At 36.7% G+C, this 72089-nt stretch overlaps 4 protein-coding genes across 5 annotated transcripts; all 4 read left to right on the top strand.

Annotated features, from left to right (window-relative positions):
• The first annotated feature begins 21552 nt into the window (after positions 1-21552).
• Positions 21553-25862, top strand: LOC139847684 (U4/U6 small nuclear ribonucleoprotein Prp31 homolog). 2 transcript variants are annotated; one of them, XR_011759618.1, is made up of 3 exons: positions 21553-22376; positions 24481-25032; positions 25760-25862. XR_011759618.1 is itself a non-coding variant. In XM_071837406.1 (2 exons), exons 1-2 carry the CDS (start codon positions 21687-21689, stop codon positions 24589-24591), a joined length of 801 nt encoding a protein of 266 aa, XP_071693507.1. In that variant the 5' UTR covers positions 21553-21686; the 3' UTR covers positions 24592-25284. The 2 variants fall into 2 exon arrangements, 1 of the variants encoding a protein (XP_071693507.1); XM_071837406.1 differs by lacking the exon at positions 25760-25862 and having other exon boundaries at positions 24481-25284.
• A 19283-nt stretch (positions 25863-45145) lies between these two features.
• LOC139849602 (uncharacterized) lies at positions 45146-46300 on the top strand. The gene has a single exon (XM_071839239.1). The coding sequence runs from the start codon at positions 45146-45148 to the stop codon at positions 46298-46300; it is 1155 nt and encodes a 384-aa protein (XP_071695340.1).
• A 32-nt stretch (positions 46301-46332) lies between these two features.
• On the top strand, positions 46333-47361 carry LOC139849601 (uncharacterized). Its single transcript, XM_071839238.1, has one exon. The coding sequence runs from the start codon at positions 46333-46335 to the stop codon at positions 47359-47361; it is 1029 nt and encodes a 342-aa protein (XP_071695339.1).
• Positions 47362-48507: 1146 nt separating this feature from the next.
• LOC139849600 (uncharacterized) lies at positions 48508-50214 on the top strand. Its single transcript, XM_071839237.1, has 4 exons — positions 48508-48780; positions 48826-49285; positions 49391-49906; positions 50054-50214. Exons 1-4 carry the CDS (start codon positions 48508-48510, stop codon positions 50212-50214), a joined length of 1410 nt encoding a protein of 469 aa, XP_071695338.1.
• Positions 50215-72089: the final 21875 nt, after the last annotated feature.

The raw sequence follows: 72089 nt of genomic DNA, 5'->3' as shown, positions 1-72089 counted from the left end.
GTTAAATGTTACCGTGCTAAGGGGAAAGTTTATGCCGTTATATAACCCATATACATACAAAGTTTAAGTACTCATGCCTATTATGTAAAACGCATAAAAAGCGCATGCATTCTCAGTCCCAAAAATAGTAAAAGTAGTAAAAAGGGATTCTATAACTCACAGTGAATAAGCAAGACAAGTTGTAACGAAAGTAGGCAAGTAGTAAGTCGGTCCGAATGGTCGTCAACCTAAGTAAAAGGTCACTAAGTCAGTAGGTTGTCTATACGAGTTCAAATAATTCATAATTAAGTTTAAGTGTCGTCGTCATCATCAATCATCATCTCATAATCTAAGTAAACTAGTCAAATGTAGAGGTCGAAACAATAGGCTGAAATGGATCAGCTGCTACGGCCTCTACGTAAATCAAAAACACGCAAAATCAGTGGCCATAGCTCCGTATGGGAGTCCTATAGTTGCTGACCAATTCCTAGACTCAAACTCGACTTAGTTTGACCGTGGTGACGGTCGGAGTGCGAGTAGGTCCGAATTTTCAGCACGACGTTACAAAGGTGTTACCACACGGAAAAGGCCATAACTCACAAACCGTAACTCGGTTTGAGACGAGTCTGAAATGAAAATTCATCTACTCGAACTAGGCTATCTGAAAATCAAATTTTCCAGTAGCCCAGGAGCCTGATCAGACACGAAAAACAGAGGTTAAGGTGCTCCGGTGGGATTCTTAGTGCTTGATGCTCATCACGGTTCTCATCCTTGATGCTTGTAGCTTCAAGTGTACAACTCGTTGATGACTTAGCATCACTTTGACTAAGGATTCACCATCAATACACAATATGTTAAGACCAAGTAAGAATACAACTCATTCATGAGTTTTAGATGAATGATGAACCAAGGTTACATCATATCCTTAGTCTTAACATCAAAACAAATCACAAAACAACTAAAGCTACAAACTTTACAACAAATAAGCAAGCATAAACATTTTCTAAATCAAATGAGGTGATAGAACCCTAAGCTAGAGAGCTTGGATCCATTTCACACAAGTAACAAGGTCACAAAGCTAGAAAGCTTGAACCTTTAAGTGTTCTTGAAGATCTTGAAGCATAAAGCTTGGATCTTGAAGATACATGAAGATTACAAACACAAGTTTGAATCTTTTCGACAAAACAACATGATCAAAGTAAAAAGAACTTAAATACAACAAAAGATATGAAGATTCAAGCTAGAAAGCTTGCATCTTAAGTGTTCTTGAAGATCTTGAAGCATAAAGCTTAGATCTTGAAGATACATGAAGATTACAAACATAAGTTTGAATCTTTTTAACAAAATAACAAGATTTAAGTAAAAGAAAGAAAGATCTAACATGTTGGTGAAGATTCAAAGCTAGGAAGCTTGAATCCTCATTGTTCTTGAAGGATTCATACTTGAACCAACAAGATATAAGTAAGATCAAAGCTATAAGGAAACTTGATCTTCCAATAATGATGATGATGACCACGAATTGGAAAGGAAAGAAAGAAAGAAAAGAAAACTTACAAGTATGGAAAAGAAAGAAAGAAAGTGTGTGAAAAACCAAAATGATCAAGTGTTGAAATGAAGGAAAGTGGCTAGTATTTATAGACTTTCAAGGATCACATGGATTGATGACATGGCAATGGTGGTGGTGCATGGTGGTGGAAGGCATAGTGGGGGGGGGGGGGGGGGGGGAGGAAGGACAACCTTTTTTGCTTTTTGGCTAATGGTGTCTAAAGTGTGTCCTTATGCTAGAATCTATTGGGACATGTAGATAAACCTTATCCATAATGCTTCATGACTCACTAATTAATTTATTATTGATTTATTTAATTATTATGGGCCACTAGTAAATATGGTTGGGCTAATTAATTGGGTCACTAGCTAGAGTAGGGTGGGCTTGAGCCCAACAAGGCAAAAAGTCCAAAAAGGCTAACTATTGGGCTTAAGCAAGGGGTATAAAATACTATTAAATTTTAGCAGAAAATACTATTAAATACGATACAATTTTACACAAGATATTTATTTATTTATAGAATGGATATACTTAAACCTTGCTACAACACTTATAGGCAGTGTACCTAATCGTACAGTAGTGTAGTTTTTAGTAAGTCCGGTTCGTTCCACAGGGAAATCTTTAAACAAAGCTCAACGCTATATTATTTTACTTTTATAAAAATACAAATATATATATAAGTAATATTATTATTATAAAGGGGGGTTTTTACCGTTTAATGACCGGTTTGTCGATTTTAAGACTTTAGTCGCAGTTAAAACCTAATGTAAAATATAAAATAAATACAAGACTTTAAATTAAAGCGTAAAGTAAATAACGATAATGAAATTGCGAATAATAAAAATGCGATAAAATAAAATTGCGATAATTAAAAAGTACGATAATTAAAAGTGCGATTAAATAATAATAAATAAAAGTGCGATAATTAGAAGTGCAATTAAATATAAAATAAAGGAAATTAAATATGAAATAAAAGAATTATGCTTATTTAAACTTCCGTAATCATGATGTTTGACGTGTTGATTTTAGTTTTATGCCCATGGGTTAATTGTCCTTTGTCCTGGATTATTCAATATGTCCGTCTGGTTTTTGTCCATAACAGTCCATCAGTCATAAATATAAATTGCAAGTGTCCTTGTCAAATTATTATTATACCCGAAGTTAAATATTCCAACTAATTGGGGATTCGAATTGTAACAAGGTTTTAATACTTTGTTTAATGAATACACCAGGTTATCGACTGCGTGTAAACCAAGGTTTTACTACTTTGTTAACAATTACACCAATTACCCTTGAATGTAATTTCACCCCTGTTTTAATTATTCTAGTGGCTATTAATCCATTCCCGTGTCCGGTTAAATGAACGATTATTCGTACATATAAATACCCCGCCCATCGTGTCCGATCGAGTGTATATGGTAATTTATAGGGGCGCCCAATTGTAAATCTTTATATTAACATTAACAAACTTTCATTTAGTTAAACAAATATAAAGCCCATTAATAGCCCATAGTCTAATTTCCACAAGTGTCGTTCTTTTGTCCAAACCCCAATTATGGTACAAAGCCCAATTACCCAATTTTAGTAATTAGCCCAACATCATGATTACTTCGTTTTAAATAAGCATAATAATAACTTAGCTACGAGACATTAATGTAAAAAGGTTGAACATAACTTACAATGATTAAAAATAGCGTAGCGTTACACGGACAGAATTTCGACTTACACCCTTACAACATTCGCTAACATACCCTTATTATTAGAATTATAATTAAAATTAAAATTAAAATATAAATATATATATATATATATCGTATATATTGAGAGAGAGATGAAATAAGATATGAAATTTGATCAGAATTCGGTTTGCTTTATAGCCAGAGTTGAATTTTGGGGCTCCGCGACTCGCGGCAAAAACCCCTTCAATCTCCGCGAGTCGCGGAGATAGTATTTACAGCTCAGTCCTTGGAGTTTTCTCTGCCGACGGTTTTTTATATATAAATATAATATATATATAATTAATATAATTAATTATATATTATATTATATTTATATACATAGTTAACTTGTAATTTTTAGTCCGTTGCGTCGAGCGTTAAGAGTTGACTCTGGTCCCGGTTCCGGATTTTCGAACGTCCTTGCGTACAATTTAATATCTTGTACTTTGCGTTTTGAATCTTGTACTTTTGTAATTTCGAGACGTTTCTTATCAATAATTGGAACCTTTTTGATTGTCTTTTGTACTTTTGAGCTTTTTGGTCGTTTGCGTCTTCAATTCGTCGAATCTGTCTTTTGTCTTCACCTTTTATTATTTAAACGAATATCACTTGTAAATAGAACAATTGCAACTAAAAGCTTATCTTTCTTGAGGAATAATGCTATGAAATATATGTTCGTTTTTAGCATTATCAAATATTCCCACACTTGAGCGTTGCTTGTCCTCAAGCAATATCGTCTTGAAATACTAGAATCACTTCTTTATTCTTCACACTTTGTACATCAGTGATTTCTATACGGCGGTATAAACAATGGTAGTAACGATATGGTTTACAGTCCCACATGACTATAAAAATTTAGATCCATTAAGGAAATTGGATCTTTATGAAAACATTTGATCTTTTGAAATCTAGTTTTTACCCTAGATAAGTTTTCCGGAATAACCCTTTACCGGTGTTTGCAAAATATTTTTGTGGGTTTGGTGGGTTTCAGATTTGAAAATTTTAGCTCAAAACTTGCGGTTTTGTGTCACCCACTTACTAACCTTGTATTTGGAAAGCAACACGTCCAGTTTACTTGTCCCGTATATTACCTTTCGGTAAACTACCGTCCGGTTGTAAAGGAAAGCGTTGAACAAGCAACTGTTTAAGGCAATGTCCCGTGACATGCTTTTGATTATGGTCTATAACGTGTAGGACGCAATTACTATCCTTGGTAGGAGCAATAGTAAAGCTCACCCTTATAATTTTTTTCGGTCTGGCACAAGGTCCTGTCTTTGACCACTATGCAACCACCGTTCTTACAGTTGACACCCGATTTGGTTCAGGTGACCTAATGAATTCCAGGTGAATTCCTAGGATTTTACGTTCAATGGTAATGAACGCATTGAAAATGAGTTTTCAGAAAACAAATCGGTTTATAATTTTGATCAAAATATTTTCTCGTTCAAGCTCGAGTTTAGATATCATTGAATTCCATGAGTTTGAATTCTCAATCTTTAAGGTCAATCTCAAGGATTGAGTAATATCAGTCTTAAAAGCTGATTTTTAATCTTTAAGGAGATTATCCTTTTTGGGGATCTGATTCATTAGTCTTATCAAGCTAATTTGCACGGCGCCCTCCCCATTTTACGAGATAAATCCTTCTCATGGTTAGGATAAATCTGACCACTTGGCGACCCTGTTTGATGCTGAGGTCCGTGGATTTCCTGCTGATTTTAGAGATGACTTTTCTAGATTTTTCGTCAACCTACAGCTGGTCTGGACGACAACTTCATGACCTAAATCAAGAAGCGCGTGTCTTTTTCGGAAGACTTTACTTCCTTTTAATGATGGAATTGATTCATCGTGTAGATCCATCTCTTCTTTTCTTTCATCGGGTAAAACAGTTTAGTTTAGTCCAAAGCAAAAGTATTTTCAGTTATTTGTTACAGATATATGTGACATATGTTTAAAATAACTTGGTAAATTTTCCCACACTTGGCTTTTTATTTTTCTTTTTATCGTCCTCTATTCCATTTTAAATGAATTTTAACATTTTAGTTTGTTTCTCAATTTATGTCCTTTCCGAGGTAACAATAATTTCGGTGTTAAAACCTAGTTTTATCGTTCATAAATATGTATAAACATGATTTTGAATTCATTTAATTGAAAATTTTGAAAAATTTTACTAGAATTGGGTAGTCAGTATATAAGACTAGGGCTGTTCTTTTTTATCAGAGAGCACTAGATTCTAATACAACTACTGCTTTACTAGTATTTTTAATGGTAACCAAGTGTTTAATATAAAAATTTTTAAAATTCGAAAGAATTTAACCCCTTCCCACACTTAAGATCTTGCAATGCCCTCATTTGCAAGAAATCAGTAACAATTTAAATTATTGAGGGTGATTTGTGTGAAAATGATTAAATTTTTACCAAAGTTTCCAAATATATTGGCGTTTGTTTGCTGAATGATAAATGGTGCACATCATTTGTTCATTCCGTCTTGTTGTTATTTCACATATATTTTGCATCTTGTCGTCAAAATTAGTTGCTTTTGCTGAACTTAATGCCAGTCTTTGAAAATGCGTTGTTTTACCCTGTTGTGTACATAAGATAAACTGCAAACATATATACATATTTTTGAAGTTTGGTATATTACCCCACGTTCAAAAATTATTAAAATCTAAGAATAAAAGTTAGATAATTATAAAAATGATTACAATATTAACAAAAATATTAAATGTATCAATAATTACAAATTACAAAATAAAAAAAAATAAGTATACTAAGGATGATATTGGTACCAATAGGGGTTCCAGGCATAACCATACGTGCTATAGAATGCTTCGGCAGGATCATACGTAGGATATGGTGGCTGCATCTCTATCGACCAAGGAGGGAAGACGGGTTTCGGTGTAGGAATATAGTTTCTACCTATATGTTGGCAATGCGCTATGATCTGGTTCTGATGAACTTGCCAATCTTCAAATGCTCTCTGTCTAGCATTTTCGTATTCCTGAGAAGCTATAAACCTATGCATTTCTTGCATCTCATTCCCCCCTCCTACATTACCTTGTTCCTGGTTTCTCTCCACCTGTGGATGTCTACCATGGTATCGTACTGCGGCGTTATTTCGCCGCTTCAAAACTTTCGCACCATGGTATACATTTAAACCTATAGTGTCGCGGGGTTCCGGCTCTTCTAGTAATAATCCCCCCCGACTTATATCCACACCGAGATATTCACCAATCAAAGTAATAAAAATACCACCTCCTATTATGCTATGTGGTCGCATCCCCCGAACCATAGCTGATAAATAATAACCCACACAATATGGTATACTTACAGCGCTCTGTGGGTCTCGAATACACATATGGTAAAACAAATCTTGTTCATTTACTTTTTCTTTGTTCTTACCCCTTTGTGTAATCGAATTGGCTAAAAACCTATGTATCACTCTTAATTCGGCTCTATCTATATCCAAATAAGAGTAGTTTCCCCCTTTGAAACGGTGATGGCTTGTCATTTGACTCCACACACAGTGTGTATCAAAATTCTCATCTATCTTTCTACCGTTTAGTATCAATCCTCTACAATCGGCAGACGCTAATTCCTCAGGCGTATATATACGTAAAGCCTGAGCCATGTCCAGTAAAGACATGTGGCGCATCGAACCGCCTAACAAAAATCTAATAAAAGAATGATCGGTTAAACTAGCTACCCGATCATTCAACTCTATACTACATAACAACTCTTCACACCATACTTTATATACAGGTCTGCGTATGGTGAATAAACATATCCAGTCATTAAAAGAAGAATTACCATACCTCTGTACAAGTAATTCCCTAATTGGCCCGGCCAATTCTATAGCTTCTAAGGGTCCCCATTCTATGACCCTCGGTACCTCAACAACCTTAGAGTGAAGAGTATGCAAACCCCGTTGATATTTTGGATAATCTATCCAAAGTCTGTCAAATCTCAGGTTCGGGTGCAATTCTTCCAAATGCATATCGGAAAAGGTCATGACTGGATGAGGTACATCCTGCTTGTAGTAGTTATCCACCTCCTGTTGTTCCAAATTCTCAGCAGGAGCATGGCGGGCTTGGGATGAAGATTCACCCCTTTCATTCTGCAAAACACATCAAACACAAATTTTGTGCATCCAAATATGCATTAGTGTCAGCAAAATCATCAATCAAAATAATTACAATGACATTATCAATTTATATCAAACTTAAGCTTATTTTCACATTTTTATCAAATCTACACTTTTTCAAATAAGCATATACGAAAATTTTCGCCAAGTTCATAAGCATTCAACTCAAATAATATGTCAAAATAATCATTACTAGCAATCAAACAAGTCTCAAATGGCATTATCTTTCAAAAATCAAGTTCATGAATTTTGGACTTGAAAAAGTCCACTTTAATTCTCAAAATCATGTTTAGGCTCAAAGTTTGGATCATTTAACTACCTAGACATGTTACACTACTCAATTTAGCAACAATTCATGACAAAAATCGGCCATAACCTGTTTATATCAAAAAGCCCCAAATTTGCTCAAGAACACAAACCCTAGATTATTCAAAATTTGAAGTTTAAGGCTTCTAATCATGTTAAACAGCATCAATCTAGGTTATACAAGCATAATACATAAACAATTTAAGTCTAATTACACTAAAAAGCATCAAAATTAAATTGGGGAAAAAATAGCTCAAGAACACCAAAATTCGGATTAAATGGTGTTTAGGTGTAGAAATTTACCGTTTTTCTTGAGAAATTCTTAGATAGCATCCTTCTCAACATGATTTTAGCAAAAAAATTTGTGATTAACGGTTAAAAATTGGGATTTTTGGGGGTGATTTTCGGGTTTTTTCGGGTCTGTTTTCGAGCTGTATTTCGCAGTGTTTTTTGAGTGTGGGAGAGTGATCAGTTCGTGCAGCTCTTTTATTTTTTTTCTGGGTTTTGGTCCCTCCGCGAGTCGCAGAGGTTTTTCACTTCAAACTCCGCGAGTCGCGGAGTTTGCTCTTTTTTTTTTTTTTTTTTTTTTTTATAATCTTTAACTTATAAAACAATTAAGAAATTAATTTTAAAATTTTGTTTCCCTTGTTATTTAGGACGAGGTCGTTTCGGATCGATGTCCTAGTCCGTCCCTCGACAAAATTTTAAAATTTGTCTTTTTGTAGCGATTGTTTTAAAAGCTAAGATTTTTGGGTTTTTTAAATGTTTTTGGCATACTTTAATTCAATAAGATTAAAAATATTGATAATAAAAGTTCTCGTCCCTCCCTCGGGTAAAGCAATTTCGGTTCAAAGACCTAGTCTTCAACTTACGACGAATTTTTAAAAATCATATTTTTAACTTAATGAGATAAAGTAAATTTTTGTTTTTAAATTCACACAACTTAAATATAAAATTCAAAATTAATATTAAAAATTCACACCAAACTTAAAATTTGAAATGCATAAAATTAAAAATTTATATTTTAAAAATTAAAAATTCACACCAAACTTAATTTAAAAATTCATATTATAAATTCACACCAAACTTATATTAATTTTTCAAATATTTACAATTTTAAATATATTGTTTTTACAAAATTTACAATATTAATTTAAGATTTAAATATTAATTTTAAAAATATGGTAAAAATAAAATTAAAAATCTTTTTTTTTTTTTTATCCCACTTTAATCAATCAAATATTATCAAAAATATGCGCCCCTCTTTTCGGTAAAGTAATTTCGGTTCCAAGACCTAATTTAACTCATGACGAATTTTTGAAATATTTTGGGTTGATTGATTAAAGATATTTATACCTTAAGAATAAACGTTAAATTTCGCAGTGATGTAATAAATTTTTGAATGATATCAATAATTTCGGTCGCCAAACCTAATTTTATTCAATACCAATTTAATACTTTTTAGCGAACAAATTAGCGTTTATTATCAAAAGGTTAAAAATAAAAATAAAAATAAAAACTGTACAGACATACCTGTGAAATAGATTTCTTAGTTATATGATCTATTCCATTCATAAGATAGTCGGTTTAATTGATTTTCCATGGCTCCAAAAGCGTAACCTCGAGCATTCAGTGTCTTTTCTTCTAAACATATGAACGGTCCGTCTCTGCATAAAGTAACAAATTCGGTATTTGAATAGGTTTGATTATTTGAACATTTACCTCCATGTGACCATTTTCCGCATTTGTGACATCGTTCTAGGTGTCGTGCTCTTCTTTTCGCTGCGGATTTTGATTTTCCTTTACCAAATTGTAACTTATTATCTTCGCATCTGGATCCTTTTCTAACTCCGTCCATTCTTTCTCTGATTACTGATACTAATTCGCTCGGTAGTATGTCATTATTTCTTTTAGTGATCAAAGCGTGTAGCATTAGACCATGGTTTAGTTCACAGGCAGTCTTCATATCGTAAAAACCTAAAAAAATAAAAATTCAGAATGGGGGGAGAAGACTAGTTCTTTAGGGTCTGCTAGGGAAAGACCATACGTGTTCCATTTTCGAGAACTACACGAAAACAGACAATCTAACTCTAACAGAAATACATATTATCCTTTAAAGACTTGATTCTCCCCACACTTAGTTAGCTGTGGTGTCGAAATTGTGATTAACTTCGTTGTCGACTTCCATCGGACCATGTATGTAATGTTTAACTCTGTGACCATTAACTTTAAATTCAATCCCATTTGAATTTATCAATTCTATCGTTCCGTATGGGAAAACTCTTTTGACTATGAATGGTCCAGACCATCTTGATTTCAATTTTCCAGGAAATAGCTTGAATCGTGAATTGAAAAGAAGAACTCTGTCTCCTTCTTTAAATTCTTTTGAACTTCTGATTCTTTTATCATGCCATTTCTTCGTTCTTTCTTTATAGATTAACGAATTATCGTATGCTTCATGTCTTAATTCTTCTAATTCGTTTAGTTGACTTAATCGTAGACGTCCGGCTTCATGTAAATCAAGATTACATGTCTTCAAAGCCCAAAATGCTTTGTGTTCAATTTCTACTGGAAGATGACATGCTTTTCCATAAACAAGTCTAAAAGGTGTGGTTCCAATTGGAGTTTTGTAGGCTGTTCTAAAAGCCCAGAGTGCATCCTCCAATTTAATGGACCATTCCTTCGGATTTGATCCTACGGTTTTCTCTAGAATACGTTTTAAAGCTCGGTTGGTATTTTCAACTTGTCCACTTGTTTGTGGATGATATGCTGTGGAGATTTTATGAGTTACTCCATATCTTTTAAGAACTTTCTCAAGTTGATTATTACAGAAATGAGTTCCCCGATCACTTATTAAAGCTTTCGGTGTTCCAAACCTTGCAAAAAGACGTTTTAAAAAGTTGACTACAACTCGTGCATCGTTAGTTGGGAGAGCTTGTGCTTCCGCCCATTTAGATACATAATCAATGGCTACGAGTATATATAGATTATTATGAGATTTTGGAAATGGACCCATAAAGTCAATACCCCAAATGTCAAATACTTCACATACTTGGATGACATTTTGTGGCATTTCATCACGTTGACTTATTTTTCCGGTCCTTTGACATGCATCACAGGATTTGCAAAGAAGGTGTGCGTCTTTGTAAATTGTAGGCCAATAGAATCCAGCTTCATAAACTTTTCTTGCTGTTAGTTGAGGCCCATAATGCCCTCCTGTTGGTCCTGTGTGACAATGGTTTAATATTTTACTAGCTTCATCTCCAAATACACATCGGCGTATTATTCCATCGGGACAACTTTTAAACAGATGTGGATCTTCCCAGAAATAGTGTTTTATATCACTGAAGAATTTCTTTCGTCTTTGGTACGATAATCCTTTTTCAAGGAATCCACAAACTAAGTAGTTTGCATAGTCTGCAAACCATGGGATTTCTTTATAATCTATCTTCAATAGATATTCATCAGGAAAGTTGTCTTGTATGGCTGATTCATTCAGAACTTCTAATTCGGGATTTTCAAGACGAGAAAGATGATCAGCGGCGAGATTTTCTGCTCCTCTTTTATCTCGGATTTCAATATCAAACTCTTGTAAGAGTAAGATCCAACGGATTAATCTTGGTTTAGCATCTTGTTTTGAAAATAGGTATCTAAGAGCAGAATGGTCGGTATAGACCACCGTTTTTGCTAAAACGAGATATGCTCGGAATTTGTCAAAAGCAAAGACAATAGCAAGGAGTTCTTTTTCCGTAGTTGTATAGTTCGTTTGTGCTCCTTGTAATGTCTTACTAGCATAATATATAGGTTGAAATCGTTTTTCAATCCTTTGTCCTAAAACGGCTCCCATTGCAAAATCACTTGCATCGCACATTAGTTCAAATGGTAGATTCCAATTTGGTGTTATCATGATCGGCGCATTAGTGAGTTTCTCTTTAATAATATTAAAAGATTTGATACACTCATCTGAAAAGATGAATGGCGCATCCTTTTCTAGGAGTTTATTCATAGGAGTGGCAATTTTAGAAAAATCTTTTATGAAACGTCGGTAAAAACCGGCATGCCCTAGAAAACTCCTAACTCCTCTAACATTTGTGGGATGTGGAAGTTTAGCAATTACATCTACTTTAGCTCTATCCACTTCAATCCCTTCTTTTGAAATTTTATGTCCAAGAACGATGCCTTCTTTAACCATGAAATGGCATTTCTCCCAATTAAGTACTAGATTTGATTTTTCGCATCTAATTAGCATTCGTTCCAGATTAACTAGACATGATTTAAATGTATCACCGAAGACTGAAAAGTCATCCATGAATACTTCCATGCATTCTTCTATCATGTCATGAAAAATCGCCATCATACACCTTTGAAAGGTTGCAGGGGCGTTGCAAAGTCCAAATGGCATGCGTTTGTAAGCAAAAGTACCATAAGGGCACGTGAATGTGGTTTTCTCTTGATCTTCGGGTGCTATTGGAATTTGAAAATATCCGGAAAATCCATCTAGAAAACAATAGTAACTATTTCCGGCTAATCTTTCCAACATTTGATCTATGAAAGGTAAGGGAAAGTGATCTTTTCTGGTGGCGTCATTTAATTTTCTATAATCAATACATACACGCCATCCTGTTACAGTCCTAGTAGGAATAAGCTCATTTTTCTCATTTATAATGACAGTCATACCACCCTTCTTAGGTACGCATTGAACTGGGCTTACCCATGGACTATCAGAGATTGGATAAATTAAACCTGCATCTAGCAGTTTAATAATCTCTTTCTTAACTACATCTTGCATATTAGGATTTAGTCTTCTTTGGCGTTGCACATACGTTTTATGACCTTCTTCCATAAGGATTTTATGTGTGCAATACGAAGGACTTATTCCTTTAATATCATGAATCTTCCATGCAATGGCTGGTTTATGAGCTTTCAACACAGAAATGAGTTGTGATTTCTCATTTTCAGTAAGAGAAGACGATATTATTACAGGTAATTCAGATTCACCATGTAAATAAGCGTATTCCAAATGGTTTGGAAGTGGCTTTAACTCTAATTTCGGAGGTTCTTCTATCGATGATTTATATCGATATCTGTCTTCTTCTTTTAGCATTTGAATTTCTTCTGTTGTTGGTTCATATCCATTAGCTATAAGTGTAGCTAACATTTCAGCTTCATCAATTGGTTCATTACCTTCTCCTAAAGAACATTCTCCTGTTCCTTGTAATTCTGGAAATTCTTCTAACAATTCTGCATGTGCATCTATAGTTTGAATATAATAACATGTATCATCTGCAGATTGCGGTTGTTGCATTGCTCTATCAACTGAAAAGGTAACACTCTCATCCTCTATACTTAGGGTCAGTTTCTTACCGAACACGTCTATCCTTGCTTTAGCCGTGTTTAAGAATGGTCTTCCTAATATGAGAGGAACTTGAGAATCTTCTTCCATGTCCAAAACAACAAAATCTACTGGAAATACTAAAGTACCAACTTTAACTAGCATGTTCTCCATTATCCCTCTAGGATATTTTATTGATCTATCGGCTAGTTGTATGCTTATTCTGGTTGGTTTCAATTCTCCAAGGTCTAGTTTAGCGTATAGTGAATACGGCATTAGATTTATACTAGCACCTAAGTCTGCCAATGCTTCTATTGAACTAAGACTACCCAGAAAACATGGAATTGTGAAACTTCCTGGATCAGATAGTTTTTCTGGTATCTTATTCAACAGCACTGCTGAACAATTAGCATTCATAGTAACAGCCGAGAGTTCTTCCATTTTCTTTCTATTTGAGATTAGATCTTTCAAGAATTTAGCATATCTAGGCATTCCTGAAATCACATCAATGAAAGGAAGATTTACATTTATCTGTTTAAACATATCCAAGAATTTGGATTGCTCGGCTTCAAGTTTTTCTTTCTTCATTTTACTCGGGTAAGGAAGTGGTGGTTGGTATGGTTTAACATAAGGTTTATCCTTAACTGTGTTATCTTCATTAACCTTCTCAACTACCGGTTCTTTTTCCTTATCTTGATCAGGTTGTGGTTCTTGTGGAGTAGGAATAGTTTCATCAGAAGTTACAGGTATTTCAGGTGGTTTAAGTGTTGTACCACTTCTTGTGGTAATGGCTTTAGCTGTTTCATTCCGGGGGTTAGCATTTGTATCACTAGGTAGACTTCCCGGTTTTCTTTCACCTATTAACCTTGCTAGGTTACTTACTTCTTGTTCCAGATTTTGAATAGAAGCTTGTTGATTTCTAAATGCTTGAGCATTTTGTTCATTGGTTTGTTTTTGAGATGTGAAAAACTGCGTTTGAGTTTCAACTAGCTTCATCATCATATCTTCTAAATTCGGCTTTTTATCATCGGTTTGTTGTGGTGGTTTGTTTTGAAAATTAGGTCTTTGCTGATTATAAGTATTATTGGATACTTGTTGATTGCTAGGACCTTGTTGGTTGTTGTATGGAATATTTCGGTTATAATTCTGGTTTTGATTGTAAATCGGTCTTGGCGGTTGATAATTATTCTGATAATTATTTCCAGGCCTTTGGTTTATGTATGAAATATTCTCTCTTTGTTCCATTGTTAATTCAATACTGAGACAATCTTTTGTCAAATGTGGTCCTCCACACTGCTCACAACTAATTCGTATTGAGTGAATATCCTTAGTCATCTTTTCCATTCGTCTCTCGAAAGCATCTATCTTTGCGGAAATGGAATCTAAGTCATGGCTAGAATCGGCTCTAGCTGCTTTAGATGATCTAACGATATCTTTTTCTTGGTGCCACTCATGTGAGTGGGAAGCAGTATTATCAATAATTTTGTAAGCATCAGTTTCGGTTTTCTTCATAATAGAACCACCAGCTGCTATATCTATATCTTTCCTTGTAGTGATGTCGCATCCTTGGTAGAATATTTGTACTATTTGACAGGTGTCTAAACCATGTTGCGGACATCCTCTTAACAACTTTCCATATCTTGTCCACGCCTCATATAGAGATTCATTTGGTTTCTGTGTGAACGTAACAATTTCTGCTTGAAGTCTTACGGCTTTAGATGCAGGAAAGAATTGTTTAAGAAATTTGTCAATTAAAACGTCCCATGTATCAATCGCCCCTTCAGGTAACGATTCCAACCAATCTTTGGCTTCTCCCTTTAAAGTCCAGGGAAATAACATGAGATATATCTGTTCATCCTCCACTTCTCGTATTTTAAATAGTGTGCAGATCCTATTAAAGGTACGTAGATGTTCATTTGGATCTTCCTTCGGCGCACCACTAAATTGGCATTGATTAGTCACCATGTGTAGAATTTGTCCTTTGATTTCATAATCTGGCGCATTAATGTCTGGATGAGTAATTGCGTGACCTTGGCCAGTGCGTTTAGCTCTCATTCGGTCTTCCATACTTAAAGGTTCCAGATTCTCCATAATTGAATTTGTTGAATCGGTATCACTAGATGCTTCAGATTTAATGGTTCGTTCCTCAACAATCTCTGTTTGAATGATTGGTGGTTCCGGAGGAAAGTTTAGTGGTTCAGGATTTATGAACCGTTCCTGAATATTTTCCGGATTCTCAATTGTGAGGTTGGGTTCAAAAAATGGATTATCGGAAATTTGAACTGAAGTACTTGGTCGACTGGATGACGATTCTAAAGAAAAATCAACGGCGGTTATATTTGTTAAACGATGTCTTGATCTAGTTACAGGTGGTGAACGTACAAAAGGTGATGAACGTCTTGCTCGGTGCATTCACTGAATATCCTATTAGTTTTTAAAAGGAAAGAAAAATTATAATAAGTTATCCAATCAATAGACTTTTCTGATTTTGCCCACGTTTCGAATAGCCAAAAGATGCAGCAGAGGGGCAGGATTCGTTTGGTCTCAATATAATTGAGGACTGTTTGGCTCCAATAACCCGGTCCACGTACAAATCCAACTATTACTACGAACCAGAAAATTTTGATGTCTATCAATTTAACCACTTAAAATAAATTTTCGTAATTTTAAGAAATTTAGATAAGAAGTAGAAAAAATTCTAAGTCCTAAAAACTAGAATGGCGAGAAATAAGAGAGAAAAAGAGTTCGTCGAAAAAGGTCGAAAAAGAAAAATGGTTGAAAAATAAAAGGTGACGGAAAAATAAAAGAAACTTATAAAAACTTAAAAATACTTAACTAATTTAACCTTATTACTACAACTAACTTAAAATTATAATCGCAAATTGAAATTACTAATTGGAATGATAATTGATACATAGTAAAAGGTCTAAAAATATTAAAGCTTACAGGAAAAACTAAATCCCAAATAGAAATAACTTAAAAAGAAATTAAAACTTAAAAAGGCGTCGCAAAATTCTAAAGCACCTAAATCTTAGTCTAAAGAAAAAGCACTTAAGGAATTCTACGGCAAAGCCTAAAAATCTAGGAGTACAAATAACTATAGCAAAAACTAAGTTTAAAATTAAATATGAGCTAAAAAATACAAATTTTACGCTACAACAATTAAAAAGGGACAAAATATAAAAATATACAAAAAGTTGTAAAAAGTACAATTTTTATAAAAATATTATTTTTATATTATTTATTTAATAAAACTACTAATTTTATAATTTAATAAAACTAATTTAACTAAAATATATAAATAAAAAGTAAAAAGTAAAAATAAAACTAAAACTAATAATAATAATAATAATAATTAGGTTAAATAATAATAATAATAATTAATAATATCCCGTAATTAATGCAGTTTTAGGGTTTCTGTTCGCGTGTCAGAAAGGCTCCGCGAGTTGCGGTGATTAATGAGGAAAACCCCGCGAGTCGCGGGGTTCAGAATTTCAGCTGACAGGGTTGAAATTTTTACGCGTTTTTATATATATATATTTTTTTATTTTATGTTTTCTGTTTTTTAAATAAATAAAAGAATTTAAAATAAAACTTATATTTTTATAAACTAAAATAGAAATAAAGAAACTTATAAAACTTAAATATTTAACAAAATCTTAAAAATGCTTATTTTTTTTGTTTTTTTCTTTTTTTATATTTTTGAATAATTAAAACGTATTTTTACAAAAGCGAATTTTAATAAAAGTAAACTAAAAAATCTTTTTTTTTTTTTTATATTAGCGTTGCGCTTCCGGCGTTTAAGAGTGTCCCCGGCAGCGGCGCCAAAAATACTTGATGTCAAAGCTAAGGGGTATAAAATACTATTAAATTTTAGCAGAAAATACTATTAAATACGATACAATTTTACACAAGATATTTATTTATTTATAGAATGGATATACTTAAACCTTGCTACAACACTTATAGGCAGTGTACCTAATCGTACAGTAGTGTAGTTTTTAGTAAGTCCGGTTCGTTCCACAGGGAAATCTTTAAACAAAGCTCAACGCTATATTATTTTACTTTTATAAAAATACAAATATATATATAAGTAATATTATTATTATAAAGGGGGGTTTTTACCGTTTAATGACCGGTTTGTCGATTTTAAGACTTTAGTCGCAGTTAAAACCTAATGTAAAATATAAAATAAATACAAGACTTTAAATTAAAGCGTAAAGTAAATAACGATAATGAAATTGCGAATAATAAAAATGCGATAAAATAAAATTGCGATAATTAAAAAGTACGATAATTAAAAGTGCGATTAAATAATAATAAATAAAAGTGCGATAATTAGAAGTGCAATTAAATATAAAATAAAGGAAATTAAATATGAAATAAAAGAATTATGCTTATTTAAACTTCCGTAATCATGATGTTTGACGTGTTGATTTTAGTTTTATGCCCATGGGTTAATTGTCCTTTGTCCTGGATTATTCAATATGTCCGTCTGGTTTTTGTCCATAACAGTCCATCAGTCATAAATATAAATTGCAAGTGTCCTTGTCAAATTATTATTATACCCGAAGTTAAATATTCCAACTAATTGGGGATTCGAATTGTAACAAGGTTTTAATACTTTGTTTAATGAATACACCAGGTTATCGACTGCGTGTAAACCAAGGTTTTACTACTTTGTTAACAATTACACCAATTACCCTTGAATGTAATTTCACCCCTGTTTTAATTATTCTAGTGGCTATTAATCCATTCCCGTGTCCGGTTAAATGAACGATTATTCGTACATATAAATACCCCGCCCATCGTGTCCGATCGAGTGTATATGGTAATTTATAGGGGCGCCCAATTGTAAATCTTTATATTAACATTAACAAACTTTCATTTAGTTAAACAAATATAAAGCCCATTAATAGCCCATAGTCTAATTTCCACAAGTGTCGTTCTTTTGTCCAAACCCCAATTATGGTACAAAGCCCAATTACCCAATTTTAGTAATTAGCCCAACATCATGATTACTTCGTTTTAAATAAGCATAATAATAACTTAGCTACGAGACATTAATGTAAAAAGGTTGAACATAACTTACAATGATTAAAAATAGCGTAGCGTTACACGGACAGAATTTCGACTTACACCCTTACAACATTCGCTAACATACCCTTATTATTAGAATTATAATTAAAATTAAAATTAAAATATAAATATATATATATATATCGTATATATTGAGAGAGAGATGAAATAAGATATGAAATTTGATCAGAATTCGGTTTGCTTTATAGCCAGAGTTGAATTTTGGGGCTCCGCGACTCGCGGCAAAAACCCCTTCAATCTCCGCGAGTCGCAGAGATAGTATTTACAGCTCAGTCCTTGGAGTTTTCTCTGCCGACGGTTTTTTATATATAAATATAATATATATATAATTAATATAATTAATTATATATTATATTATATTTATATACATAGTTAACTTGTAATTTTTAGTCCGTTGCGTCGAGCGTTAAGAGTTGACTCTGGTCCCGGTTCCGGATTTTCGAACGTCCTTGCGTACAATTTAATATCTTGTACTTTGCGTTTTGAATCTTGTACTTTTGTAATTTCGAGACGTTTCTTATCAATAATTGGAACCTTTTTGATTGTCTTTTGTACTTTTGAGCTTTTTGGTCGTTTGCGTCTTCAATTCGTCGAATCTGTCTTTTGTCTTCACCTTTTATTATTTAAACGAATATCACTTGTAAATAGAACAATTGCAACTAAAAGCTTGTCTTTCTTGAGGAATAATGCTATGAAATATATGTTCGTTTTTAGCATTATCAATTATTATAAAATAATAATTAATATTTCGCTGCCCAAAAGTTCCGGTTCCGACAAAAGTCAAACGTGCGCGCAATCCGCGGTTTAATCGTAACGGCAAATATCGCTAACGGTTATAAAGCATCCAAAGGACAAGTTAAGCATTCTAATCATACCAGGGCACGTTTTAAAGTATATATACATATATAACACGTATAAACAAGCTACCAGAGTAATAAAGTAATGCAGTACGCACAAAAACGCAGTTACGCAAAAACACAAGGCACAAAGGCAAGTCGAAAAAGCTGGGTCATCACACTAACCACTGCCTAAGCCTAAGCCGATTAGAAAACGCACACCTAAATCAAGACTCTCTCTCTGACTATCACAGTCACTATATGTTATTCCGTAACAAGCTACTTAACTAACTAATTGATTTGAGATGTTCATCTGATTCCTTCTTAGGGTATGTTTGGTAAAACTAGCTGTTAGCTGTTAGCGATTAGCTGTTAGCGATTAGCTGAAAGATGTTAGCGATTAGCTGTTAGCGATTAGCTGTTAGATGTATATAATTGTTTGGTAAAGTAGCTGTAGCTGTTAAAAAATAAGTAAAATGACAAAAATAGACATTAGAAAAAATAGTTAAATTTCATCATTTTTTATATAAATTTTGATTTAACAAAACGTAGCCATTAACAAATAACCGAAAACATATATTGTAATACTAAATTATTTTCGACGAGCATTCCATATTAAAGTAGCAATATCGTTACGAACATGTTTCATCTCATTACTTCTTCCTTCAAATATTCCTTCGGCGGTTCTGTCACGGTTACTAACATCAATAAGCTCATCTCGTGGTATGTAATTTGGATGTTGATCGATTATTGCAAACAAAATATCTTCTTGGCTGTTAGTACGGATGTAGTTATGCAACGCAAATGTAGCCGTTATAACATCAATTTGTGTTTGCACACTAAACCTTGGCATTTCACGAAGTATGCGAAATCGTTTCTTCAAAATTCCGAATGACCTTTCAATATAGCTTCGTAGAGATGAATGTGAACGGTTGAATGCTTCTTGTACTTGAGTCCATTGAAGGCGCCACACAATTCGACCCACTAGCAACTACATCCCCAAATAACTGATCCCATTCGTCTTGTAGTTGTGCTGATGGTTGATTTCTTCTAATTGCTGCGTATTTAGAGTTTTCCTATACACAATATAATTGTGAATCATTAGTTAAATTAAATGAATTATATCAGCATAACTTTATTTGTTGTTCAAATATTAAATAACTTATATTAACTTACCGTAGTTTTAGTTTTCCACCATTCATCAGAACAATTAAGTTGCTTCGTACTTTCATTCCAACCAAGACCAGTCTCTCCGTTCTTCAGTGACTTCCAGAGGTTGTAATCCTTTCTCATACTATCATACTTGTTCTTTAAAGCAGATTTACTGTTGAATTTATGTTTTATAGCTCTTTCAAACTCTGGTTGAAGGGATACCCATTTAAATGGAGAAGTTCGACCATGCTTCGTGATATATTTATTTAAGAACTGACAAAATTCCAAAACCATCTCTTTTGTCCAGTTTTCTTTTTTTGCATTGTCAGGTTTTGAGGCCATCTAACAACATGATGAGATTCGAATGATACTTTAATACTTAATTTAAACCAAATGATTATCTTAACCTTATAAAAGCACTTTACACCTAATTCCATTACTTTTAAAGCCTACCACCATTATTCAACAATTTATCACTATTTGAAATAACAAGCAGAATTATACATAAACAAGATTAAGTAGACACTGGCGCTCATAAGAGCCCCCTAGACACCGCCGCACGGTAATGGCGGGGGTCAAGGGGGCTGCCCCCTTGCGGGGTCCAAGGGGCAGCTGAACCAAAGAGAAAGTAAGCCTCGTCGCTATTACTACAACCTTTCACTTTAAGCGGGCATAGGCCCTCTTTCTTGATTCATCTACGGGTCTTATCAGGGCAGGAGCAAGGAGTAGTTCAAATAGAACTCAACAGAACAGGGTTATTCCTTCTTGGGCTAAATGATGAGATTAACTGGTTGATCTCTATAAATGATACATACTATAAGAAGAAACACATCTTAATTATTAATTACTCCGTAGCCTTAACCGCTAAGTGCTATCCTTAGGATTTCAAGACATCCATTGAATCTTTGTATCATTCTTATAACCAACCCACTAACCTACAAATAACCAATTTACTAACTTTTTTGTACAAAATATTTTGTGCACAAGTTTTTATTTAAAGATGGCTATCATTAGAAAACTCTTTAAATTAATTAAATCATGTATATATTTACAAATTATAATTGGATTACTATTAAATCAAATTAAATGGGTTTGTTTTAGATAAGTATTGAATGAAAAATATAATATAATTGCTTCTTGAACAATTATGAGAAATTGAGAAATTGTCGGTTTTAGTTTTGTTGCCGTGTTATAGTGGTTGTTCGTGGTTGTTTGGTGTCGTTGTTTCTGCTAGCTTCAGGGGTTTTTTTATTAGTAATACAATTGCTTGCCTTTCAAAAAAAAAAATTGAGTTTCAAATAAATTGTACTCCGTATACCCCGTTTATTTTCTTTTCTTTTCGAAAACCGCTATAACCCACCGACTTTGGAGTCGGTTAACATAATATATATGTTTGCCTAAATCCTATTTTGGATACGCGCAAAAAATTAAAAACCCTAAAACTTTCTTTTTTTCCTGCCGCATACGAAATCAAACGTAACCCACGAATTTGGTTTTGTTGTTTAGACCGAGAATACATATATTATTTTGGATTTACTCCTTCAATAGTTATAGCCTTCGAATTCGGCTATAGTACATGGCAAATCTAGAAAATTCGTTTCTAGCAGATCTTGAGGATCTGTCCGACAATGATAAGGAAAACTTGGACCCCATGGAAGATGATGATGATGATGTTAGTGGAGATTTGGCAAGTGATATAGAAGCTATGATCAATTACGATGATCTCGATAGTGTCTCAAAGTTACAAAAGACACAGAGATATACCGATATCATGAAGAAAATTGAGAATGCTCTTAATAAGGGGTCAGACGATACAGAGTACCAGCTGATTGCAGAATGTAATGAATTGTCGGTTTTAATAGAAAATGAGATTATTATTATCCATAATTTCATTCGTGATAAGTACCGCCCCAAGTTTCCTGAGCTTGAGTCTATTGTGCGCCACCCAATTGACTATGCGCGTGTGGTGAAGAAAATCGGTAATGAAGTCGACTTAACCCTTGTAGATCTTCAAGGGCTGTTACCTTCAGCTACTATTATGGTTATATCTGTTATAGCATCAACTACCATTGGCAAACCACTTCCTGAACATGTTCTTGAAAAGACCATTGAGGGATGTGATCGAGCTCTTACCCTCGATGAATCGAAGAAGAAGGTTTCTAATTTTTTTGAAAGTAGAATGGGGTGCATTGCACCCAATCTTTCTGCCATTGTTGGGAGTGCAGTTGTTGCAAAACTGATGGTGACAGCTGGCGGTTTATCATCTCTAGTAAACATGTCTCAGTTTCGTGTTGGTTACCTTGAGAAAACAGAGGTTATTCAGACTACGCCTCCTGGTCTAAAGAAGCGTGCCTGCCGGGTTTTGGCCGCAAAATCAACACTTGCAGCACGTGTAGATTTAGAAAGAGGTGATCCATCGGGACACACAGGAAGAAGATATCTTGAAGAAATTTGTAACAAGATTGAAAAGTGGCAAGCACCACATCCTGCAAAGCAACCCAAACCACTTCCCGTTCCTAATTCCGAACCTAAGAAGAAAAGAGGTGGTCGTCGGCTTAGGAAGATGAAGGAGAGATATGGTATGACGGACATGCGTAAACTGGTGAATAGAATGGCGTTTGGAGTACCTGAAGAAAGCTCATTGGGTGATGGAGTAGGAGTAGGATACGGTATGCTTTTTGGAAAGTTGCGTGTATCAGTTGCTCTTGCTGCCAAAGTTGATAAAAAGTTCAAACGTAAGCAGAGTATAGTTAACCAAGTGATGAAATCGAATGCTTAATAAAGTTATTATTGACGATTTCTCTTTTTGTCAAGGGTCAGTTGCTCATGTTCTCATTAGCTTAATTAGCTACTGCAACTTGATAAAATATTGTTGAATTTTGAATTTACTTTTGACATGTATTAAAGATTCCAATATAGACCGAAATAACTTGTTTATGGAGTTTCTAATGCAGGACATGTTGCATGACAATATTTTGAAAAAAGCTGCCCATATTTGTCTTTCCATCCAATATGCAAAAGTCAGGTATAAACTGTATGCCAATCTGTTAATATTTGGTATGAAGTTTTAAATCCTTTTGAAATTAAGCATATTGAAACTCTTATGAGCTTGTGACAGAGTTTAGGATTGGAGCAAGCAGTTAGTGTTCTTAAACTTAGTTTATCTATCTATAATCTATACAAATATAATGAACTTCATATTTGATTACTATAATCCACTGTTGGGTAATTTTGATCATTTAGTGATTATAATAAATTGCATTGTCATAAGTCTAAGATTTAATTATTGGTTATTGCTAGTCTACTTTAATTAAATGTTTATTAGTTTTGATAACTTGAAGCAGTCTGAGTAGTTGGCCGAATATTGTGGTCAAATAGGAATAAGTCTAGAGATTATTGTGGTGCACGTTGGAGAGTGGAGGTGAATTAGTTCCTATTTTCATGTATGCAGATTTGTTCCTTTAAGGCTATAAATAGCCTAGTTACTTTGAATAACAATGACAGCAACCTTTTTGTTTTTATCTCAATTCTTTTCTAGTTTATTTATAGCATACTACTAAAATAAACACTGTATTCTCTTGTTTTGTTGTCTGGTCTGATAAGGACTTCTCCAATATCCACCGTCACTCTTCTTCCAGAATTATCACCACAAATCGCCACCAGTAGCAGCAGCGGGGCCACCGCCAACACCACCTGTCCCACAAACCCCACTGCTCGAACTGCCACCAACAACACCGCGCTTCCACTCAATTTCGTCGTTGAAAGAACGAACGAGACCACACGTACTCTATGAAGAATCAATTTTGAGCTTTCATCTGATTCATGCAGATTACTCTTTCTGCATCGCTCTTTTCTCTAACCTGTGATTAAAATCGTAATCAGGGGTTAGTTTTATAATCTTATTTTTTTTATAGTGGAAATGGTAACACGGAGGATAATATCAGTTAGGGCTTGAGAGTTGTATTTGGGGTTATTGCTTGTAATAGCAATTTTTGCATTTGTGATGAAATCTTATTTTGTTTATGGTACTTTTCTATGTTATGTTTTCCGTGGTTACTGATTTCAGGCATTGCAATGGTTTATGTCCACCGTGGCCCTTAATAACCAGTACCACCATACATTCAGGTACACTTTACTCTTTTACATAATCGAACTTTGTTAATAACCCTTTTTATTTATACATGCTGCACAGTGTGTTGCAAATGATTTAGGTGTTATATATCTGATTATATTTCTTTAGTTGGGTTTAGGTCTTTGATTTCGTCAGATATTTGTTGTTACGATTTTCAATCTGATTTTTGTTTTTACGTTGGTTCTAAATTAATTACATGAAGTTGGTTATGTTGCTGTAAGCTATGATTACTTTGTACAGTTATATGCCTCCTAAGAGAAAGTCGAGAAATTTTATAGAGGGTGCTTCACCATGTATGTCTGATGGTGGAGATATTGTTGGTTGCTCAACTAGACAACAAGTTTTATAAAAGAATCATGTTAGGAGGTCATCCGTCAGAGATGATGGTAGCGAATATGTGGGGTGTTCTGTTTCTGGTGCGCCTGTACTTTGCAAGGATAATGCTTTGCCGTTGGATGTATCTTTCAATGGTATAGGTATCTTTACATTGTTACATTGTGTTTGTTTTGTGTTTTTTTGGAATTTATTGCTTCGTCTATTGATGATTGTAGTTGTGCGTATCTAATATGCAGATACTGTTTCGACTTTGTTCAATTTACGGGATTTGCCTCCTGCATTTACTCTACAAAGTATTTTTATTGGTTAATTATTTAATGTGTGTAGATTTGATTATACAAGTAAATGGCTAGGGTTCCACCAATTTTCTCTTTTATCGTTTTGTTTTCTTCGATTAACAGTTTTTCATTTGGCCGGGAAGATGACGAGAGCAATGTTGTCATCACAAAGTATGGTTAGTTCTTCAACTTTCTTCACAAGCCCTATTCTTCTCTTTGAAAAGAAAAAGGTCACTTGCTTTGCTATTTTATTATCAATTTTCTTATCTTTATCTTTATAACTAGCCCCTTCGGTAGTTTCTTATGGTAGATCTAGAGTTATTTAGAGGAGCAATAAATAACTTATGGATTATATGCAGAAGAAATTATGAAGTTTTCAGTTTTTGCTATTTATCGATGAAAATATTTTGATATATGAAAGTTGTTTGTTGTGGATAATATTTTGTTTTATAAAATTATGCAATTGATGGAGACGAAAATAAAGCACATAAAGCTTCGGTGATTCTCATTTAGTAGAATACACAACATGTTTGATCTTTTTATATAACAAAAAAGTTTTGTTATTTGGTTCAATTCTGTTCTTGAATCTTGGATTCATAATTCATTGCACAAAGTATAATTGTGTAAGTGTGTTCATATGTTTTTTTTGGAGGGAAAGTAAATGAATGAGTCTTCAATAAACAAAGACATTGGGTGTTGTTTGAACATAAAATTTTGTGTGGTCAAGAGAAGTAAAGACGCCTAATTCTTATTTTCTCTTTTGGTTTTATTTGTGCTTCATATACATACATTGATTAGTTAGTATGTGACAAAACATTTGATCCCCTGGTCATCCCCTATATGTAAAAATCAAAACTCCTTATACCTTAATTAGAGAACTGATATGATTTCCCTAAGTTGCAGGGTTATGACGGATGATCCTGGCTGTCTAATTCGTACATATTTTTGTTTTTGAATGGAAGCTCCCTCAACACAAAGGCCATGTTTGTTTTTGACTTAATTGGCTTAATAGTATGAAACTTAATTTAATAAGTCATGGAGGGGTGTTTGTTTCAACTTATTAAATATCATCTGTCTTAATAAAAAAAAAAAAAAACTGAATTAAGTGTGAATTTTCATTTAAGTTCTTAGTTTTTAATAACTGCTCTTATAACTGCTCACATATAGGGTTAATTTAGTAATTTTAATTATTCAGACAATTTTTCAACACATAAAAACAAACACTAATTATTTATTCATCACTTATTTCTCACAGACATCATATATCCGTTCAGATTCAAGACTTAATAAGAAAATAAAAAACAAACGGGCCTAAAGACGAAGACAAAGAAATCAAGCTATTTTAACGTTCTAAATATCTAGAAAACCCACCAGCTATGTCTATGTAAACAACACAACAATCGTAGCTATTTTGTGTATGTAAATATCGAACGCTACGTTACCCGCTTATGTTCAAATGGTGCAAAATCGACTATCCTCGCCGCAACGCGCGAGCCGAACTGGACCTCGTTATAGACCAAAAACCATTGCATTTCGATATTATTCATTAAAGTAGGAATTTTTAATGTAGATATTTAATTGTGACTCGTATATAATAATATAATATAGTTGAAAATGAATGACATTTAAAATTATTGTTAAATAGATAAGATAATATATAGCTAAAAATTAATGACATTTAAAATTAAGTTAAATAGTTAAGATAATAACTCAATGGAAACAACCAATAAACATTATCATTTCGGATCAAACTAACATCCAATTAACCATATTATTTAGAAAAAATAAAATAAAATAAAGTTCTATAGCATATAAGCTAGAATAACGTACATTATTGTAGAAGCACTTAGAACACCTCTATAAAGACGGTTACACACGAGATATGAACCTACAATACGGTTGGTTACACATGAGATTTGTATGAAAAAAGAGGAGAATCAAAGCTATTAGAAACTAAGGCCCCGTTTGGCTCACAGAATTCAATGGGATTCCGGCGGAATTGGAATTGAATCTAGACACGACACGTGTCTAAATTCCATTCCAATTCTGCCGGAATCCCAATGAATTCCGTGAGCCAAACGGGGCCTAAGGATTTTTATTCAAAAATGAACAAAATATGAACCTACAATACGGTTGGTTACACACGAGATTTGTATGAAGAAAGAGGAGAATCAAGCTATTAGAAACTAGGACCTTCATTCAAAAAATGAACAAAATATGAACATACAATACGGTTACACATGAGATTTGTATGAAAAAAGAGGAGAATCAAAGCTATATAAAGTCGATCTCCTTTGGTATTGAAACAACGATTCCCACAAAACCCTAACCACAATGGATAGTCGATCCAGCCGGAAACACAAAGATTCAGAAAGTCGATCTCCTTTGGTATTGAAACAACACCGCTCCAAATACCGAGACACCGACAGTGAATATCGCTGCCGTCGCCGTTCCCTAGATATTGATTATCTCGTGAAGCGTGAGAAGTCATACGACCGAGAAAGCAGCAAGGATCGAGAATTGAGAGAAAAGTAAGTGGAAAATAGACGACATCATCAACCCAAACTTGCCAAGGCACCTGTTCTCCGTTTAGATCATTTGGGCAGGGAGGTGGATGAACATTGGAATGTGGTGAATATACCAAAGTCAAACAATTTGAGCACCCTTAAGGTATGCTATTTCTGCCTGGATTTATTTTCATTAGTGGTTGGAAATGGGAATTTCCCCCAATTTGCTTATGAAAGAGGCAATTTGTTTTTTTCATTATACTTTATTATTTTTATTACGAAAGGATTCAATTCAAAAAATTATAAGATATAAGCTAAAAGAGAATGAGTTGAAATCAGGCTGGCCTTCAGTCGAACAACCTTCTGCTTTCTTTCCACCACCGATGAAACTACTTTCCAAAATAAAAAAGTCATATAATATTCCTTCCGATCAAATATAATACATACGAAATCAGAAACTTAGTGTTCAAATATTTGCAATAATGCTCTAGTTAAAAGATCAACTTGGGCTGATATTAGTTATATATATTACATTTTGGAACCTCAACAAAAATTATATACAAAACTGGTCCTGGATTTGAAACGAACTCAACTACGTGATTACGTCCCATCGGTAGGATTTTCTTTCCAAATTTATATATATATATATATATATATATATATATATATATATATATATATATATATATATATATATATATATATAGTTAATATTAAAAGTTCAAAAAGAAAATGCTTCCAAAGTCAATACATAACTACTAATATGGGACGGAGGTAGTACCCACTAAATATATTCATACGCAACATGTTCACAAAAGAAACTCATCAATGTATACTACTTCAACCCAACCCAGCACGAAACAATAATCACATCTCATCCGAAAAATTAAATGCCAAGTCCCAGTAATGAACACCACCAGCATCAGAAAATACCTTATGGGCATCAATTTCAGTCATCCACTCGTGTACCAAAAGCTATTAAAATTCGGTTTCACAACACACCCTTACCATACAAGCGTGCACTTATTCTTGGGTTTCTGATCATCATCTTAATTCAATAATACTAGTTTATATTTATATTAAAAAAATTAACGGTAATTCTTATTAAGATGCATTAACTTAATGTATTGTACAAAACGATCAATGTTAACTATTATTCAAAATATATACAAGGTTGTTTGCCCCTTAACTCTTGGCAAGATCAAATGTAGTATGAAGCCTTTATTTTTGAGTGAAAACACGAAGATCGGACAAAATGACATTTTTCAAACACCTGATAGTTTTGCAACATCATTTTCTGATGTTTATTTTAAGTGAAAACGCGAAGATCGGACAAAAATCGTTTTATACAATACATTATAGAAGTTGTCTTTGGAAATTTTTTTAATATAAACATAAAATATGAATTACTATTATTAAATTATCATGATGATGAGAAACCCAAAGTACGTGTTCTTGTATGGCAATTGTGTGTTGGGAAAATGAGTTTTCATAGTTATTGGTGAACGGGTGCAAGTTTAAATTGCTACCTGTAAGATGTTTTCTAATTCTGATGTTGGTCATTATTGGGTATTAGCGGTTAACTTCTTGGATGAGATATGATTGTCGTTTTAGGTTGGTTTGGGTTAGATTATCCATTTCTAATCTTCTTTTCTGTATCTCTTGCGTATGAATCTTTTTAGTGAGTACTACCTCCGTCCCATATTCGATAAAATTTATATCATTGGATTGTTTTTTGAATATATTTTGTATTGACTATTGTTTTTTCAACAACAAGGAGTTTTCATAGTGGTAATAAGTTGTCTTCTTATATGAGAGGTCAAGGGTACGACTCGTACTCGCTGCAAAATTTCCATTGTTGTTACCCGCCCACTTTCATGGGCCTCGGAGGTTGAAAAGAATTTAAGGGCAAAGTTGAAAAGAAAATGCTTCCAAAGTCAATACATAACTACTAATATGGGACGGTGGTAGTACTCACTAAATATATTCATACGCAACATGTTCACAAAAGAAACTCAGCAATGTATACTACTTCAACCCATCCCAGCCTGAAACAATAATCACACCTCGTCCGAAAAATTAAATGCCAAGTCCCAGTAATGAACAACACCGGCATCAGAAAATACCTTATGGGCATCAATTTCAGTCATCCACTCGTGTACCAAAAGCTATTAAAATTCGGTTTCACAACGCACCCTTGCCATACAAGCGTGCACTTATTCTTAGGTTTCAGGTCATCATCTTAATTCAATAATACTAGTTTATATTTATATTAAAAAAAAATTAACGGTAATTCTTATTAAGATGCATTAACTTAATGTATTGTACAAAACGATCAATGTTAATTATTATTCAAAATATATACAAGGTTGTTTGCCCCTTAACTCTTGGCAAGATCAAATGTAGTATGAAGCCTTTATTTTTGAGTGAAAACACGAAGATCGGACAAAATGACATTTTTCAAACACCTGATAGTTTTGCAACATCATTTTTTGATGTTTATTTTAAGTGAAAACGCGAAGATCGGACAAAAATCGTTTTATACAATACATTATAGAAGTTGTCTTTGGAAATTTTTTTAATATAAACATAAAATATGAATTACTATTATTAAATTATCATGACGATGAGAAACCCAAAAGTGTGTGTTCTTGTATGGCAATTGTGTGTTGGGAAAATGAGTTTTCATAGTTATTGTTGAACGAGTGCAAGTTTAAATTGCTACCTGTAAGGTGTTTTCTAATTCCAATGTTGGTCATTATTAAGTATTAGCGGTTAACTTCTTGGATGAGATATGATTGTCGTTTTAGGCTGGTTTGGGTTAGATTATCCATTTCTAATCTTCTTTTCCGTATCTCTTGCGCATGAATCTTTTTAGTGAGTACTACCTCCGTCCCATATTCGATAAAATTTATATCATTGGATTGTTTTTTGAATATATTTTGTATTGACTATTGTTTTTTCAACAACAAGGAGTTTTCATTGTGGTAATAAGTTGTCTTCTTATATGAGAGGTCAAGGGTACGACTCGTACTCGCTGCAAAATTTCCATTGTTGTTACCCGCCCACTTTCATGGGCCTCGGAGGTTGAAAAGAATTTAAGGCAAAGTTGAAAAGAAAATGCTTCTAAAGTCAATACATAACTACTAATATGGGACGGTGGCAGTACTCACTAAATATATTCATACGCAACATGTTCACAAAAGAAACTCAGTAATGTATACTACTTCAACCCAACCCAGCCTGAAACAATAATCACATCTCGTCCGAAAAATTAAATGCTAAGTCCCAGTAATGAACAACATCAGCATCAGAAAATACCTTATGGGCATCAATTTCAGTCATCTACTCGTGTACCAAAAGCTATTAAAATTCGGTTTCACAACGCACCCTTGCCATACAAGCGTACACTTATTCTTGGGTTTCTGATCATCATCTTAATTCAATAATACTAGTTTATATTTATATTAAAAAAAAAATTAACGGTAATTCTTATTAAGATGCATTAACTTAATGTATTGTACAAAACGATTAATGTTATTTATTATTCAAAATATATACAAGGTTATTTGCCCCTTAACTCTTGGCAAGATCAAATGTAGTATGAAGCCTTTATTTTTGAGTGAAAATACGAAGATCGGACAAAATGACATTTTTCAAACACCTGATAGTTTTGCAACATCATTTTTTGATGTTTATTTTAAGTGAAAACGCGAAGATCGGACAAAAATCGTTTTACACAATACATTATAGAAGTTGTCTTTGGAAATTTTTTTAATATAAACATAAAATATGAATTACTATTATTAAATTATCATGATGATGAGAAACCCAAAAGTATGTGTTCTTGTATGGCAATTGTGTGTTGGGAAAATGAGTTTTCGTAGTTATTGGTGAACGGGTGCAAGTTTAAATTGCTACCTGTAAGGTGTTTTCTAATTCTGATGTTGGTCATTATTAGGTATTAGCGGTTAACTTCTTGGATGAGATATGATTGTCGTTTTAGGCTGGTTTGGGTTAGATTATCCATTTCTAATCTTCTTTTCTGTATCTCTTGCGTATGAATCTTTTTAGTGAGTACTACCTCCGTCCCATATTCGATAAAATTTATATCATTGGATTGTTTTTTGAATATATTTTTGTATTGAATATTGTTTTTTCAACAAGGAGTTTTCATAGTGGTAGTAAGTTGTCTTCTTATATGAGAGGTCAAGGGTACGACTCGTACTCGCTGCAAAATTTCCATTGTTGTTACCCGCCCACTTTCATGGGCCTCGGAGGTTGAAAAGAATTTAATGGCAAAGTTGAAAAGAAAATGCTTCCAAAGTCAATACATAACTACTAATATGGGACGGTAGTAGTACTCACTAAATATATTCATACGCAACATGTTCACAAAAGAAACTCAGCAATGTATACTACTTCAACCCATCCCAGCCTGAAACAATAATCACACCTCGTCCGAAAAATTAAATGCTAAGTCCCAGTAATGAACAACACCGGCATCAGAAAATACCTTATGGGCATCAATTTCTGTCATCCACTCGTGTACCAAAAGCTATTAAAATTCGGTTTCACAACAGACCCTTGCCATACAAGCGTGCACTTATTCTTGGGTTTCTGATCATCATCTTAATTCAATAATACTAGTTTATATTTATATTAAAAAAAATTAACGGTAATTCTTATTAAGATGCATTAACTTAATGTATTGTACAAAACGATCAATGTTAACTATTATTCAAAATATATACAAGGTTTTTTGCCCCTTAACTCTTGGCAAGATCAAATGTAGTATGAAGCCTTTATTTTTGATTGAAAACACGAAGATCGGACAAAATGACATTTTTCAAACACCTGATAGTTTTGCAACATCTTTTTTTGATGTTTATTTTAAGTAAAAACGCGAAGATCGGACAAAAACGCCTTGCCATACGGCTTGCCGTATGGTTACGGCTTACCAAAAACGTGCCACTAAGCGTGTTGCCACCCGGATACGGCTTTCCAGATACGGCTTGCCATACGGCTTGCCGTACGGCTTGCTAGCCGTATCCGGCATTTTTCCATGTCTATTTAAGGGGCTTTGGTCATTCATTTCAACACACACCTCTCTTTACTCTCTCACTACAATACACTTTCTCCCACTAGAGCTTTCAAGACCTTCTCACCTCCGAGCGGGAAATTAAGTACCCGGAGGCGAACGCCGAAGATTGTAATAGGAGCGGGCTAGAGGTTGTAAGCACTTGTAATGGTTCACATCTCGTCTGTAAACGGTGAACGCTTTCCTTAATTTAATAAAGTTATTATCTTGAGTTGCTTTCATCTTGCATGATTATCTATCTGTTACAATTGTTTATCATATGTTGAATATTTTATCTGAAACTTGTTATGTTGTTATGCTGAAACCTTGACGGTTTAGAAGTTTAATTTACGGATCACCCTTCCCGCTTATTCACGTGGCTATAACCTAGTATTAGGACCTGATCAACCCTAGGATACTTGGTAAGTAGTTATGTGTGCTTAACGTCACAATAGGGATATAGTACCTACGTACGAATAAGTATTTGTTCGTCATAGAAGAGCTGCCCATTTAGGTTGTGATTAGAGTTAGCAATAGAGAGTTCAGTGAACACTAGCTTACTCGGAAGCATGATTCGCGTCAGAAGCAGTGTTCTTGAGATGCTGTAAGATGATCCGGGGTTGAATAATTGATCGCAAAGGAGAGACTTCTATCCCAATTAGCAGTACCTTAGGATATCTAAGATTGCACATCTGTTAATGTTGAGGCATAGCATAGTAATTAGTGGCAGGATATTGCTCTAGTTAGACCAACTAGGATTAAGAAAAGCTGAGACATTCCTTTATAGGGTAAACCACTTTGTTCATGTACCTAGGATTCTATCCATAAGGTCGTTAAACCTTTCAGGTTAGCGTTGGGAGTAGGGATTACCTGTCTTAGCCAGAATCTTCAAAGCCTAAACTCTTAGTGACAAATCAGTTAGGTTCATAGCCCAGTTGATTGAGGTTTAGTGTTTATTCTAGGAAGTTGAACTCTTGCGATAATTCCCCTTCAGAATTCTATTCATCATACCTATCTTTACTTTTATTGTCTAGTTATTATTCTATTTTAGTTAGTTTATCTTCATCTATCACCTTTTGTCACTAGGGTTAACTGTATAGGCACTTTTGTCCCACGTTACTAAACAAACATACAAAAATACGTACCTGAGTTATATTTACCACTTACTCGTTAAAAGGAAGACAAGTAGGTGAGCTATAGCTTGGAACCCCAGCTAAATATAAATAAAAAACAACCACTACTCACCCCTGTGATAGCTGATTCTGACGCGCCGCGGCCTAACGACACCGCGAAAATAAAACCGTTCGTTTCGGCCATATCACGAGGGTAGGTAAGTTTTTGGCGCCGCTGCCGGGGACTTATTTTCTCTCTGTCAAGGTAATCGTTGATTCTATCAAGATATCTGAGATTCTTGGGTGGTGTCTAAGAAAGACAATTATACACGGACTTGGTTATTGGATTTTCCGAACAGTCTCCAATTATATTGGAACCAAAAGGATCCTGCCTCTCCGGTTGTCTGCCTGGCCACTTGTTTCAAAGATAGATTGACAAGAATCACACATGCTTAACAAGCAGAGAGTTTGTCGGTATAGGATTTAAAGTCGCCATTACAGTAAACCCTTTTAAAATTATAAAAACAAAAATATTAATTATGGTTTTAATTTCTGTAGTTTCCAGTTCAAACTTAACCGACTACGAAGAAAGTGTGAATGGCAGTTGCTCTCCCACGACTTCGGAAACCGGCGAAGTTTTTCTTTTTAAACCAAAAACAAATCTAAACCCTGATGAGTCTCATCAAGACTTAGTTCTTGATTCTTGTAGTCCAAGAAGCCGGATAATTTCATCCGACTTAGAGATTTCATTGCTTTTGGATAAGTTTTACTCAAATTCACCAGGATTCGACCCTCTCCACGATCCAAAAGGGAGGCTCAGTCTTAACGAACTCCTGATAATGGAAGATGAGATAAGGGAAGAATATCCAACTATTTTCAACTATCCAGACTTGTTCGAATTTAATCCTAAAGAGATACGAAACCCTGATAAAACAAAAGCTCGGTTTATTGGAAATCTGTTAAATCCTAGTAGAAGGTTAGACGTCTATAGAGATATCGTTAGGCATCCTCAGACTTCCCATTTTCAACATTTCAACTCAATTTGTTAAAAGAGCTGCGTTCTCAGACTCGTTCTCTTCACAAACTGTTAAAAGAAGGTGGGGATGACCTTTTCGTCAAGTATCGGGATGCAGAAATAGATTTCAAATTCGATTTAGAGTCATTCGTCGCTTTTCTCCCTCACTTCACCAATAAGGAGATTTCTCCAATTCACATCAACCGTTACGTCTCGGCAATGATCTCTGAATTAGAATTTTGGAGTGAAAGCAAGATACCTAACCCTGTTTCAACCTACGAAAACCGAGATTTCTTTTACTTTGATCCAACCTCATTTCTGATCAAACGATTAATTGAAGCTTTTCCGGATTTTACCGAGGAAAGAATACATCAGAATTTCTTCGCAAAAAGAAAGGAAGTATATTCGGAACTCGTGCAAATCCTCACTATGTCAAAATTTTCTATTTACAAACCCGCAAAGGAAGATCATTCGAGAAATATCTTCAAATTTTAAATTTACTATCGGTGATCCTGACTGAGCGGAAGATCTTTTATTCCAAGACACTGTGGCAAAACTTCCTTTTGAACTAAATTATAGAGATACTGGGCCACGGGACGGAATTTCGAATACTAAAAAAGTTAAAAGGGCTTTGGTAAAACTTATGGACGATATCGGAGATTTACAGAAACGCGAGCGTAAAATGTTAAGTGATTTCGAAATATTTTCAATACACTCCGCGGATCTGCTCTGGATGGTCAAAGAAGCTTTAAACTTGTCTTTCTTTCCACGTGATTTCTGGAATTTAGTTGTAGAACCTGTGTAATTTGAAATTTTAATAATAAAATATTTTAATTTTCTTTTTACTTGTTTCAGAAAATATAAAAATGCAAAAAAATAATATAAAAATAACCGGATTAAAATCCGATGTTTTATTTTATTTATCCTTTCTTAAAACCCTTTAAATTTTAAAATGATAAAAACTTAAAAATTGTGCAGGTCGGGTCGGGGAAATAAGCCCGCGTGTCACACGGGCCTTTTTCTTTCTCTTTTCCTTCTCCTTTCTTCTCCTTTCCCTTTCATTTTTGTGTTTTTGCTTCTTCCCCCTGCTCCCCAAACCGTCGCACACCCCATCACCACCGATCCTTCATTTCTTGGCCGTTTTTGACGAATCAAAGCTCGAATCCTACTCTCTCAGGCTTCCTAAACACGATTCTTGCATCAATTTCGAACGAAAGGTACTCTTTCTTGATGAAAATTCGAATTTTCTCTAAAAGTCAAATTTTTGACTTTTTAGAAAAACTTGATTTTTGACCCAATTTTGGATTCCTTTATGCTTAGATAGATAATGTGATTGCTTTGTGTTAGTTTTTAGGCTTGATTGAGGTAATTTGGATAGTTTTTGGCTCACGACTCGTCACTTGAGGTTTTAGGGTGAAAATTGGGTGAAATTTTTGGAAATTTGATGCTTTGCTAGCTTTGTTAGGCTTAGTGATTCATTAGGATTGCTTAGAATCTGAATTTGGAACAAAATAGGCTAGTTTGCTTGATTTTGAATTTTTGGTCAAACTACACGTTATTAGGACTTCGGTTTTTCCTATAGTTAAAACGTTTTTAAAACTTAGGATTGCCTTAGAACTAGTTCAAATGATGGAATCAATGATTTGCTCGTGAAAATGTAGCCTAATCCTTGATTTTCCTTATTTTGTACGTTTTGAACAAAATGAATATTTTTCGGTCAAACGGCTCTAATCTTTGACTTTGACATGTTATAGCTCAACTTTGATGTTTGAAAATATTTAAGGTAATTAAAAATGGTCTTTAGGATCATTGTATGCTTAAATTTCATCATTTTTGGTTGAAAATTGCTTATTACGACTAAATGTCTATAATTATTATTTATTGCATTATTTATCGTAATCACGGGTACACTTTGAATTTTGCTCTAAATTAAGCCTGTAGTCCATTTCAATGTTGTTTGCGGTAATTTTGGCTATATTTGACTATAACAGGATTTTGGAAAACTCCATTTTTTAAAGCCCTCATTTCGAACTTTTTTGTTTTTGAAAAATATAGGCATTTTTGGAGTTTGAATCTTAATTTTTGGAACATAACCTACTTTACTTGATTGTGCAGATGACTCGTCGTCGAAACCACGTTGAATTGCCCAATTGTCTTCTTAACCAAGAAAACCCGGAGGAGCACGAACCCTTCATGCGGGTTTGGTATAATCGCGAGAAATCAGGGAATAAATACGTTAATTGGACAATACTCGAGGAGTGTGGTTGGGATCAGGATCTTAGACGAATGTTTCAATTCCAAGTCAAAGGTAGAACGCATAGGGCTTGGAAAGAGTTGTTTGAACTTAACGAAACAACTTATGATGAGCCATACGCGGAGTTTATGGCCACGTGTAGTTTTGATTCTGAGGTGAGTCCAACCGATTATCTCACTCAGGAGTGTATTCACTTTAGGCACCGGAACCGAATGTACCATCTAACTCTCGCGCGGTTTGCGAGATACCTCGAGTTATACAAAGAAAACCAACTCAACCGGCGGATATTCAGAAACGGTTTAACCTCCCCGAATCAGATTCAACATCACACTTTCTGGCGCCAACACACCACCGACGACGAAGATTGGCACTCGAGTAAAAAGGCATCTAAATTTACAAACCCTGAATTCCGAATACTCCACCACTTGATCACCAAAACCCTATATCCAAAAGCCCGATTCGGCGGCGCAGTCACCATCAGAGATATGCGCCTCATGAATGCCATCATCAACAACCAAAATATAAAAACATACAGGTGGCGCATCTCCTCGCTCAAGCCATTACTTCAGAGAAAGGTTCAGCGAGTACGGTTGTTCCAGTTTTGGGAGGTGTTGTTACCAAGCTGCTTAGACGGATGGGTGTTTTAGGGGATGTTGAGCGGCTTCATTATAGGATTGAGGCCGTGCCTGAGGAGATTGGGTACAAACTATTGAGTAACTGGAAATATATTCGCGTGGAGGATGAGCGGTTGATAATCCAAGCGAATCCGGAGATACCTGATTCCGAGGAACGGATGGTACCTGGTGTGAGAGTTCAGGGATTTAGGCATGACAGCCGGACTAGGGATGGTAGTAGGAGGAGAGGTTCTCAGGAACCTATGGACGAGGACGATCCGACGGCCCATGGGCGGCCTACAGACACCCGCCGACATTCATCAGTCGGAGAGGGTGATCGTCCACGATCACGTTACCCGCCTTTCGGTTATCAGTACCATATGGGGGAAGTACCGGGACCGGAGAGTTGGTTCTCTCATCATGCGATCCTCGAGAATTTGGATCATTTGGCATATCACGCAGCGAGGCAGTTCGACATCCCGCCACCTCCTCATGAGTATCCGGTAATGCAGGCTTTTCGTGATCCTATGGGTGCTGGCCCAAGCCATCAGTTTTCCGGACCTCCACAACCACCTACTCATCATTTTTCACAGCATACAGTGATCCCACCTCCACCACCTCCTCCAGAGACTATAGGGGTCGAGAACTTCGTTGATCAGATATTTAGAACTGACCCCATTCTCACGTCTACTGTCGGACAGGACCCGGTGTGGGATCAGGCAGTAGAGCAGAGTACAGCTGCAGGGGTGACACAGGGTATACAGGGTATGGATGTGAACCGCCAATGGGGGCAGAACAGAGGTTCACAGGATAGTTTCAGTTGAAACTTGGGGCCGATGGTACACACGAGCACCTCATCATTGACCGGGTTGATAGCTAGATCAGGAGAGATTGAGTTTAGGATGTCCTCAGATGTTAACACGACAGAGTTGGCAGCTCAGCTTGCTACTGACGAGGAGATGACCAGTGAGGGTCAGTCTAGACTACGGAACCCGACCGGAGCTCGTACCAGAGTCATCTATTCCCCACCATACTCCGCACCCCAGCCATGACCTTGAGTACATTTTGGAACACTATATTTTCACTATCATTACATTTTATCATATTACATTATGTTGTGTACGCCCAGTTTTGGGCATTATTACTTTTATTATTAGTATGCTTGTTTCTAGAATAATGTTGCATTAATAAACGTCACAACGCAAACGACGATCGAGACCATACAAGGCGGATGTTGGAGCAGAGACGACGTGAACGAGGATGACGCCGGTACCAGAATTGAAGAATCCAGATAAAGCGCGCCATCCAATTGCACGCCCTAAAACCCTAGGGGAGTACTACGTTTTCAAACACCTTTTCAATTAGAATATACGCAATTACTATACCACTATAAAAACTAAGTGTGGGATTGGCAACCCCACCAACATAAACTTTTTAATTACACAAACGCTTCTTTTAAAAACTAAAGTGTGAGATACTCCGTATCCTTAACACTGAGGACAATGTTATTTTAAAGTGTGGGATAGCAAATGTTGCACATAACGATTCTTGTAAAATCCTCAAGTTTTTCACAAAAATTTAAAACTTTTTGAATTATAAAACGCTAAGGATGATTAAATTCTATAAAATATCAAAACGTTTTTATTACAAAATAGACAAAAAGGGTAAAACAAGGTTGAAAACTTTTTGCGAAAAATCAAAATCAATTTCCAATAGAGCATTGCATAACGAAAGGCGCAAATCGACCTGTTATAATTGTTGTGAGGCACCCCCAAATAAGGCTTTATAAGCAATCATTTTAAGTGCTTCACTATATTTCCGTTGAGCGCGCCGATGTTAACATCTCGGAATCAGAACTTGCTCTTGTACATTTCGAAATCACACATTTTGACGAGAATGACTAAGTTAAAACCTCAGCCGCCCATGAAGACGAAAACAACCTCCACCTTCATTTCCACTTTCACTTTCGCTCCACAAAAATCCATTTCACCTTTTCCTTATTTACTCTATCCGCTTCATAAACAAATAAATCCCGACAAATCATTATTTTTCGGGACAACCTCCAAATCACAACAGAAAATGCAAGCATCCAAGTCAAGTATCAAAGAAGGTCGCCGAAAAGGAGACCTCGAAGAGAAAAGCAAAAGATGCTTTCAAAAAAAAAAAAAAAAAAAAAAAAAACTAGAGCAAAGCCTCTATGAATAAAGGCTTTGAGAAAGGGAGCAGAACCAGCAAAGATTCGAGAATAGAACTCCTGGCGGTAAAAAGAAGGATGCTCATCAAAGAAATTCCCGACAAAAAGCTGAAAGGATCGACGAAATCAGTCTTTCAAAACAAAACTCCTATCTATCAAAACCCTTCGAACTCTAGAAACTTCTAAAATTCCCCATCTCTTCATAATTCAAGCTGGGTCAATAACCGAAAATTCTCGTAAATAAGTGATGGAGATTTGAGTCTTGATTAAGCCTATGACGAAGAATGTGAGCATGACTGGCTAAGAGTGACTTCATTTCTTAGAACTTTAGGACACCCTAAACACTTGAGTGAAATGAGTGACCCGAGTGAGATAGCCTCAGTTATGTAACCTCCTCTCATGCTTGCGGGTAAAGATTCGAGACTGGCAAAAAGGATAAAAACCGAGTTTCCGCTCTTCCGTCTTGCGGAACGAAACAGCATGATCTCTATGAATTAAAGTCCTCACTGTTTTAAGTTCAGAAGTTTGCTTGAGGACAAGCAAAGTCTAAGTGTGGGATATTTGATATCGGCTAAAAAGTCACGTTTTTACCCCCGATATTGAGTCCCAAAAGCATAAAGTTTAACGCTTTGTAAGCAAAATAATCGCTTTTTCGGTTAAACTTGTAGGCAAAGTAATTACGAAGACGATGCAAAAAGAATCAAGAGAATCGGAGCTAAAACGAAGATTCTAGAGCGAAAACGGTGAAAGTCAAGAAATCAAGTTACGATCCAAGGAATAAAGGCTTACCAGGCTTCCAATACGCCTTGCCATACGGCTTGCCATACGGCTTGCCATATGGGTACGGCTTACCAAAAACGTGCCACCAAGCGTGTTGCCACCCGGACTCGGCTTGCCAGATACGGCTTGCCATACGGCTTGCCAGCCGTATCCGGCATTTTTCCATGTCCATTTAAGGGGCTTTGGTCATTCATTTCAACACACACATCTCTTCACTCTCTCACTACAATACACTTTCTCCCACTAGAGCTTTCAAGCCCTTGCCACCTCTGAGCGGGAAATTCAGTACCCGGAGGCGAACGCCGAAGATTGTAATAGGAGCGGGCTAGAGGTTGTCAGCACTTGTAATGGTTCAGATCTCGTCTGTAAACGGTGAACACTTTCCTTAATTTAATAAAGTTATTATCTTGAGTTGCTTTCATCTTGCATGATTATCTATCTGTTACAATTGTTTATCATATGTTGAATATTTTATCTGAAACTTGTTATGTTGTTATGCTGAAACCTTGACGGTTTAGAAGTTTAATTTACGGATCACCCTTTCCGCTTATTCACGTGGCTATAACCTAGTATTAGGACCTGATCAACCCTAGGATACTTGGTAAGTAGTTATGTGTGCTTAACGTCACAATAGGGATATAGTACCTACGTACGAATAAGTATTTGTTCGTCATAGAAGAGCTTCCCATTTAGGTTGTGATTAGAGTTAGCAATAGAGAGTTCAGTGAACACTAGCTTACTCGGAAGCATGATTCGCGCCAGAAGCAGTGTTCTTGAGATGCTGTAAGATGATCCGGGGTTGAATAAGTGATCGCAAAGGAGAGACTTCTATCCCAATTAGCAGTACCTTAGGATATCTAAGATTGCACATCTGTTAATGTTGAGGCATAGCATAGTAATTAGTGGTAGGATATTGCTCTAGTTAGACCAACTAGGATTAAGAAAAGCTGAGACATTCCTTTATAGGGTAAACCACTTTGTTCATGTACCTAGGATTCTATCCATAAGGTCGTTAAACCTTTCAGGTTAGCGTTGGGAGTAGGGTTTACCTATCTTAGCCAGAATCTTCAAAGCCTAAACTCTTAGTGACAAATCAGTTAGGTTCATAGCCCAGTTGATTGAGGTTTAGTGTTTATTCTAGGAAGTTGAACTCTTGCGATAATTCCCCTTCAGAATTCTATTCATCATACCTATCTTTACTTTTATTGTCTAGTTATTATTCTATCTTACTTAGTTTATCTTAATCTATCACCTCTTGTCACTAGGGTTAACTGTATAGGCACTTTTGTCCCACGTTACTGAACAAACATACAAAAATATGTACCTGAGTTATATTTACCACTTACTCGTTAAAAGGAAGACAAGTAGGTGAGCTATAGCTTGGAACCCCAGATAAATATAAATAAAAAACAACCACTACTCACCCCTGTGATAGCTGATTCTGACGCGCCGCGGCCTAACGACACCGCGAAAATAAAACCGTCCGTTTTGGCCATATCAGGATTCAACAACCCATTTCAAGTGTTCATGCTAGTTACTCTAAACAACAAAATCGAGCAAACCATTTATATACACAACAACCTATTGAGCCATAGACACTAACTAACACCATTTCAAGTCAAGAACATCAAGAACAAAAATCTAGAGTTTTTAGAAACCTTACCCCAAGTAGTGAAATTAGTATCAAAATGTAGAGGACGAAGACTCGAGTCCTCTTTTGGCATCCCAACGAATTTTGAAAATCGGGATTTTACGTTGTTTTAAAGTTTGGTTTCACGATTCATAATTCCAACCGGTTTTCCCCTGAAGTGAAGTTTGTCATCGATAGTAAGCTCGTCGAAAGGAATAACAAGTTCTTGTTCCGCGAGACGCTTCTTTAAGTTCGATACATGGAATGTAGTATGAATGGAGCTCAATTGAGTCGGAAGATTTAAACGGTAAGCAACGGGTCCAATACACTCCAAGATTTCAAAAGGACCAATATATCGCGGATTTAGCTTTCCACGTTCCCGAAACGGATTACACCTTTCCAAGATGCGACTTTTTAATATTACACGGTCACTCACTTGGAATTCGAGAGGTTTACGTCTAACATCGGCATAGCTCTTTTGGCGACTACGGGCCGTCTTGAGCCTTTCTTGAATTTGACGATCTTAACAGTTATTTCATGAATGAGTTCGGGTCCGGTGGTTTGTTTGTCGCCTACTTCGGCCCAACAATTAGGAGAATGACATTTGCGGCCATATAAAGCTTCGAAAGGTGCGGCGTTAATACACGAGTGATAACTATCATTGTAAGAGGAATCGGCTAAAGGCGACAATACAAGTTTGTAATATGTTTTTCCAAGATTTGAATCGTACGTTTTCTTGGTCCGTCGGTTTGTGGATGATACGCGGTACTCATGTTTAAACGTGTTCCCAAGGCTTCTTGTAAATCTAGAAGTGAAACGAGCATCTCGATTCGAGATAATTGACAATGGCACACCGTGTTGGAATAGAATTCCTTCAATGAATAGTTGTGCAAGTTTTCCCATCTCGTCGATTTCTGAATACGTTTGATAAGATTATTCCCCCTCGTGGTGAATGCTGGTATAGTGTGTGGGGTCTCTTTCCATTGAGAGATCGGATGATAAGATTTCCTTATACGGAAGTATAAGCGTAATGATAGGAGGAGTTTTCATTTTTGATATAGTCGCATCGCGCATCTTGTGGTCAAATGTTGAGACTTGGTGGAAACGAGATAGTACACATAGTCATATATGTTTTGGAGTTGAGTAGTAGCTGGCCATTTATCAGAAGCATAAGGACGATAAGTCAATGAAGAAAGAGGTATCCTTGGACTGTGTGTTATCTTGGGTTCCGGTAATATCAGACGGAAACAGTGAAATAACAGAGTTATGTAACGTGGTACATGGTGATGACAAGGTTGATCGGGCCCCATAATTAGGTATCCGCATTTCTTCAGGCAAAAATAACGAATTTCAGTTTCTTTGATTTTGAGTCGAGAGAGGAGGCCCTTCAGGTGTTCACTTAGAAATATTTTCATATTTGAGTTCCATTTTGTGTTACACGAATTTGGCTAGTATGGTTGGTGTGGATAATCACGTATAAGGTTCGAACACGGAGAGGTTTAATTCTTTCCTTTGAGTGTTAACGAGGTTAAATGACGAGCAAATACGGGAAAAGTCGAAAATGAACCTTCGGTATAACCGGTGAGATCTAAAAATTTACGAATGTGAGTCGGAGTCGTGGGGGTTTCCCAATTACGTAAGGCTTCGATTTTTGCGAGTAATGATACGCATATCCGCAAGGTTGTGCGGATGCGCATCCAAAGCCCTAAACCGCACACAAACTGCCATATAAGGCCTATGGCACGGGTATAGACGCACCTTATGCGCCTATACCATCTGATGCGAGTTTCGTATACTTGCATAAGGATCTGGTACATTCTAGAAGAATGTACGGTATAATCAATTCAGATTCTTTTCCTTAAATAACGAAAATTAGTTGGGATAAGATCACATTTAATTAGGGAAGAGATTCTACCGAAACCCTAATTAGTGAGCGTATAAATACATAGCTCATAAACCCTAAAAAAGATACACATATACATTCGTTTACTCATACGTAAACCATAGCATACAAATCTCCATCGTACGAACAAAGCTTCTTACGATCTTAAAGACTTTCAGGTATGCCTCGAACTATAAAACCTTCATGTCTTTGGGCCACTCAACCTCGTATGCTAGGTTGTTGGTGGACTCTCAAATCGGCCACCCTGTCAGAATCGAAACGATACCGATGTGGGTTATCCACGACTAAGCGTCGGAGGTCTGAATGTTGTTAGTCCTTAAACCCTGTTATGCACTCAAGCGTAGGTTCACCTTGACCCCGTGAAAATATGCTTGATCATTTGGCGCCATCCGTGGGACCGGTTATATGAAACAAAGAAGATTGGAATTTATGTTGTGTATGAATTATTGTACGTATCTTTCTTCCGTAAAACTTTTTTGTTTAACTAATCGGTCACTTTCAGGTTTTTAATTGTCATCAAGAATGGGTGGAGGAAGTAAGAGTGCAAAGAACCAAGGGCGATCGGACTCTCCAGTAAGTCCAGGGTTTCAAACACTTACGGCGACTGTTACGAACACACCGTCGACGCCACCAACACCAACCAAGGGCGCATCAAAGCCTCCATAAACACCAAGTGTTGGAACAGGGCCGGTTACATCAGAAACTGTCCTGAATGAATCATCTAAGGGATGGTGGCACACTCCCGATGGAAGTTTACTGGAAACAGGAACTAGCTTTAAACTATTTGAGGATCTGCCGCCAAAAATTCTGAGCTTCGGTTCTCTAGGTGAAACGGTTCCACCAGGCTTTAAAGTTAAAACTACCTGTGTGGGTACTATACCAATTATCACCTCGGTTGAACCCGAAACTCTGATCGAAAGGGTTACTACCAAGAAGGCTCAGGAAAGAATCAGGCAGATGGGTCTGAGAAATCCAGATGGTTCATACATCATGCTGACACCACAACAAGGGTTAACGGCGTATGCGTCTTCGCAACCAGTCCATACTGTTGCAAGCAACCAATATAGCGGGGCGCACTATGCCGCAACACAATAAAATAGCTTCATATCTCAACTACAGCAAGTCGCGCCACCATACTTGGCACCCGCTTTTAATGAGCCAGCACGGGTACAAGAATTTATGAAAAATTGGTTCGCGGTGATGCAAGGACAAAAAGCTAAGCAAAGCCTTGAGTTAGCTCCCACAACAGAAAAGTTTGTGCCACACATTGCCAATCATCCCTTCACAGTTGCACCTGTGTTGCCTCTAACACTCGGAAGTTATGATGGGTTATCAGATCCGGATGACTTTTTGCAAAAATTTGAAGGAACTGCAAGAACACACAGCTGGGATGATGCGGTAGCATGCCATATGCTACCAATAGTGTTGCAAGGAGTGGCAAGGGAATGGTTCAATAATTTGCCAGCCCAAAGCATTACAGGTTTTGCGGATTTGCGTTCAAGATTTTTATTAAACTTTCACAATTTGTGCGCACCCAAAAGAACACATGTCGAATGTCACGACATTAAGCAGAAATCGAAAGAAAGCTTGGGAGAAATAATAGACAGATATACCAAGGAGGTGGCTAAAATACAAGACTTGCCAGAAAGCCAGAAGGTATCCGGCTTTATACATTGTATAGATACCGACAGACACCTATCTTTATGGCAACGGTTACACAGAAGAGTGCCAGAAACTTTCGCAGAAGCCGTAAAAGAAACGCATGATTACATGCGGGCACAAGAAGATATAAAGCAGAATTGCGGAAGTACCTCTTCAAATATGGACATCGACGATGATTATTATCGAGTGCAGGAAAGAGGGTCAGAATCTGGCAAGCGTTATGGTGGTAATGGGCAACCCAGAAGTGGTAACTATCATAATGACAAGTATCGCAAATTCAACAACAACAAAGGGGGAGGAAGTCAGAGGTTTAAAAGCAGCCACACCGAGAATGTTGCGTTAATAAAAGACCTCACAAAAACACCAAAGGAAATTTTGGCTACAGAGGCAGTGTGCAAAAGCTTCGACCCCCCAGTACCTTTGTCAAAGTATGGGAACAGAGACAAAAGCAAATTTTGTGATTTTCATGATGATTACGGTCATGAGACCAATGAATGTCGGCACTTAATTGAAAGGGTAGTTGTTGAACTCAAAAGAGGAAGATTGCAACACCTGAAGAAAAGTGCAAGAGCACCAACCGATAAGCCAAAGGGTGAAAAGGAATATCCGTGGCAAAAGAAGAATGAGGGAAAGGAAACAGATAAAACCATAAATATGGTAACCAGCAGACGGATAAATCAGAGCGCAAGTTAGAGGTATCTGAGGAATGGGAAAACACTCCCATCATGTTCCCGGCTATAGCAAAGGAACCCTCGGATGCGCCCATCACAATTAAAGGGCGTGTCAAAAGCTGCGGGTACATCATCAAGCGACTGCATGTAGACACCGATTGCGGTGCTGATATAATGTACGAACACTGTTTCCGCTTGCTGCCAGGGGCTGTGCGAGCCAAGCTAGTGGCTCATAACACTGCGTTATCAGGATTTTCTCGGGAGTCCGCATGGCCAATCGGGATCATCCAATTAGAACTGGAGCTGGTGGACGATGATAATATGGAGTTAGTGAGAAGCACGACAGTAGAATTTTCTGTCGTAAGGTCTTACTCAAAATATAACACGCTTTTAGGGCGCACAACTTTGCAAAAATTGGCAGCTATCCCTTCCACAATACATGGCCTTATCAAGTTCCCAACACCGTTAGGAATTGCAACGATAAGGTCAGAAAAGCAAGATGCAAGCGTTGCGGCCGTGGAACAAGCAGAACAACAGCCGAGTGAGGCAGAGCAAATTCGAAGCTGCATGATCATCGCAAACCCGCGACATCCAGAACAGAAAATTAAAATTGACGGAGGATTGTCTGATGAGACAAAGTTTAAGCTTCGTAATATATTAGCTTCTAATACGGATTTCTTCGCATGGAAAAAAGGAGACATGACAGGCGTACCAAGAGAAATTTCTGAGCACAAGCTTAACGCAAATCCTAGTCTGATGCCAGTGCGACAAAAGAAACGCGGTATGGCTCCTAAAAGAAGCGAATGGTTGGAGGCAGAAGTTGATAAGTTGGTCAAAGCAAACATCTTACGAGAAGTAAGGTACCAAACGTGGGTAGCAAACCCAGTGCTGGTAAAAAAGCCCGATGGGTCTTGGCGCATGTGTGTTGACTTCACGGATATTAATAAAGCTTACCCCAAGGACTGGAAAGTTGAATCGTTAGCTGGCTTCCGATACAAATGTTTTTTGGATGCATACAAAGGATACCATCTAATACAGATGGCAGCGGACGATGAGGATAAGACTGCTTTTCACACAAGCTAGGGCATATACTGCTATACCAAGATGCCATTTGGTTTAAAAAAAGTGTTGGAGCAACATACTAACGGGTAATAGACGAAGCTTTCAAAGGTCAGATTGGGAGAAATTAAGAAGCATACGTTGATGACCTAGTTATAAAAAGCACAACAGAACAAGGTCTGTTGGAAGACATATTAGAAACGTTCGCATCGTTAAGAAAGATTAATATGAAGCTCAACCCGTCGAAGTGCAGTTTTGGAGAGGAAGAAGGAAAGTTTCTTGGTCATATAATAACTAAGCGCGGGATACGTGCAAACCCAAAGAAAATAGAGGCAATTGAGAATATGTCGTCACCAAGAAATAAAAAAGAAGTGCAAAGTTTAACGGGTAAGTTGGCGGCACTAACGAGGTTCTTATCAAAATCCGCAGAGCGATCACTCCCCTTTTTCGGGACATTGAAGAATTGCTTAAAGAAAGTGGATTTCAAGTGGACGGAGGAAGCAAAAGTGGCGTTTCAAGAAATGAAAAAGTTGCTGAAAGAGCTGCCAACAATGACTGCACCGATTGCGGGAGAAACGTTGATACTGTACTTAGCAGCATCGAAGGAAACAATAAGTTCAGTGTTAATAGCGGACAGAGGACAGGTACGCACTATAAAATTTAAAATAGCTAATTTTCAATCAATAGACATTTAAAATTATATAATTATGCTGTGCGAACAGGTACAAATGCCTGTATATTTTGTTAGCAAAACTTTGACAGGAAGCGAATTAAACTATCCTGCAATCGAAAAACTGGTTTATGCACTCGTGCATACGGCTAGACGCTTACGGAGATATTTCCAAGCGCACCCAATAAGGGTCCTAACAGATCAGCCGATAAAGCAGGTATGACAAACAACAATTTGTTGTCAACAAACATAAAATTGCTTGATAAATTCTAGCAAATTTACATTCGCTGATACTTGTTGAGCAGGTGCTATATAAACCAGAAAATTCTGGTCGCATGGCCAAATGGGATATTGAATTGGGAGAGCATGAAATAAGCTTCTCACCACGAAGTGCGGTAAAATGGCAAGTACTAGCGGATTATCTGGCTGAAACAGCCGGAGATATTGAAGTCTCGCACGAATCAAAAGAAATACCACCTCCGCCGGAACAGCTGTAGGAAATGCACACAGATGGGGCTTGTGGTCCAGAAGGCGCAGGGGCAGGAATAGTTCTAAAAAGTCCAGAAGGAGAAGAATATACCTTTGCACTGCGATTCGGTTTCCCTGTCACAAATAATGAAGCTGAATATGAAGCATTGTTATCTGGGATACGGGTAGCAAAATACCTGGAGGTTAAAGAACTGTCAGTATATGTTGATTCGCAATTAGTTGCAAATCAATTTAACGGAATATCCAAAGCACATGATGAATCGATGCAAAAATACCTAAAGCTTGTGCAAGAACTGGCAGTGGACTTCGATTTATTCCAAATAACTTAGGTTTCAAGGACGCTGAATAAAAAGGCGGATGCGCTTAGTAAGTTAGCCGCATTAACATTCAGTCATTTTAAGAAAGAAATTTGGGTTGAGGAAGTTAAAGTAAAATCTATTGAAGAAGACAGTGTTTCAGCTGCAGTTGAAGAAGAGGAGCAGAGTTGGATGACACCAATAATAGAATTTCTAACCAAAGGTACATTGCCAATAGACTCAAGTGAAGCAAGAAAGATTAAGATAAAAGCACCAATGTATCTGTTAGACAAGGGAATTCTATACAGAAAGTCTTTTCTGGGACCTCATTTGCGGTGTCTTAATCCAACTCAAGTGGAGTCAATCATACAGGAAGTGCACGAGGGGATGTGCGCTCTGCACTCAGGACACAAAACAGTTGCGTCCACAATAATGCGGCTCGGATATTACTGGCCATCAATGTATAGAGATGCCGCAGAAGTAATACGCAAATGTCAACCGTGTCAACTTCATCCACCGGTAAGCAAGGCTTTGCGACATCCAATGATACCGGTTGCGTCTCCATGACCATTATTCAAATGGGCAATTGATATAGTAGGGCCATTCCCCGCAGGACTTGGGGGTGTAAAGTTTCTGGTAGTGGCCATTGATTATTTTACGAAATGGGTAGAAGCCAAACAACTGAAAACAATTTCGGGCAAGCAAATCCGAAATTTCGTATGGGAAAACATCGTCTGTCGATTTGGAATACCAAATGAAATAGTAAGCTACAATGGTACACAGTTTGAAGGTAATCCATTTAGTGACTGGTGCCAAGAATTGAATATAAAGCAAACATTTACATCAGTCGCACACCCTCAGGCGAATGGTCAGTGTGAGGTTACAAATCGGGATATCGTTTTAGGAATCAAAGCAAGGCTGGGATTGTGTCGAAGGGATTGGATAGACGAACTGCCTAACGTATTGTGGGCACACCGCACAACTCCAAAGGGCGCAACTAATGAAACACCTTTTAGTTTGATGTACGGGTCCGAGGTTGTAATACCCGCGGAAATAAATGTGCCAACTATGCGCATAGCTTCCTTCGATGAAAATAGCAATAGCGAAGAACTCCGTGAAAATCTAAACTTAGTTGAAGAACGCAGAGAAATGGCGGCCATAAAAGAAGCAATCAACAAACAAAGAATCGCAAGCTACTATAATAAGCGCGTACAACCATTATCTTTCCAACTGGATGACTTGGTGTGGCGAAAAAACGAAGCAAGTAGGGCAGAGGATACGGGTAAGCTTGGACCTAAATGGGAAGGACCTTACAAGGTTATTGGCGTGAGCGATACAGGGGCGTATCGGCCAGCAAGTTTAGATGGAAAAGCAATAAAGCGCACCTGGCATGCGCAGGCACTGAAATGGTGCTACATATGAAAAAACTACAGAGGGACTGATCACCCCAGACAACTGTTTAAAGTTTTTATTATGTAAATTTTTATTTTCCATTGTAAACATGACAGCTAAGTGCTGGTCAAAGATATGTTTGAAATAAATTGAATTATGCAATTTAAGCCAATAACTTGTGAATTTTTTCTTTCATCTGTTGATTGCATGCCCCTTAAGCTGAACATGGACACACTCCGAGTCTCAAGTGACATAGTTTAGTTTGGTTACTAATACTATTTTTAATGGTGACAGTAGTAAAACATTGGTTTGTTTCAAACGCTTGTACACCACGCAAGACGGAGACTTTCACAGTCTAGACTATAAAATACAAGTTTGGTTTACTTGTTTAAATAACCCGGACATTGGCGTGGCCGGAAGACTCTTGAGTATAGACATTGGTTTGTCTATAGTACGGGTAATTTACATTGGATTGTATACGCGTACATACTTATAAATTTTTTTATAAAAGTCTTGAGTATAAACTTATAAGCATTGGTTTGCATACTGTTGCGTATAACATTGGATTGTTGGCGCAAGAATAAAAAGATCATGAAACGATTGAAGGGTCGCTCCCGTCATGAAGTCATGGAATTTATTCTACATAAGAGTTATTGAATGCATAATGTTGTAACAAATCATTATAACTGCCGTAGTGATTTCTTTAAAACACAATAAATGCACTTTAACCAAAAAAGTTGTCGAATTATATTCAATCAAAAGCTAACAAATTACAGTTAGAGAATATAAAGTCAATCGCTTAGCATAAAAGCGTGACATATACAAAATTTGACCTAATATACGCTAATATAAGCTAATAAAAAAAGGGGTGGCAATTGGCGGGAACGTTTGCCCTACATTAAGGAGAGTATGCCATCGTCGCCCGCAGCGATCAAACGCATACTCAACTGTAAACAGAAAAAGAAAATATAATATAGGGATGCGAAACCTCCAAGACTGCGAGGCCCATCCCTCGCTGGCAAAAAACAAGCCACCAAGGATGGATGAAAGTATCCACCCAAGGTAGCTTAACAAACTCAGTCGAGTTTGTCAGAAATTATCTCCTGTGCGGAGATGGTAGGATCGTTAACAAGAAATTGAAGACGGGGGATCGAGATTTGCTGGAGTTGGGAACAAGCTTCATCACATTTTTCTTTAGCTCCATCAACGAGCAACTCAACAATATTGGGGGGAATCACGGGGGGTACGCACATCTCCCGGCAAATGACGTTCCAGAACAGGGTACGCTCATAGGCGCGAGCAGCAACCATCACTGCGCCAAAATGCTGCTCGACCGCTTTACAGTCAAGTGCGTGTTGGACTATTGTTGGAATGCCCTGATGAAGAATGTCATATTGTGCCTTTATAACACCATGCTTGGCACCCCAGGATTCCTGCGCTAAAATCCAGTCGCTAAAACTCTCGTTCAAAAACACAACATGGCCTTCTGCCTCCTTCAGTTTTGCAGAAAGAGCCGCAATCTCGGACTCCATGAACGCCTTTTCCTCCATATGCTGATCTTCCTCTTGTTGCCTCTTAAACATCATCACATTGATTCGCTCTTCTGCTTGCTTGTGTGCGGTTACTGCAACCGCAAGTTGAGCAGTAAGTTTAGTATTTTCCTGTTGCAAAGAAGTCTCTGTGGATGACGGCGGTGGTGGATGAGCGAGCTTAGTTGATTTGAGCTGCAAACGGTTGAGGTCCTTGACAAAGTTGAACAACGTAGATTGTGTGTCCATATACAGTTCCTCGGTAGGTGAAAGTGCGGAAAGCTTCTGAATCAATTGTTGGGGGGCGCAGGATTGTAGAAAAGAAAATTGTTGGGCGAATACTGGAAGAGAAACCTTCATGAGTTCATTGACATTTGGAATCAATAGAGACAAATCTTCTGGATTTGGGCACACATGCTTGGAAGGTTGAACTGTACCGCTTGGACCTGCAAAAGCAATAAACATGGCGTATAAGTATCTTAACGTCAAAAATTAAACTAAAAGGTCGTCGGATGAAAGTCATACCTTCGTCGTGTAACCTTTTTTGGTTGCCTAGCCCTCTCATACCGGGAGTTTGGTACAATGAAGGTAATGAATCTGAACGACTGGCTGGGGAACTTGACTGGTGATATCGGCTAAAAAGTCACGTTTTTACCCCCGATATTGAGTCCCAAAAGCATAAAGTTCAACACTTTGTCGGCAAAATAATCGCTTTTTCGGTTAAACTTGTAGGCAAAGTAATTACGAAGACGATGCAAAAAGAATCAAGAGAAACGGAGCTAAAACGAAGATTCTAGAGCGAAAACGGTGAAAGACAAGAAATCAAGTTACGATCCAGGAAATTCAAGTTGACCAGGAGCCAAAAACGGCCTGCCATACGGCCTGCCAAACGGCCTGCCGTATGGAAACGGCCTGCCATATACGTGCCACCACACGTGTTGCCAAACGGCCTGCCACAAAAACGGCCTGCTAAATACGGCCTGCCAAACGGCCTGCCAGCCGTATTTGGCTATTTTTCAAGTCTATTTAAAGGGTCTTTGTCATTCATTCCAAAACACACCTCTCTTCACTCTCTCACTACAATACACTTTCTCCCACTAGAGCTTTCAAGGCCTTCTCACCTCCGAGCGAGAAATTAAGTACCCGGAGGCGAACGCCGAAGATTGTAATAGGAGCGGGCTAGAGGTTGTCAGCACTTGTAATGGTTCAGATCTCGTCTGTAAACGGTGAACGCTTTCCTTAATTTAATAAAACTATTATCTTGAGTTGCTTTCATCTTGCATGATTATCTATCTGTTACAATTGTTTATCATATGTTGAATATTTTATCTGAAACTTGTTATGTTGTTATGCTGAAACCTTGACGGTTTAGAAGTTTAATTTACGGATCACCCTTTTCGCTTATTCACGTGGCTATAACCTAGTATTAGGACCTGATCAACCCTAGGATACATGGTAAGTAGTTATGTGTGCTTAACCTCACAATAGGGATATAGTACCTACGTACGAATAAGTATTTGTTCGTCATAGAAGAGCTGCCCATTTAGGTTGTGATTAGAGTTAGCAATAGAGAGTTCAGTGAACACTAGCTTACTCAGAAGCATGATTCGCGTCAGAAGCAATGTTCTTGAGATGTTGTAAGATGATCCGGGGTTGAATAAGTGATCGCAAAGGAGAGACTTCTATCCCAATTAGCAGTACCTTAGGATATCTAAGATTGCACATCTGTTGATGTTGAGGCATAGCATAGTGATTTAGTGGTAGGATATTGCTCTAGTTAGACCAACTAGGATTAAGAAAAGCCGAGACGTTCCTTTATTGGGTAAACCACTTTGTTCATGTACCTAAGATCCTATCCATAAGGTCGTTTAAACCTTTCAGGTTAGTGTTGGGAGTAGGGATTACCTGTCTTAGCCAGAATCTTCAAAGCCTAAACTCTTAGTGACAAATCAGTTAGGTTCACAGCCCAGTTGATTGAGGTTTAGTGTTTATCCTAGGAAGTTGAACTCTTGCGATAATTCCCCTTCATAATTCTATTCATCATACCTATCTTTACTTTCATTGTCTAATTACTATTTTATCTAGTTAATCTTAATCTATCACCTCTTGTCACTAGGGTTAACTATATAGGCACTTTTGTCCCACGTTACTGAACAAACATACAAAAATACGTACCTGAGTTATATTTACCACTTACTCGTTTAAAAGAAAGACAAGTAGGTGAACTATAGCTTGGAACCCCAGCTAAATATAAATAAAAAACAACCACTACTCGCCCTCGTGGTAGCTGACTCTGACGTGCCGCGGCCTAACGACACCGCGAAAATAAAACCGTCCGTTTCGGCCATATCACGGGGGAGGTAAGTTTTTGGCGCCGCTGCCGGGGACTTATTTTCTTTCTGTTAAGGTAATCGTTGATTCTATCGAGATATCTGAGATTCTTGGGTGGTGTCTAAGAAAGACAATTATACACGGACTTGGTTATTGGATTTTCCGAACAGTCTCCAATTATATTGGAACCAAAAGGATCCTGCCTCTCCGGTTGTCTGACTGGACACTTGTTTCAAAGATAAATTGACAAGAATCACACATGCTTAACAAGCAGAGAGTTTGTCGGTATAGGATTTAAAGTCGCCATTATAGTAAACCCTTTTCAATTATAAAAACAAAAATATTAATTATGGTTTTAATTTCTGTAGTTTCCAGTTCAAACTTAACCGACTACGAAGAAAGTGCGAATGACAGTTGCTCTCCCACGACTTCGGAAACCGGCGAAGTTTTTCTTTTTAAACCTAAAACAAATCTAAACCCTGATGAGTCTCATCAAGACTTGGTTCTTGATTCTTGTAGTCCAAGAAGTCGGATAATTTCATCTGACTTGGAGATTTCATTGCTTTTGGATAAGTTTTACTCAAATTCACCAGGATTCGACCCTCTTCACGATCCAAAAGGGAGGCTCAGTCTTAACGAACTCCTGATAATGGATGATGAGATTAGGGAAGAATATCCAACTATTTTCAACTATCCAGACTTGTTCGAATTTAATCCTAAAGAGATACGAAACCCTGATAAAACAAAAGCTCCATTTATTGGAAATCTGTTAAATCCTAGTAGAAGGTTAGACATCTATAGAGAATTCGTTAGGCACCTCTATTCCTCAGACTTCCCATTTTCAACATTTCAACTCAATCTGTTAAAAGAGTTGCGTTCTCAGACTCGTTCTCTTCACAAACTGTTAAAAGAATGTGGGGATGACCTTTTCGTCAAGTTCTCAGACTCCCTCACTTCACCAATAAGGAAGTTTCTCCAATTCACATAAACCGTTATGTCTCGGCAATGATCTCTGAATCAGAATTTTGGATTGAAAGCAAGACACCTAACCCTATTTCAACCTACGGAAACCGAGATTTCTTTTACTTTGATCCAGCCTCATTTCTCATCAAAAGATAAATTGAAGCTTTTCCGGATTCTACCGAGGAAAGAATACATTAGAATTTCTTCGCGAAAAGAAAGGAAGTATATTCGGAACTCGTGCAAATCCTCACTATGTCAAAATTTCCATTTACAAACCCGCAAAGGAAGATCATTCGAGAAATATCTTCAAACTTTAAATTTACTATCGGTGATCCTGACTGCGCGGAAGATCTTTTATTCTAAGACACAGTGGCAAAACTTCTTTTTGAATTAAATTATAGAGATACTGGGCCAAGTTACGGAATTTCGAATAGTAAAAAACTAAAAAGGGCTTTGGTTAAACTTATGGACGATATCGGAGATTTACAGAAACGCGAGCGTAAAATGTTAAGTGATTTCGAGATATTTTCAATACACTCTGCGGATCTGCTCTGGATGGTCATAGAAGCTTTAAACTTGTCTTTCTTTCCGCGTCATTTCTGGAATTTAGTTGTGGAACCTGTGTAATTTGTATTTTTAATGAGAATAAAATATATTAATTTTTAGTTGTCTTCTTTTATTTTTATTAGTAACTTGTCTTAGAAAATATAAAAATACAAAAAAATAATATAAAAATAACCGGATTAAAATTCGAGGTTTTATTTCATTTATCTTTTCTTAAAACCCTTTAAATTTTAAAATGATAAAAATTTAAAAATTGTGCAAAGTCGGGTCAGGGAAATAAGCCCGCGAGCCACACGAGCCTCTTTTTCTTTCTCTTTTCCTTCTCCTTTCCTCTTTCTTTTCCCTTTTCTTTTGTGTGTTCTCCTCTTCTCCCTGCTCTCTCGTCCGACGCACCACAACACCACCTCAAAACCCTCAAAAATCAACCATTTTCGACGAATCAAAGCTTGAAACCTATTCTCTCGAGCCTCCTAAACACGATTCTACTATCAATTTCGAACAAAAGGTACTCTTTCTTGATGAAAATTCGAATTTTCTTCTAGGAGTCAAATTTTTGACTTTTTAGAAAAACTTGATTTTTGACTCAAGTTTGGATTCCTTTATGCTTAGATAGATAATGTGATTGCTTTGTGTTAGTTTTTAGGCTTGATTGAGGTAATTTGGATAGTTTTTGGCTCTCGACTAGTCACTTGAAGTTTTAGGGTAAAAATTTGGTGAAATTCTTGGAAATTTGATGTTTTGCTAGCTTTGTTAGGCTTAGTGATTCATTAGGAATGCTTAGAAACTGAATTTGGAACAAAGTAGGCTTGTTTGCTTGATTTTGGTATTTTGGTCAAACTACACGTAATTAGGACTTCGGTTTTTCCTTTAATTAAAACGTTTTTAAAACTTAGGATTGCCTTAGAACTAGTTCAAATGATGGAATCATTGATTTGCTCGTGAAAATGTAGCCTAATCCTTGATTTTCCTTATTTTGTAGGTTTTGAACAAAATGAATATTTTTCGGTCAAACGGCTCTAATCTTTGACTTTAACATGTTATAGCTCAAGTTTGATGTTTAAAAATATTTAAGGTAATTAAAAATGGTCTTCAGGATCATTGTATGCTTAAAAATCATCATCTTTGGTTGAAAAATTACTTATTACGACTAAATGACTATAATTATTATTTATTGCATTATTTATTGTAATCACGGGTACACTTTGAATTTTACTCAAAAGTAAGATTATAGTTCATTTGAATGTTGTTTGTGGTAATTATGACCATATTTGACTATAACAGGATTTTGGAAAACTCCATTTTTAAAGCCCTCATTTCGAATTTTTTTCGAAAAATATAGGCATTTTTGGAATCTAAATCTTAATTTTTGGAAAATAACCTATTTTACTTGATTGTTGCAGATGGCCAATCGTCGAAACCATGTCGAGTTACCCCATTGCCTTCGTGGACAGGAAAACCCGGAGGAACACGAGCCTTTCATGCGAGTTTGGGTTAACCGGGAGAAATCGGGTAATAAGTACATTAATTGGACGATACTTGAACAATGTGGTTGGGATCAAGATCTTAAAAGGATGTTTAGTTTCCAAGCCGAAGGAAGAACGCACAGGGCTGGAAAGTGTTGTTCGAATTAAACGAAACAACGTATAATGAGCCCACCGCGGAGTATATGGCTACATGGAGTTTTGATTCAACACTTGATTCAGCCGATTACAATAATCATGAATGTATCCACTTTCGGCATCGAAACCAGATGTATCATTTAACTCCCGCACAGTTTGCGAGACACCTTGAGTTGTACAAACAAAATCAACTCAACCGGCGGATATTCAGGGATGGTTTGACCACCCCGAATCACATGGATCATCAGACCTTTTGGCAAGATCACACCACAGACCACGAGGCTTGGCATTCAAGTAAAAAGGCATCAAAATTCACCAATCCCGAACTCCGAATACTCCACCACCTAATCACCAGAACCCTTCATCCAAAAGCCAGATTTGGCGGTGCTGTCACCATCAGAGACATGCGCCTAATGCACGCCATCATGAACAACCAGAATATACAGGTGGCGCATCTCCTCGCTCAGGCCATCACCACCGAGAAGAGTTCAGCAAGCACGGTTATACCGGTTTTAGGAGGTGTTGTGACTAAGTTGCTCAGAAGAATGGGTGTTTTAGGGGATGTTGAATGGCTTAATTATACGGCTGGGGCCGTATTCGAGGAGATTGGGTATAAGTTGTTAAGTTATTGGAGGTATATTGGCGTGGAGGGTGAACAGTTGATCATCCAAGCGAACCCGGAGATACCCGATTCCGAGGAACGGGCGGTGCCAGGGGTGAGAGTTCGAGGATTTAGGCATGACACTCGGACACGGGACGGAAGTAGGAGGCGAGGTTCTCAGGAACCTATGGATGAGGATGATCCGACGGCCCATGGGCGGCCCACCGACACCCGCCGGCATTCATCAGTCGGAGAGGGTGATCGTCCACGATCACGATACCCACCGTACGGCTATCAGTACCACATGGGGGATGTACCGGGACAGGAGAGTTGGTTCTCCCATCATGCGATCCTTGAAAATTTGGATCATTTTGCGCATTACGCAGGGAGACAGTTTGACATCCCACCATTTTCACATGAGTATCCGGTGATGCAAGCCTACCGTGATCCTATGGGTGCTGGCCCGAGCCATCAGTTTTCAGGACCTCCACAGCCACCGACTCACCATTATTCGCAGCGTACAGTGATCACGCCTACACCTCCACCACCACCTCCAGAGACTACAGGGGCCGAGAACTTCATTAATCAGATATTCAGCACCGACCCCATTCTCACATCTACTGTTGGTCAGGACCCGGTGTGGGATCAGGCATTGGAGCAGCGTACGACTGCAGGGGTTACGTAGGGTATAGAGGGTATAAATGTGAACCAACAGTGGGGACAAAATAGAGGTTCACAGGATAGTATGAGTTGGAACTTAGGGCCGATGGTATTTACGAGCACGTCATCGTTGACCGGGTTGATAGCTAGATCAGATGAGATTGAGTTTAGGATATCCTCGGGTGTTAACACAGCAGAGTTGGCAGATCAGTTTGCCACGGATGAGGAGCTGACCAGTGAGGGTCAATCTAGACTGCGGAACCCGACCAGAGCCCGTACCAGCGTTATCTACTCTCCACCATACTCAGCCCCCCAACCGTGATCTTGAGTATCTTTTGGAACATTCTACTTTCATTATTGCTACATTACATTTTATTACATTACATTATGTTTCTGTACGCCCGGTTTGGGCATAATTACTTTTATTTTTAGCATGTATGGTTGTCTTTAGAATAAATGTTGCATGAATAAACGTCACAAATCAAACGACGATCGAGACCATACGAGGCGGACATTGGAGCAAAGACGACTTGAACAGGATGACGCCAGCACCAGAATTGAAGAATCCATATACAGCGCACCATCCAATTGCACGTCTTGAAACCCTAGGGGAGTACTACGTCTTCAACACCTTTTCAATTAGAATATACGCAATTACTATACCACTATAAAAACTAAGTGTGGGATTGGCAACCCCACCAACATAAACTTTTAATAACACAAATACCTCTTTTAAAAACTAAAGTGTGGGATACTCCGTATCCTTAACATTGAGGACAATGTTATTTTAAAGTGTGGGATAGCAAATGTTGCACATAACGATTCTTGTAAAATCCTCAAGTTTTTCACAAAATTTAAAACTTTTCGAATTATAAAACGCTAAGGATGATTAAATTCTATAAAAGATCAAAAAGTTTTTACTACAAAATAGACAAAAAGGGTAAAACAAGGTTGAAAACTTTTTGCGAAAAATCAAAATCAATTTTCCCAATAGAGCATTGCATAACAAAAGGCGCAATTCGACCTGATATAATTGTTGTGAGGCACCCCCAAATAAGGCTTTATAAGCACTCATTTTTAGTGCTTCACTATATTTCCGTTGAGCGCGTCGATGTTAACATCTCGGAATCAGAACTTGCTCTTGATCTACATTTCGGAATCACACATTTTGACGAGAATGACTAAGTTAAAACCTCAGCTATTCATGAAGACAAAAACAACCTTCGCTACACACTTCCGTTTCCACTTTCGCTCCACAAAATCCATTTCACTTTTTCTTATCCGCTTCATAAATAAATAAATCCCGACTAAATCATTCTTTTTCGGGGAAAACCTCCAAAATCGCAATAGAAAAATGCGAGCATCCAAGTCAAGTATCAAAGAAGATCGCCCAAAAGGAGACCTCGAAGAGAAAAGCAAAAGATGCTTTAAAAAAAAAAAAGAAACTAGAGCAAAGTCTCTATGAATAAAGGCTCTGAGAAAGGGAGCAGAACCAGCAAAGATTCGAGAAAAGAACTCCTGGCAGTCAAAGAGAAGGATGATCGTCAAAGAAATTCCTGACAAAAAGCTGAACGGATCAATGAAATCAGTCTTTTAAAAAGAAAACTCCTATCTATCAAAACCCTTCGTACTCTAGAAACTTCCAAACCCCCATTTCTTCATAATTCAAGCTGAGACGATAACCGAAAAATTCTCGCAAATAAGTGATGGAGATTTGAGTCTTGATCAAGCCTATGACGAAGAATGTAAACATGACTGGCTAAGAGTGACTTCATTTCTTAGAACTTTAGGATACCCTAAGAGATAGCCTCAGTTATGTAACCTCCTCTCATGCTTGCGGGAAAAGATTTGAGACTAGCAAAAAGAATAAAGACCGAGTTTCCGCTCTTCTGTCTTGCGGAACGAAACAGCTTGATCTCTACAAATTAAAGTCCTCACTGGTTTTAAGTTCAGAAGTTTGCTTGAGGACAAGCAAAGTCTAAGTGTGGGATATTTGATATCGGCTAAAAAGTCACGTTTTTACCCCCGATATTGAGTCCCAAAAGCATAAAGTTCAACACTTTGTCGGCAAAGTAATCGCTTTTTCGGTTAAACTTGTAGGCAAAGTAATTACGAAGACGATGCAAAAAGAATCAAGAGAAACGGAGCTAAAACGAAGATTCTAGAGAGAAAAAGGTGAAAGACAAGAAATCAAGTTACGATCCAGGAAATTCAAGTTGACCAGGAGCCAAAAACGGCCTGCCATACGGCCTGCCGTATGGAAACGGCCTGCCATATACGTGCCACCACACGTGTTGCCAAACGGCCTGCCACAAAAACGGCCTGCCAAATACGGCCTGCCAAACGGCCAGCCAGCCGTATTTGGCTATTTTCCAAGTCTATTTAAAGGGTCTTTGTCATTCATTCCAACACACACCTCTCTTCACTCTCTCACTACAATACACTTTCTCCCACTAGAGCTTTCAATGCCTTCTCACCTCCGAGCGGGAAATTAAGTACCCGGAGGCGAACGCCGAAGATTGTAATAGGAGCGGGCTAGAGGTTGTCAGCACTTGTAATGGTTCAGATCTCGTCTGTAAACGGTGAATGCTTTCCTTAATTTAATAAAGCTATTATCTTGAGTTGCTTTCATCTTGCATGATTATCTATCTGTTACAATTGTTTATCATATGTTGAATATTTTATCTGAAACTTGTTATGTTGTTATGCTGAAACCTTGACGGTTTAGAAGTTTAATTTACGGAGCACCCTTTCTGCTTATTCACGTGGCTATAACCTAGTATTAGGACATGATCAACCCTAGGATACTTGGTATGTAGTTATGTGTGCTTAACCTCACAATAGGGATATAGTACCTACGTACGAATAAGTATTTTTTTCGTCATAGAAGAGCTGCCCATTTAGGTTGTGATTAGAGTTAGCAATAGAGAGTTCAGTGATCACTAGCTTTCTCAGAAGCATGATTCGCGTCAGAAGCAATGTTCTTGAGATGTTGTAAGATGATCCGGGGTTGAATAAGTGATCGCAAAGGAGAGACTTCTATCCCAATTAGCAGTACCTTAGGATATCTAAGATTGCACATCTGTTAATGTTGAGGCATAGCATGTTTAGTGGTAGGATATTGTAGTGACCCGAACTTTTCCATGTTTATATATATTAATTGAGATTGATATTTATATGATTAAATGTTTCCAACATGTTAAGCAATCAAACTTGTTAAGACTTGATTAATTGAAATATGTTTCATATAGACAATTGACCACCCAAGTTGATCGGTGATTCACGAACGTTAAAACTTGTAAAAACTATATGATGACATATATATGGATATATATATATATAGTTAACATGATACTATGATAAGAAAACATATCATAAAGTATATTAACAATGAACTACATATGTAAAAACAAGACTACTAACTTAATGATTTTTAAACGAGACATATATGTAACGATTATCGTTGTAAAGACATTTAATGTATATATATATCATATTAAGAGATATTCATACATGATAATATCATGATAATATAATAATTTAAAATCTCATTTGATATTATAAACATTGAGTTAACAACATTTAACAAGATCGTTAACCTAAAGGTTTCAAAACAACACTTACATGTAACGACTAACGATGACTTAACGACTCAGTTAAAATGTATATACATGTAGTGTTTTAATATGTATTTATACACTTTTGAAAGACTTCAATACACTTATCAAAATACTTCTACTTAACAAAAATGCTTACAATTACATCCTCGTTCAGTTTCATCAACAATTCTACTCGTATGCACCCGTATTCGTACTCGTACAATACACAGCTTTTAGATGTATGTACTATTGGTATATACACTCCAATGATCAGCTCTTAGCAGCCCATGTGAGTCACCTAACACATGTGGGAACCATCATTTGGCAACTAGCATGAAATATCTCATAAAATTACAAAAATATGAGTAATCATTCATGACTTATTTACATGAAAACAAAATTACATATCCTTTATATCTAATCCATACACCAACGACCAAAAACACCTACAAACACTTTCATTCTTCAATTTTCTTCATCTAATTGATCTCTCTCAAGTTCTATCTTCAAGTTCTAAGTGTTCTTCATAAATTCCAAAAGTTCTAGTTTCATAAAATCAAGAATACTTTCAAGTTTGCTAGCTCACTTCCAATCTTGTAAGGTGATCATCCAACCACAAGAAATCTTTGTTTCTTACAGTAGGTTATCATTCTAATACAAGGTAATAATCATATTCAAACTTTGGTTCAATTTCTATAACTATAACAATCTTATTTCAAGTGATGATCTTACTTGAACTTGTTTTCGTGTCATGATTCTGCTTCAAGAACTTCGAGCCATCCAAGGATCCATTGAAGCTAGATCCATTTTTCTCTTTTCCAGTAGGTTTATCCAAGGAAATTAAGGTAGTAATGATGTTCATAACATCATTCGATTCATACATATAAAGCTATCTTATTCGAAGGTTTAAACTTGTAATCACTAGAACATAGTTTAGTTAATTCTAAACTTGTTCGCAAACAAAAGTTAATCCTTCTAACTTGACTTTTAAAATCAACTAAACACATGTTCTATATCTATATGATATGCTAACTTAATGATTTAAAACCTGGAAACACGAAAAACACCGTAAAACCGGATTTACGCCGTCGTAGTAACACCGCGGGCTGTTTTGGGTTAGTTAATTAAAAACTATGATAAACTTTGATTTAAAAGTTGTTATTCTGGGAAAATGATTTTTATTATGAACATGAAACTATATCCAAAAATTATGGTTAAACTCAAAGTGGAAGTATGTTTTCTAAAATGGTCATCTAGACGTCGTTCTTTCGACTGAAATGACTACCTTTACAAAAACGACTTGTAACTTATTTTTCCGACTATAAACCTATACTTTTTCTGTTTAGATTCATAAAATAGAGTTCAATATGAAATCATAGCAATTTGATTCACTCAAAACGGATTTAAAATGAAGAAGTTATGGGTAAAACAAGATTGGATAATTTTTCTCATTTTAGCTACGTGAAAATTGGTAACAAATCTATTCCAACCATAACTTAATCAACTTGTATTGTATATTATGTAATCTTGAGATACCATAGACACGTATACAATGTTTCGACCTATCATGTCGACACATCTATATATATTTCGGAACAACCATAGACACTCTATATGTGAATGTTGGAGTTAGCTATACAGGGTTGAGGTTGATTCCAAAATATATATAGTTTGAGTTGTGATCAATACTGAGATACGTATACACTGGGTCGTGGATTGATTCAAGATAATATTTATCGATTTATTTCTGTACATCTAACTGTGGACAACTAGTTATAGGTTACTAACGAGGACAGCTGACTTAATAAACTTAAAACATCAAAATATATTAAAAGTGTTGTAAATATATTTTGAACATACTTTAATATATATGTATATATTGTTATAGGTTCGTGAATCAACAGTGGCCAAGTCTTACTTCCCGACGAAGTAAAAATCTGTGAAAGTGAGTTATAGTCCCACTTTTAAAATCTAATATTTTTGGGATGAGAATACATGCAGGTTTTATAAATGATTTACAAAATAGACACAAGTACGTGAAATTACATTCTATGGTTGAATTATCAAAATCGAATATGCCCCTTTTTATTAAGTCTGGTAATCTAAGAATTAGGGAACAGACACTCTAATTGACGCGAATCCTAAAGATAGATCTATTGGGCCTAACAAACCCCATCCAAAGTACCGGATGCTTTAGTACTTCGAAATTTATATCATATCCGAAGGGTGTCCCGGAATGATGGGGATATTCTTATATATGCATCTTGTTATTGTCGGTTACCAGGTGTTCACCATATGAATGATTTTTATCTCTATGTATGGGATGTGTATTGAAATATGAAATCTTGTGGTCTATTGTTACGATTTGATATATATAGGTTAAACCTATAACTCACCAACATTTTTGTTGACGTTTAAAGCATGTTTATTCTCAGGTGAATACTAAGAGCTTCCGCTGTTGCATACTAAAATAAGGACAAGATTTGGAGTCCATGTTTGTATGATATTGTGTAAAAACTGCATTCAAGAAACTGATTTCGATGTAACATATTTGTATTGTAAACCATTATGTAATGGTCGTGTGTAAACAGGATATTTTAGATTATCATTATTTGATAATCTACGTAAAGCTTTTTAAACCTTTATTTATGAAATAAAGGTTATGGTTTGTTTTAAAAATGAATGCAGTCTTTGAAAAACGTCTCATATAGAGGTCAAAACCTCGCAACGAAATCAATTAATATGGAACGTTTTTAATCAATAAGAACGGGACATTTCAGTTGGTATCCGAGCGTTGGTCTTAGAGAACCAGAAAATTTGCATTAGTGTGTCTTATCGAGTTTGTTAGGATGCATTAGTGAGTCTGGACTTCGACCGTGTTTTCTTTAAAAATGATTGCTTAACATTTTTGTTGGAAACTATATATTTTTAACATATGAATATTATGTGATATATTAATCTCTTAACGTGTTTGATATTATGTGATAGATGTCTACCTCTAGAACAAGTCCCATTGACTCACCTAATAATAATGAAGAGTCAAATGTAAATTGGAATGATTTGTGGACTGATTCACAAGTTCCCGAAGAGGAACCGGAAGAAGAGTCGGAACCGGAAGAAGAATCGGAACCGGAAGAAGAATCAGAACCGGATGAAGAAATAGAACCGGTGGGGGAAATAATAAAACGGTTAAGTAAAAGAAAATCCTCAACCAACCGACCAAAGTTAATTATGGTCAATGGTGTTTCCGCCAAGGAAGCAAAATATTGGGAGGATTACCAATTCTCCGATGAATCGGATTCCGACGAGAATTCCGATGATGTTATAGAAATTACCCCAACTGAATTTAAAAAGGCAAAAGAAAATAATAAGGGAAAGGGCATAAAAATAGAGAAATCTAATTCCAACCCCGATGAACTTTATATGTATCGTCAACCCCCGAAGTCCTTAAGTTGTAACAATGACCCGGGAACCTCTAAACCACCAGGTTTTTCTAAACCAATGTGGACAACGACGGCTCGTATTAGGGGAACATCATATATCCCTAGAAACTTGGCAAAACGAACCAAAACCGAAGAAGAAGAAACGAGCGAGTCGGAATAAGATAGTTGTATTCGTGTGGTGTAATATATGTAATATAGTGTTCTTATGCTTTATGATATATGTAAAAATTGCTTGTATTAATAAGTATTTTTTTTATGAAACTAACTCTTGTCTATTTTACAGTTTAAAAACACAAAATGGATAGACAACCCAATATTTTAAGAGACCTACCCGGAGACATGATTGATGAAATCTTGTCTAGAGTCGGCCAGAATTCTTCGGCACAACTATTTAAGGCGAGATCAGTTTGTAAGACATTCGAAGAACGTTCCAAGAATGTCTTGGTTTATAAGAGACTTTCGTTTGAAAGATGGGGGATATCACATTGGGAAACCCATAAGTTACGATGTGTTTACTTTGACACATATATTGCGGGGAACCCAAATGCTATTTTACGCAACGGGTTAAGAAATTATTTTGACTCAATATATCCGAATATTGGACTTCGTGATTTAGAAAAAGCGGCTAACATGCAACATAAAGAAGCATGTTATGCTTACGGATTAGTAATGTTCGCTTCTCACCAAAGTGAGAACAAGAACATCGGGCTACAACTATTAAACAAAACGTTTCCACAAGTGACGGAGTCGGTAATTGGGGTAAGAAATGAGGTTTTTAGATTATTACGGGACTGTTGGACATTACGTAACCCTCGTCCCTTTGATGACGTTACAACACGCTGTCTTATCAACGGCCATAATGGTTATGTTGCACAAGACCAAGGATGGGAAGTAGTCCTAGTAAAACCAGAATGCATGACTTGTTTCTGGACGTATGAATTACGTGTCTTTATTGCCTTTGCCGAACGACTTGTGTACTAGCTAGAATTGTCTTCACAACTATCTTGTATCAAAGTTATTGTGTGCTATATTTCATGCTTTATGTAAAATAAGCGGTATTGTAAGTTTGTAAAATATTGTATAAAAGTTTGAACGCGAAATATTATTACAATCAGTTTTTCATATAGAATTGTAGTAGTTGAATTGTATATTAGCTACTAAGTATGAACTTAACGGGTAGGTACTACCCGAATTTAAACTTATAAAACGCTAATATGAAGAAAAAGCTTTTATAAATGAGTTCATATTATGCTACGAAATACTATTAACTACTCTTAATATTCTGAATGATTAACTTGTTCCATTTAACTATTTTGAAGGAAATGGCACCGACTACTCGACACACCGTGAATATGAATGAAGAGGAATTCCGTACTTTTCTAGCTTCAAACATAGCCGCAGTACAGGCTGCGCTACATACCAACAATAACCTTGGATCTAGCAGTACAGGAAATCGTGTAGGATGCACCTACAAAGAATTCACTGCCTGCAAACCTTTGGAATTTGATGGAACCGAAGGACCGATCGGATTGAAACGGTGGACCGAGAAGGTTGAATCGGTGTTTGCCATAAGTAAGTGTACTGAAGAGGACAAAGTGAAGTACGCTACGCATACCTTCACAGGTTCTGCGTTAACATGGTGGAATACCTATCTAGAGCAAGTGGGACAAGATGATGCGTACGCACTACCGTGGTCAGCATTCAAGCACTTGATGAACGAGAAGTACCGTCCCAGAACCGAGGTCAATAAGCTCAAGACAGAACTTAGAGGGTTACGAACCCAAGGATTTGATATTACCACGTACGAAAGACGATTCACAGAATTGTGCCTATTGTGTCCGGGAGCATTCGAAGATGAGGAAGAGAAGATCGACGCGTTTGTGAAAGGATTACCGGAAAGAATCCAAGAAGATATAAGTTCACACGAGCCCGCCTCCATACAACAGGCATGTAGAATGGCTCACAAACTAGTGAACCAGATTGAAGAAAGAATTAAAGAACAGACTGCTGAAGAGGCCAATGTGAAGCAAGTCAAAAGAAAGTGGGAGGAAAACGGTGATAAGAATCACCAATACAACAACAACAGTAATTACAACAATAATCGCAACAATTATCCCAACAATCGCAACATCAATCGCAACTACAACAAACGGCCCAACAACAACAACAACAACAACAACAGCAACTACAACAATCATCCCAACAACAATAATAACCGCAACAACAACAACAATCAGAAGCAGCTATGCCAAAGGTGTGAAAAGAATCACTCGGGGTTCTGCACCAAATTTTGCAACAAGTGTAAAAGAAATGGTCATAGCGCGGCGAAGTGTGAGGTCTACGGACCAGGGGCTAATAGAACGAAAGGAACAAATGGTGTCGGAACGAGTAATGGCGGAGCAAGTAGTGTCGGAGCAAGTTATGCCAATGTAGTTTGTTATAAATGTGGAAAACCAGGGCACATTATTAGAAATTGCCCGAACCAGGAGAACACGAATGGACAAGTCCGTGGAAGAGTTTTCAATATTAATGCGATAGAGGCACAGGAAGACCCGAAGCTTGTTACGGGTACGTTTCTTATTGACAATAAATCTGCTTACGTTTTATTTGATTCGGGTGCGGATAGAAGCTATATGAGTAGAGATTTTTGTGCTAAATTAAGTTGTCCATTGACGCCTTTGGATTGTAAATTTTTACTCGAATTAGCAAATGGTAAATTAATTTCAGCAGATAATATATGTCGGAATCGAGAAATTAAACTGGTTAGCGAAACATTTAAGATTGATTTGATACCAGTAGAGTTAGGGAGTTTTGATGTGATAATCGGTATGGACTAGTTGAAAGAAGTGAAAGCGGAGATCGTTTGTTACAAAAATGCAATTCGCATTATACGAGAAAAAGGAAAACCCTTAATGGTGTATGGAGAAAAGGGCAACACGAAGCTACATCTTATTAGTAATTTGAAGGCACAAAAACTAATAAGAAAAGGTTGCTATGCTGTTCTAGCACACGTCGAGAAAGTACAAACTGAAGAAAAGAGCATCAATGATGTTCCCATTGCAAAAGAATTTCCCGATGTATTTCCGAAAGAATTACCGGGATTACCCCCACATCGATCCGTTGAATTTCAAATAGATCTTGTACCAGGAGCTGCACCAATAGCTCGTGCTCCTTACAGACTCGCACCCAGCGAGATGAAAGAACTGCAAAGCCAATTACAAGAACTTTTAGAGCGTGGTTTCATTCGACCAAGCACATCACCGTGGGGAGCTCCTGTTTTGTTTGTCAAGAAGAAAGATGGTACATTCAGGTTGTGTATCGACTACCGAGAGTTGAACAAACTTACCATCAAGAACCGCTACCCACTACCGAGAATCGACGACTTATTTGATCAACTACAAGGCTCGTCTGTTTATTCAAAGATTGACTTACGTTCCGGGTATCATCAAATGCGGGTGAAAGAAGATGATATTCCAAAGACTGCTTTCAGAACACGTTACGGTCATTACGAGTTTATGGTCATGCCGTTTGGTTTAACTAATGCACCAGCTGTGTTCATGGACCTTATGAACCGAGTGTGTGGACCATACCTTGACAAGTTTGTCATTGTTTTCATTGATGACATACTTATTTACTCAAAGAATGACCAAGAACACGGTGAACATTTGAGAAAGGTGTTAGAAGTATTGAGGAAGGAAGAATTGTACGCTAAGTTTTCAAAGTGTGCATTTTGGTTGGAAGAAGTTCAATTCCTCGGTCACATAGTGAACAAAGAAGGTATTAAGGTGGATCCGGCAAAGATAGAAACTGTTGAAAAGTGGGAAACCCCGAAAACTCCGAAACACATACGCCAGTTTTTAGGACTAGCTGGTTACTACAGAAGGTTCATCCAAGACTTTTCCAGAATAGCAAAACCCTTGACTGCATTAACGCATAAAGGGAAGAAATTTGAATGGAATGATGAACAAGAGAAAGCGTTTCAGTTATTGAAGAAAAAGCTAACTACGGCACCTATATTGTCATTGCCTGAAGGGAATGATGATTTTGTGATTTATTGTGATGCATCAAAGCAAGGTCTCGGTTGTGTATTAATGCAACGAACGAAGGTGATTGCTTATGCGTCTAGACAATTGAAGATTCACGAACAAAATTATACGACGCATGATTTGGAATTAGGCGCGGTTGTTTTTGCATTAAAGACTTGGAGGCACTACTTATATGGGGTCAAAAGTATTATATATACCAACCACAAAAGTCTTCAACACATATTTAATCAGAAACAACTGAATATGAGGCAGCGTAGGTGGATTGAATTATTGAATGATTACGACTTTGAGATTCATTACCACCCGGGGAAGGCAAATGTGGTAGCCGATGCCTTGAGCAGGAAGGACAGAGAACCCATTCGAGTAAAATCTATGAATATAATGATTCATAATAACATTACTACTCAAATAAAGGAGGCGCAACAAGGAGTTTTAAAAGAGGGAAATTTAAAGGATGAAATACCCAAAGGATCGGAGAAGCATCTTAATATTCGGGAAGACGGAACCCGGTATAGGGCTGAAAGGATTTGGGTACCAAAATTTGGAGATATGAGAGAAATGGTACTTAGAGAAGCTCATAAAACCAGATACTCAATACATCCTGGAACGGGGAAGATGTACAAGGATCTCAAGAAACATTTTTGGTGGCCGGGTATGAAAGCCGATGTTGCTAAATAGGTAGGAGAATGTTTGACGTGTTCTAAGGTCAAAGCTGAGCATCAGAAACCATCAGGTCTACTTCAACAACCCGAAATCCCGGAATGGAAATGGGAAAACATTACCATGGATTTCATCACTAAATTGCCAAGGACTGCAAGTGGTTTTGATACTATTTGGGTAATAGTTGATCGTTTCACCAAATCAGCACACTTCCTACCAATAAGAGAAGATGACAAGATGGAGAAGTTAGCACGACTGTATTTGAAGGAAGTCGTCTCCAGACATGGAATACCAATCTCTATTATCTCTGATAGGGATGGCAGATTTATTTCAAGATTCTGGCAGACATTACAGCAAGCATTAGGAACTCGTCTAGACATGAGTACTGCCTATCATCCACAAACTGATGGGCAGAGCGAAAGGACGATACAAACGCTTGAAGACATGCTACGAGCATGTGTTATTGATTTCGGAAACAGTTGGGATCGACATCTACCGTTAGCAGAATTTTCCTACAACAACAGCTACCATTCAAGCATTGAGATGGTGCCGTTTGAAGCACTTTATGGTAGAAAGTGCAGGTCTCCGATTTGTTGGAGTGAAGTGGGGGATAGACAGATTACGGGTCCGGATATTATACAAGAAACTACCGAGAAGATCATCCAAATTCAACAACGGTTGAAAACCGCCCAAAGTCGACAAAAGAGCTACGCTGACATTAAAAGAAAAGATATAGAATTTGAAATTGGAGAGATGGTCATGCTTAAAGTTGCACCTTGGAAAGGCGTTGTTCGATTTGGTAAACGAGGGAAATTAAATCCAAGGTATATTGGACCATTCAAGATTATTGATCGTGTCGGACCAGTAGCTTACCGACTAGAGTTACCTCAACAACTCGCGGCTGTACATAACACTTTCCACGTCTCGAATTTAAAGAAATGTTTTGCTAAAGAAGATCTCACTATTCCGTTAGATGAAATCCAAATCAACGAAAAACTTCAATTCATCGAAGAACCCGTCGAAATAATGGATCGTGAGGTTAAAAGACTTAAGCAAAACAAGATACCAATTGTTAAGGTTCGATGGAATGCTCGTAGAGGACCCGAGTTTACCTGGGAGCGTGAAGATCAGATGAAGAAGAAATACCCGCATCTATTTCCAGAAGATTCGTCAACACCTTCAACAGCTTAAAATTTCGGGACGAAATTTATTTAACGGGTAGGTACTGTAGTGACCCGAACTTTTCCATGTTTATATATATTAATTGAGATTGATATTTACATGATTAAATGTTTCCAACATGTTAAGCAATCAAACTTGTTAAGACTTGATTAATTGAAATATGTTTCATATAGACAATTGACCACCCAAGTTGATCGGTGATTCACGAACGTTAAAACTTGTAAAAACTATATGATGACATATATATGGATATATATATATATAGTTAACATGATACTATGATAAGAAAACATATCATAAAGTATATTAACAATGAACTACATATGTAAAAACAAGACTACTAACTTAATGATTTTTAAACGAGACATATATGTAACGATTATCGTTGTAAAGACATTTAATGTATATATATATCATATTAAGAGATATTCATACATGATAATATCATGATAATATAATAATTTAAAATCTCATTTGATATTATAAACATTGAGTTAACAACATTTAACAAGATCGTTAACCTAAAGGTTTCAAAACAACACTTACATGTAACGACTAACGATGACTTAACGACTCAGTTAAAATGTATATACATGTAGTGTTTTAATATGTATTTATACACTTTTGAAAGACTTCAATACACTTATCAAAATACTTCTACTTAACAAAAATGCTTACAATTACATCCTCGTTCAGTTTCATCAACAA

The sequence above is a fragment of the Rutidosis leptorrhynchoides genome, chromosome 5, assembly GCF_046630445.1.
Source record: "Rutidosis leptorrhynchoides isolate AG116_Rl617_1_P2 chromosome 5, CSIRO_AGI_Rlap_v1, whole genome shotgun sequence".
NCBI classification, from domain to species: domain Eukaryota; kingdom Viridiplantae; phylum Streptophyta; class Magnoliopsida; order Asterales; family Asteraceae; genus Rutidosis; species Rutidosis leptorrhynchoides.
Note: the sequence above shows the minus strand (reverse complement) of the source record. Positions and strands in the feature narration are given on the sequence as shown.

What these genes read in the sequence shown, in the direction of transcription:
- LOC139849602 (XM_071839239.1), top strand. Translation starts at nt 45,146, where the DNA reads ATGCAAGGACAAAAAGCTAAGCAAAGCCTTGAGTTAGCTCCCACAACA.
- LOC139849601 (XM_071839238.1), top strand. Translation starts at nt 46,333, where the DNA reads ATGTTCCCGGCTATAGCAAAGGAACCCTCGGATGCGCCCATCACAATT.
- LOC139847684 (XM_071837406.1), top strand. Translation starts at nt 21,687, where the DNA reads ATGGCAAATCTAGAAAATTCGTTTCTAGCAGATCTTGAGGATCTGTCC. An exon ending in CAGCTGGCGGTTTATCATCT is followed by an intron (nt 22,377 to 24,480) that starts CTAGTAAACATG and finishes ATTACTTTGTAC; the next exon opens with AGTTATATGCCTCCTAAGAG.
- LOC139849600 (XM_071839237.1), top strand. Translation starts at nt 48,508, where the DNA reads ATGCACACAGATGGGGCTTGTGGTCCAGAAGGCGCAGGGGCAGGAATA. An exon ending in TGCAAAAATACCTAAAGCTT is followed by an intron (nt 48,781 to 48,825) that starts GTGCAAGAACTG and finishes CAAATAACTTAG; the next exon opens with GTTTCAAGGACGCTGAATAA. An exon ending in TAGCAATAGCGAAGAACTCC is followed by an intron (nt 49,907 to 50,053) that starts GTGAAAATCTAA and finishes GAAAAAACGAAG; the next exon opens with CAAGTAGGGCAGAGGATACG.